Genomic DNA, 72,089 nt, shown 5'->3' with positions numbered 1-72,089 from the left:
AACATAGGTATTGTCTCCGACACATTACTGCAAACTACCATGGAAGATACAAGAAGAATGATGAGCGTCAATTACTTGTGCGCATGGGTAAGTGAAACTGATGTAGTTTGTTTTCTTTCGATCCTTTTGATCTGGTTAGTAAGTTATATATATTTTTATCAGGTTACAAACTTCTCCCTCGAATGCTTGAATCAATGCTTCAAGATTTACGGGCGAAGAACGAGGAAGGATATGATTACATTAGCCTCATCGATAAAGAAATGTCGACGAACGCATATGATGGTGGATATCGATATGGACAAATGACGACCAACTTGGCAGAGGCAATCAATTCAACCTTAAAGGGTGCACGTCACTTACCTGTAGCGGCTTTGGTAAAGACTATATATTTTCATTTGGGGGCATTTTTTGCGAAGCTCGGGGGATAAACTCAAACCTGGATGCAAGGCGGTCATGTCTATCACCCTAGATTAGTTGCAGATCTATAGAAAAAAATTGCTGCATCAAATGGGATGTCTGTAACAAGCTTCTCTAGAAGGCATGAAATGTTTCGTGTCACAAAGTTACCGCAACCTCTTCAAGGGATTGAAGTTGTGTCGTTAAGAGTAAATCTAAGGGATAGACGTGCGACTGCGGGTTTTTTCAAAATCTGAAATATCCATGCTCTCATGTGATAGCAGCTTGCTCGCATACACGTCAAGACTATAACCATTTTGTGGATCACATATACCTACTATCTGAAGTTTTTAAGGTATACGAATTTGAGTTCCCCCCATAGGTAATGACAAAGACCCTGATGGGGTTCAAGATTGACTTCCGATCGTACCAAATCCGAGTTTATTGAGGGAGCGTGGTCGTCCAAAATCCAATTGAATTCATTGCGATATGGAAATTCGAGAAAGATCTAGACAAGACAGAAGATGTGAGCATTATAGAAACATAGGACACACTAGAAAAACATGTCCACTTCTGTTGTCATCAAGTAACAATTGATGAAGAAATGATGTAGTTGTTTATTAATTAATAATTATTGTACTTTAATTTGCATTTACTTCAAGTTAATTTTATTCGATAACCGCTGATGAAGATTAAAAAAATGATACAATTATACGAGATTAGACGTTGGCGTTATATTAATGAATAACTGATATCAACGATACAATAAGTATTAAATGGTAAATGATAACCAAATTACAATAACTAATATTAAATCGAGGAGGATTTTCTTATCACTGGTTGTGACTCATCGCTGTCTTCACCATCATCGTCGTCGTCATCCTCGTCCTCGTCGTCCTGAGCAGCTAATTTTGTTGATGAGGAGCTGATGACGATAAGCACCTCCATAGAATAAGGACCCTGGAGGTGTATGACTGACTATCCCACCGGCCTGCGAAAAGTGAAAAAATCATAAACCCAGACATCGCTGAGTGTGAACTATACAGGAGGTGTCTGTGCTGCGATCATGGTGATGATGTTGAACCTGCCAAATATCTAGCATATGAACCTAAGTCAGATCTACAAACATAGACCCATAATAGCCTCCAGGAGGGATCATAAACTCTGTGAAGGCGGCGACGACGGGGTCATAAAACCAGGTGAAGGCGGCGGTGGTATCTGGTAATGGAAAGGCAGTGATAACATCATATATGGCTTCGGTATGTAAGTCGCTGTAGACGTGGCTGTTGTGAAGGTCCTGTTGGTGCAGCTGAGGATGAACTGGAAGTACCTGCTCTCCGTCCACGAGTCAGGGGACGATGGTGTGTGTCGGTGAACGTCTCTGTCGACGTCGAGGAAAGGTCCGCCCTCGTATATCCTCGGGAAGTAGAAATGGTTTCCCGTTCTGTTGAACCACTCATAATAATCATCACCAACCATCAAGTCATCAACATAAATGGGCTCTCTACGGGGAAGGCGTCGATGTCAATCCTCCCACAACACAACCCACTCATGATGCCTTACCAGCCAATATGTATCAGTCTTGCCGTGTCTATTTGTGCTATGGAACTCGTCCATATTGCGAGGTGCTTTCGGAATGGTTGAAAACAACCAAATTGCCGGAGCACACGATCAATTGAGTGCCACTCGACGGTCGCATAACAGATCAAAGGGACTATCGCCATCCAACATATGATGGGCCCCTTAACTCAGGTGGGATCACCGTTCACATCATCATTAGAATATGATACCCATTTAAACTAAAACAATATATAATTTTATCAAAATAATAATCTAATTATATAACTATAATCTAAAATTGATTTTTAAACATTAAAATTCATACATGTGTGTCAGCCTTCTGATCGATTAGCACCCTAATTTTTTTTCTAAATCATTAGGTAGCTCCTGATGATTTTTCCTGTCAGTAAACCACCTATTCAAGGAAAAAAATTATTATACACTGTATAAAATGATTAATATACGAAATCAGTTTTATAATTACCTCAAGAGTAGCGGAAATACGAATGGATTCTTCACAACGGGACATAAAAAGGGCAATTGATACCATGCCCAAGACTGCAGAAGCGGAGACATCCGCAAATAGAATTATGCCTGTAGTCAGCGGCTCGATACATCTCCATGTACACGAAAGCGAAAACTGTCGAGCCCCAACTGAGTAATCCGGCCAGGCAAAAGTCGACAAGATGTCGCAACCACATACAGTGAACTTGGTTACGCGATTTGTCCGGCATCAACAACTCTCATATCAGATGCAGTATGCATGCTCGTGCATATATTTTAACTTCATCATCTGACGCGTCCTCGCTCAACTCCCGAAAATTGGCATCTAACTAATTTAACGGTATCTGACCACCGTTAAAACTTTCTGGACACGTCCTAGATATCCCGACATAAAGCATTCCAGGATCCCTGTACGATCCCCGATATCATATCTCCATCCACCGAAAGCCCCAAGTGTATAGAAACATCTCAAGTGCAATCGTGCACTCTCTGCACGGAAGATGGAATGTGTGGGTCTCCAGCCTCCACCGCTCTACTAAGGCAGAAATAAGATATGGTTCTATCTTACAGTGATCCTGATATCTATCTATGTAACCGAATCCAACCTCTACTAAATACGGTAAGACACGGCTAGATATCACTAACTTAAGGTTCCTAATAAAAGGATCTAATACACGATCCTTCTCCTAAAATTAAATAATTACAAAAATTAATTCTTCATCTAATAACCATGCATTAAATAAATCAACAAATTATTACTAATAATTTTAATTAAATTAAACGTTAAAATGTTACCGTATCAGCAAAGTGTCGAGATATATGATTTCTATCTAAGCGAAGTAGACCGTCTTCCATTTTATATATGCAAAAAATTAATTAAGTAAAATATTAAATAAATTAAATACTTAAATAAATTAAATACAAAATATTAAAAATATATTAAAATATACCTTAGACATATATTATAAGACTATTTGAGAGAAGTTGAGAGAAATTGAGAGAATTTGGTGTTATGAAAGTGATTGAGGATGGGGGTATTTATAGGGAGGGATTGGGGTGTGAAACGTCGGGGTAAGTGGGTAATTATACCTAAGGTGCGCCACAGGGGGGCGCCTTACTGACGCGTGGTAGATTCACAGGTAACGTTATACCCTACATGCCTAAGGCGCGCCCCAGGGCCGCGCTATACACACGTGTATCTTATGTCAACATAAGGCTGCTTTACCCACGTGGTGCCAAATCAGCGTTAAGTGCGCTGCAGGGGGCGCCTTTCTGTAAAAGGTGTTAGATCGGGAAATATAGTCTGAACGGTGCGTTCGGGGAAAAAAGCGATGGATGGTGATATATCGGGAAAAATCGTCGATTACATCAAGGGTTACAATCGTCAAAACTACACCTAAAAATAAGTTATTTTTTCTGATTTTTATGTTGATTCTCTATTTGTATGCCACTCTGATTTGATGTCGAAATCACCTCTCCGTCTGTTTTTGTCACTGTTGGGGCGCTCGAGTGACTTGGAAAATGACCTTTGCTCACATATTGGGACTGTCGGGGGCGCTTGGGGATGTCACGATCCTCGCCTGGATAGTTTTGGAATCTATGCGTATGAGTTGTCTGTTGGATCTCTCGGTGACCTGCAAGTCGTTGGATTGGGTTAAATTCAATTATCGTCGCTTGGCTACGCATATTCTTGTATGTGGTTACAAAACCCTCTTTTGTTTTTGTAATCTGGATCATTGGATTGGTTCAGATCCGATGTGGTTGCACGATTTGACTTGGCTAAGGTTATGAATGAACCCTATTTTGCTTATAGTATGGACTATTGGATTGGTTCATATCCGATGCGGTTGCACGATCTGACTTGGCTAAGGTTATGAATGAACCCTATTTGCTTGTAGTCTGGACCGTTGGATTGGTTCAGATCTTGCGGCAAGTGTCATAACCATTTTTAATATATATTTAAATTTAAAACTATTATGAATTTGTTAAAAAAAATGGATTTTGGTTTAATTTGAAATTTAGAGTCGATATCGACCTTTGGGTTAGGTAGGTTGAATATCTAAATACGTCTTTTAAAGAAAAATATTTTTAAGAAAAAATTGGCCTGTTTATTATCAGAAATTTATTTTAAGGGTTCGGGAGTCGATTGTGCGTAGGGAATGATTAACATCTCCATAGCTCCCAAAATTGGTACCTCTCGATTATGTGTTGTCTAAGTAGTGAAATTTTACATAGTCGAGTCAAAAATTTAAATTACGATCATTTTATTTCTATGATTCATTTTTAAGAATAAGTGAATCTATTTTAGAATTATTTGACATGATGAAAATAATTTAATTAACTCTATTTTATTTGAAAAGGATGTTTCCTTACTACTTGAATTAACGAAAATTGAAATTCAATCATGCTAGACGTAGTTTTGTTAACCCACGACACAAGACAACATTGCCTTTGATAATTTTTGAAAACGAGAAGACAAAAGCATGATTTTTGAATGCACCGGAAATAAATGACATATACATGATAAATGAATATCAATTAGAGCATAAAAAATAATAAAACTAAATAGAGATAATAAATAAAATAACTAAATAAAGGTAACTAAAGAGATGCATGAAATAAATAAAAATGAATATTATATCTATTTAAAATATATCTAATTGACTTACTAAGCAACAAATAATAATATTCGAATAACCCTCAGAAGCACACTCTAAAGATAGGGTATACAACTCGCAGTTTGAATCTCAATTCATTTTAGAAAACAAAATGTTCTAGTAGAGTCGTCAAGTTGTTGCAACCCACCCTTTAGGGGAAAGGCCGACTAGTTGCAACGACGGGGTTTTTGAAAATCAGTGGATGCATAGTTAAAAGAGGATATTCATTTATTAAAGATAATAATATTCACCTCCTAGCATGAATGCGGAAAATCAATTATTGTCCCCATAAATGAACATTGCCTCGAAAATCGAGAAATTATGATACAGTTTTGAAAAGAATGTTGATCTACTTCAGGAATTACCAATGGTTACCCTTAAACATGATTACGGGAGATATACTATTGACTCCCAAATAAGTGACATTGTCTTACATTAAAATTGGATGCAATCAATCAACCGATTAAAACCTAATTATACTGGGTGAGTTTATTAAAGCTCTCTTAACCTAAAGTGTCAAATCATGGAAATTAAAGAACCTAGAAGACTAAACCTAAAAATGAAGTCTTTAATATTAACCTTAATTGATTTTAACTAATTATTGAATTGAATAATAAATTTGAACAATCGGCCATCTAAATACGAAAGCCAAATCAAACTATTCCCTAAATTAAGGGACTAAGATGAAATTAAACCTAAAGTAGAGGTTATATTTATAACATTATCAATTATGTTAAAAGTATATCTAATTTAAAGATCTAAAGGACTAAATTTTGAATAATCTAAGGTTATGGCTTTAATTTATAACTTAAATTTTTATGTCAAATAGTTATTTAATTAAAAGTTGAAAGGCTAGATGGTAAAAACTAAAGTTAAGAAAACCTATCTATTAACCCTAATTATCTAAAATATAGAAAGTTTAATTTAAAAGTTAAGGAACTAACTAAAGTTTAAGGACCTAAACTAAGCTAATTAAAAACTAACCAATTATTGGATCGAATAATCGATTTGAGCAAGCAGACATTTTATGCGAAAGCCCAAATCAAAATATCCCTTAATTTAAGGACTAGATGATGAACCTAAATGTAAAGCTCTCATTATAAAAAAAATACTAAGAGATTAATCTAATTAGTAACAAAAAAAATTAAGAGACTAAACTTAGAGTATTAATATAAAATATAAGTAAAATTAACATACAACAAATTTATTCATGCAAAAATTAAAACTAAAAAACTAATAGAATACAATTAAGGAATTAATTTAATCCTAAATTAAAATTAATGTTAATCAATAAAATAAATATTCTAAGTACTAAAATGAGTCAATTAAACTTCGAACTAGGGATGAAATTAGAACTAAGTAAAAATTAAACATGAAACTTGAAATTCAAATAGTGATCTAAATGTAAAAAACGCTAAACCTAGGGGGATTAAAGTGAAATTTTCCAATATATTAACCCTAAAATATACTAGTACTATAAAATGTAAAATTAAAAAAATTAGGACAACATGTTAAATCAAATGCAAAACGAACATTACAGGTGACTAAAACGTAAATACAAGACAACTGTACAAGGGTATGAACGAGAATAAGCCAAAAATAACTAACACTAAACATAAAACGGAAAAATAGCACGATCGAGACAAACAGGGGACCAACTTGTAAAAATGCCCCTAATAATCAGTGGCATGAGCAAAAATATACCAAAAACATTTTATAAAAACTTATTTTTTACCAAATCTGGTAAATCCACTAACCCTAGTGTTTTCTCTGTGCTCTTCTCTCAAACTCAACCTTCTTTCTTTCTTTCGTTCAATCTATCTAACCCTACAAACCCAGAAATCGAATACCGCCTATGGTGGCCCGTTAACCTCAATCGGTCACCATACACCTCCTAAGACCATCGAAACCCTCAAGTCTCATAATTTAAACCTAAATCGGAGCCTAAAGTCCCACAAAGTAACCTAAAACTTACCTAAGACACTCCTCAACCATTCCTCTATTCTATAACTCCCAAAATGGAGACCCCAAATCCCTTATACCCGACTCAAAAAACCAAACTTGAAAGGGTATTACCCTTCTCACTCCTCTATTATGGACAAAAGTGACTCTACGGTGGATCTCCAATACTCAGGTAACCTCACTCTCTCTATTTAGTTTAAAAAACATGCAAGAGTTTTAAAAGCGAAAAAAAAAAATCAAAAAGTGATTACTCATAAAACTACCTTATAAACTCTAGTTCGTATTTTTGAATTTCTTGGTTGCCAAAAGACTTTTTTTTACATTGTTTTGGTGGGTTTATATACCCGATCACATCAGGGCATACAATCATCAAAATCTCACCTAAAAATCAATCATTTTTTCCTGATTTTTATGTTGATTCTCTCTTTTTGTGCATGTGACTCTGATTTGTTGTTGAAATCACCTCTATGCCCACCTCTGCCACTGTTGAGGCGCTCTAGTGACTCAAAAAATAACCCCTGCTCACATTTTGGGGTTGTCGGGGGTTTGTAGGGATGTCACGGTCCTTGACTGGATGGTTCTGGAATCCGCGCGTATATCATACGTACATATGAGTTGTCTGTTGGACCTCTCAGTGACCTATAAGCCGTTGGATTGGGTCTGATCCAACGAACTTCCCTTGGTTGTGCATATTCTTATATGTGGTTACAAAACCCTCCTCTGATTCTATAATCTGGATCGTTGGATTGGTTCAGATCCAACAGTCAAGATGCAACTACTCGATATGACTTGGCTTAGGTTATGAATAAACCCTATTTTGCTCCCATTCTAGACCATTGGATTGGTTCAAATCCAACGGGTCTGGTGAGGCGGCGATGATATGATTTCCTTAGGGTTTCACAAACCCTAGGTGTGTGCAATTTGATCCATCCATTTCTTTCTTGATCCTATGGTTGAGAGTGCGCATCGTTGAAACTAAGGATGAAACCCTATCTCCCATTTGGACTCTTCACACGGATTTGTACTTGGGCTTCTGCCTTGGATCATACTGCGAGATCGTTTGTTTGTGGACCCAACTTTAATCTTGCCAGGACTTGGACCTCAATTTTGGACTAAAATGAATCCTAAAATTAAAATAAGTAAACCAAATTAAAAATCAATAAAATAAATAAAAATAAAATAAAAATAAATTATAAATTATGTGTTAAGATCGAAAAGGCTCAAATCAAACAACTGAAAAATGTGCAAAGGGGGTGAATTGATAAAAATTTGTTTAGGGAGTAAGGAGAGTAAAAGATAAGACAATAGACACAAGGATTTATAGTGGTTCGACTTCTCAACTAAGTCTACCTTAGCTCCTCACTAAGGCTTTTCTAACAAATTCACTAATTTGTTCTTTATTTTTCAAAGATCAAGAGTAACCTTTACAACTCTCTATCTTTTCAATTGGCTAAGATAGAACCAATCCCCTTTTACAAAAGGTAAAAAGAAGTAAACAATAAAACCTCTCAAAGGTAGGGTGTTTATAAATTTTAAGCTTACTAAAACACAATATTTACAAGAGAATAGAAAAATAAGAATGAAAAATTATTCTCTTGTGTTTGATTGCTTAGATAGGTGTTCTAACACTTCTTCAAGTGTCTTGAACTTGTATTTATATGTTGGAATGTTGTTGTGGCCGTTTCTAGCCGTTAGAAGTGTTTTGGAGCCGTTGGGGATCAATTTTTGGGCAAAATAAAACTGCGAAGTACAGAGGGTATCGGTACTCCTAAATGGAGTATCGGTACTACCTTTGTTATTTTAATTAACTAGCCGTTGGGGCCTGATGGTATCGATACTATTCCTATGGTATGATACTACTATACAAAGTAGTATCGGTACCCCTTTGGGTATCGGTATCATTTTTACATTCTGGAATTTGAGCATTATTGGTATTATTGATACTACCTAGTGAGTATCGATACTTCCCTTATATTTGGTATCAGTACCATAACAATTTGGTATTGTTCATGAGGTATTGATACTGTAAGAACAATATCAAAACTTCTTGTCCAGAAAAAGATTTTGTGCTCAATTCCAAGTTAAATGAACTTTGAATTATTTTTGAAAACTTTGAATAAATTCAATTCAAGTCCAAAAATATTTTGCCTTAATTGTTATATCAAAATATAGTTCAACACTATGTTTTCCCAAAATTAATTTTCAAAACTATTGTATAGACTATTTTTCTAAATGTTTTCCAAACTATATAATATATAATGTTTTTCAAATTGTTTTTAAAACTACATACTATTTTCAAAATGTTTTTCCAAAACTATATAATATATTATTTTTCAAATTATTTCTCAAAACTATATACTATTTTCAAAATGTTTTTTTTTTCAAAACTATATAATATATTATTTTCAAAATTATATACTAATTTCAAAACTTATATATATAGTATTTTAAAATTGTATAATATTTTCTAAATTATATACTATATATTGTTATGATGTGATAAAATAACAATAAAATAAAATAAAAGAAGCAATATTTATCTGAACGAAAATGTGTATTTACAACCCGAAATTAGGGCTTAAATTTTTCTTAACTTTAATTTCAAGGATTAAGTTGAATTTCAGTTAAATTCGAAGACCAAAATGAATTTTTACTAAAAATTGGGTCCAAATCAAGAAGCAACCAAAGTTTAAATTTTGGGGGCCTTTTTTCTTTTTGGGTGAGTTTAAAAGCTTCCAAAATATGAATTTTCCATTTTTTGAAACTCAAAAACTCTTTCTCTCTCTTTAACCTACCTTTTTTGGAAACTTTTGGCCAAAATCTTTCAATGTCGTTTCACCGCTGATCGTTGTTCTAATTTTGTCACCGCCCTCACCATTGGATTCCCTGTGTCATCTTGAGTTCACCTCGTTGTCAAAGTCATTGGCGTGTGGAGGGGGTGACATAAAAAAGTTTCTGACGAAGCGTAATTGGCTCTCCACCTTTCACCGTTGTGAACCAAGGTAGGTAAGTGCCTTAAAACACTTTAAAATGAATTTAGAAATTTTTTGGTAATTTTTCGTCGTTGTAAGCTGCTGCACGTGCCCCAACGCGCTGCTACTGCGTGTGGCGATCGTCCATCACCTGGTGGACCGCCTGAAAGTGAGTCAACCTAACCCGTTGAACTGACTCGTATCGAACCCACTAACCCGATCCGATCCAACTCGTTTGAACCAAAACCATATCAACCCATTTCTGAACCGAACCAGCTATACCGAACTTGTCCAGTCGAATCGAGCTGCACCGAGCAACTTCGAATTGAGTCGTTGACCATTGTTGACTTTGATCGTTGATTTCTTTCGAAAGCCTCTCTTTTGACATTTTTCGATGTTATTTCGCCAAATTCTAACCCGAAAACCCCAAATCAAGCATGTTAATTCGAAAATGCTTAATATTTTTAGCTTTTCTACTTATTTATTTGGGATTTGATTTAGAATTAATCTAAAATTATATTTTCATGAAGATACTCGTGATTCCCCTTATCGAGGGCCTACTAGATCCAGTGCATCCCGTCCGATTGATCAGTACGATTTACGTTCTTCGAGAGCTACCCATAGGTTTTTATAAATGGTTTAATTAGGGTTTATTATTTATTTTACTATGATGTTGATTAAATTATTTTGATTCGTAAGATCTAGCACTGCCGTTGACCGCGATAGGCAGACCCGAGAGTAGGCTACCGTTCTAGACTTCTCACATCGAATCACGTGTGTTCTTATTGGTTTTACAGTGTTGTTTTAAAATATTTGTCTGAACCGTTTTAAATTTCTGATTTTATTAAACATTCTGACTGCAGGACATCTATTTTACCGCATGCTTTAACCTCTAATATCTGACTTATCGTATATTTCTAGCATGATCTCTGGTTTTCGTATTTCTATATCCGATTCTGAATTTTTTTTATGTTTTAAAGAATTAAACTACTATTTTCACCAAAGTACATGCATGTTTACAATAATTGGGTGGTATGATTGGAGGAAATATTGTAGGCTTAGTCTATGACTTGTAAGATTTTACTGCATGCTCCTCTACTTTGTGCACACGGTAAGTCCTTACCGCAGGCCCTTATGCTATCAGTATAAGATCCTTACCGAGTGTACAGGTAGGTGTATGGCTCATGGGAACCTACACTTTCTGTTGTTCGGATAGGGGTAGTGGACATGTTTTCAAAACCTATTTTATACTTAACTTTCACCGAAATATTTTATCTGTATGTTTTTATACACACAAGGAACACACTGAGCTTTTTAGCTTATTCCTTAATTTTTAACTTTTCAGATACTAGACAGTGGGTTAGTAGACTTGGTATCAGGAGGATCGATCATTCTCCAATTTTTGTACTACTATACATTTTCTTACGCCTATCTCTATTATATTTTGGTGACACGTGTTTTACTACTGCTTATGTATCTATATTACCAACATTTTGTTATGAACATGTTTTCATACAGACCTTGGATGATATGTATATTTTCACCCGTATGTATTTCTGTATTTCACCGTTATTCATATTTTATTCACCGAAATGAATTTCAAGTGCATTTTGAATCTGAAAATGATTTCTGTATACGACATGTGACCGTCTAGATTCAGTCAAAACTTCCAGGCCAAATCTAGGGGTTATAGAAACAGAGCGTGGAATCACTTTTAGAGGGTAAAAAATATGTGGGTTGGAAATTTTGGGTTTCATTGCTAACAGATACGACGATCGACAATTGTAGATGCGACGGTTGGTGAACATGTTCTTTAAGTTTTAACGACATAATACTAAAATGTAACAAAACTAAACAATTCAGTGATAACCAATTCAACCCGAATTGACCTGATCTAAACATTAACCCAAATCGAAAATCAACCGTTCCGATATTGATCTGACCCGAAATCTAAACAATTTGGTGTTAACCTAACCCAAAAGTCAACTAATCTGATATTGACCCGACCCGATATTGACCAGACTCATAAAATCAATCGATCCAATATTAATCTGAACCGAAAAACAACTGATCTGATAATCACCAACTCGAAAATTGACCTGACTTGATATTCGACCTAACCCGATTTACCATACAATCGAACTATCTGAACCAAATTCGATCCGACCCGAAAAAATTAAACCAGATATAATCTTGACCCGAAATAACCCGACTCGAAATGATCCGACCCAAATCCGATCCGAATGACCCGTTTGCCACCTCTAATAATGTATTTGTTCATAATTCTTGACGGTAGATACCCTACTGATACAATTATTCGAATATAATTTTTTTAAAAAATAATATTTTTATTACTAAAATTAGTTGATAAATTTACGACAAGACTGTTTTTTATTTTTTTTTTTGGAGAAAAGTGATGAGAATTGTGGGCCGAGAATATCTTTCACATTGGATTAAATCAGCCGACCTGCTGTAATTGGGAGAGTGTCAGTCCTCCCAGCTGCATCTCAAATTTGGCTAGTTACTTAGGTGGTGTTTGTTTTTGTAGAGGTAAAATGTCTACAGTTTGCGGACCATATCTGCAGTCATCTACAACATAAGAGGTGAATCAAAGTCTGCAGTCTGCAAGAAGAATACTGTTTGTTTTTTAATGTCTGCAAACTGCTAAAATAAACTGAAATATAAATAAACTGATTTTTTAAACTATACTAAAAAAACCATTTTTGCTATTAATTTTTTAAAAATTATAAAATGTCATTAAATTTAATGAATTATTACAAAACAATCACTATAATGTTGTAATAAATTACAAAAGTTCGATAATATAATAATTATTTTATAGTATTTAGATAAACTTATTAATAATTTTATAATCTTTTAATAAATTTAATAAATATTTTATAATTTTTTAAACTTTATTCATGAAAATGATCATTTGTATATAATGAAATCAATTTGATTTTAATTCAATCTGTTTGTTTCGGTTTAAGTAATTGTTAAAAAATTATATTTTAATTCTCAATTATTATTGATTCACAAATATATCAATACTCAACTTTATAATATCATTTAAATTATCTTAATTTATTTGAGTGGTACAATCCGATTCTAGTAACATAAAAAATATATATATATACTCCATATAATATACATCAATTAGTATTTTTCTATTTAGAAGAAATATATTATTTTTTTATTTTTTTATTCTATATAAAGGGACTTTCGTACTTTACCAGAATTAAATGATAAGAATCAGATTTTTCAATAGTGTGAATATTTTTTTTATTAAAACATTTATTTTATCTTTTAATGCTAATAATTGTATGTCCCCGTGATTTTCTAAGTTTTTATATATAAAAAAATTTACTAAGTTTAATTGTATAATATTTTTTACTAAGTTTAATATATTTTTTCAAATAAAGTATATTAGATATCGTTGAGTTATATACAAATAATCATTTTCGTCAATAAAGTTTAAAAAATTATAAAATACTTATTAAATTTATTAAAAGATTATAAAATTATTAATAAATTTATCTAAATACTATAAAATAATTATTATATTATCGAACTTTTATAATTTATTACAACATTATAGTGACTATTTTGTAATAATTCATTAAATTTAATGACATTTTATAATTTTTAAAAAATTAATAGCAAAAATAGTTCTTTGAAGAGGTTAGAAAAGCTTTGAAGACATAAATCCACGTCTGCGCCAAGAAGAGGATATGCAGACGTTAGAAGAATTTATGTCTTCTAAAAAACAAACGGTCTACGAAGCCCAATGTCTGCGCGTGGTCTGCACGACGCAGACATAAGAGCTTTGAAGACCTTAAACAGTGAAAACAAACACCACCTTAGTCTTCAGACGGTCGTTTTCGCTATTGAATTGACCAAATTTTCAATTAACCGAATTAATTAAATTCTTTTGACTGTTAATTAAATTAAACGTTTTTACGAAAAGTATTGATCGAATTAAATAAAGTTCAGTTAATTCAATCGGTGACTGAACTAATCAAAATATTTTATAATTATTTTAGTCAGATTAATCTAAGTTTAATAGATGTGTTTTCTATTTGAGTTAAAATTTAATTAACTTTCGATAATTTAATACATTTAATATGATTAAAAAATAGTTAGGTCTTAATTATTAATGAATTTAAGCTTAAAATATGCATTTAATATTAATATATTAAATATTTTTTTTATCAATTCAGCTAATTAACCGGTTTCGAATTGTACTAATCATTAATCAGATATTAAAAAACTAATTATATTAATAAAAAATGATGTGTAACTTAATTATTTAACGAAAAATCATTTGAATTATCCATCGTATATCATTCAATGATGATATGTAAAAAATGTTAGATAATTTTATTAAAAATTATTTAATTTATTAACATAAAACACATAATTTATTAATAAATTTTTTTGAATGATCAAATTAAATTAAATTAAATATTGTAATCTACATGAAATTAAATTAAATCCAATGGTCGAAACTGTAATTACGAAGAAAAAAGCATTAAGCACATGGACAAAGGGGCGGCAATTATGGGAAGTGTTTCCTCTCAAATAAAAGAAGATACATTTAACATCTCTCAATAAAAAATGCAATTTGGTCATAAATATCAAACTATGCATCATTTATACTTTGATATTTTGGTATCAAATACAAAGAAGAAAACGAACTTCTTTCAAAGAGACATTAAAAAGATGGGTTCAATGCACCATACCCAAAAAAAATTAATTTAATTGATCTTTGATTGCAGTCGGCGTGGATGGATCGAAGAGACGAGTAGAGACAATCATTTTCGTATAAATTTCATATATTTAATATTCTTTTGTATTTTTTCTAAGAATCTGATTTTACCCTTAAAATTTTATAAATCACTCTCTGATGTAAAATTTTGAGTTCGTCCCGTTGGTGCGCACAATCAAATGGACTTATGTGTGTTCATTTCTCCTCCATATGAAATGTTACATATACTAATTGATGATATAAATAACATAGTTTGTCTTTGTATTTTTTAATGCATTTTTTTCTAACAATTTTTTTTACATATTGGGTGATCAAATGTAGGTGTCCACCCACACAATTACTTTGCCTTTTAGTTGAGTGTTTCTTTTTTCTTTGAGTTAATGGACAAGGCATGACCCCTCCATGTGGGTTTATAATGCATGGGTAAATCATATGCAATTTGTTCAATGCATGCATGTCCTTTTCTTATGTGTGTTTTTGTTCATTTTTAAATCTATAACACATGGTGCATGTCAATGCCATGCCCCTGTAAAAAGAAGCATAGTCTAATTAGATGAAGGGGAGATAAAACAAGACTTTAAACTTTATACTTGAAATAATCTTATTTATTTAGTATAGTTAAACAATCTTCTATTTTTAAAGAGAATTTAAGTTTTCTTTAATAATTCGTTTAATGATTTTAGCAGTAAAAAAAAATATTATTTTTTAAAAGATTTAGATTCAAATAGCTAGGCTTGTAAGGTGTGTATATGTTGTCAATAAGCTAAGATCCGCTTATACAATATAACTTTTGTTTAGTTTTACACGAATTTAGGATCGTTAGACAAGTGAAAATAGATTACTGAGATTAACTTTTTATTTTTTCGATTAACATCTTCTCATTTTATATTGTTAATCTAAATCATTTATTTTCACTCAACCAACGATTCAAAAACTGTATAAAAACTAAAAAGATACATTATATAAGTGGGTTATATATTTGCACCGAAAACCAAGTTGCTAAAGAAAAAGTTGGACAAATTGAATGCATCACCATGTGGTCTCTCACTTTTCAACTTTGATAGCTATGCCGATAGCTTTTTTACACTGTAACCACATGCATGCCTCCTCATTCAATTCTGATTTATTTTTTATTTTATTTTATCAGAAAATATTTCAACAAAACTACACTCAAAACGGTATTTTGTCAAATACGGTAATGGATTTTGGGTGGTAGTGGGTTAGTTTCAAGATTTTGGTGTTGGCAGCAAATGATTCGGACAAATGCAAGATTTTATACGGGGAACGTAAATTTATAAGATTATTGTAAGAATTTAAGAGTTTAAAATTATAAGATTTAAAGATTTATAAAATTAGATCATCAATAGAAAATATAACAAAAATACTTAAATTATAAGAAAATTCAGATGACCCAAGTCGTAAAGTGCACCCCAAACCCTTATTAGGATAAATTCACATTGATTTGAACCCCCTACAAATGCGAACGAGGTAAAGCTTGAATTGTCCATCTAGCTCAGTTGGTAGAGCGCACGGCTCTTAACCTTGTGATCGTGGGATCGAGTCCCACTGAGGGCAATTCATAATGGATGTCTTCCACTGAAGCTGCACTCAACCTAGCGTTGAGGGCAGCCTACTATCATACCTCCCCCTTACTTCATTATATATGAGAATAGGGTCAGCTAATTTAGTTCATGTATATATATATATCTCACACTTATTATCCCACCGCTGAGATATAAGTTTTCTATTTTTCTCAATATAATTCACAAGTAGCTTACTTTAAGCATTCTCAATCATTTTAAATATATGATATATTAGTGTAAAGATCTCATAAAGTAGAATATAAAATCATAATTTTTTATTCGAATCTTCACCATTACCCATTAAGAATACCCAGTAAGAATATGTCTCAATGTTTCCAAAAATCTATTTTTCCATGTTTTCAAAAATGTCTCCAGTTATTCCCTTCCCTCGTTAAATACATACTCTATTCATGTAAAAGAAACTTATAGAGCGCGCATCAACCGACCTAGATTGTTAAGGGATCGTTGTTATCTCATGAGGTCTAGAGTTCAAGCATAGTATATGTAGATATATGAATATTTATTGTCAAATGATTGAGAGTCTTTAAACATATATTACCTTATATTTACCACAGATTTAAAAAAAAAATCTTATAAAGCACAAATCAAGCGACTTCAATAGCTAAAAGGATGGTTGAAATCTCTAGAGGTCTCGAGTTTGAGCACAATGTCTGCATGGGTGTTTGAGTGTTCATTATCAAATGATTTGAGAGTCTTTCGAATAAATTCTACTTTATAGTCATCTCATACTAATAAAAAAGAGTTAATTGCATCATATGTTCCCAAACTATAATCTTCTTTTTAAATTGGTCCTTAAACTATTGAATATTCCAATTTCATCCTTAAACTATGACTCTCATTTTAAATTAGTCCTTAAACTTTTGAACATTTCAGTTTCATCCCTAAACTATGACCTTATTTCTAAATTAGTCCCCAAACATTATAATATTACACTTTCATTCCCAAGTTCATCCAAATATATAATTAGTTTCAACCATAATTTAACATAAATTTTGTTTTTTAAACATATAATAATATAACTTAGTCGATTTTATTAACAAGTGATGTGATTAGTATATACATATAGTTTGAGATGAAATTGGAATGTTCAAAAAGTTTGGGGACCAATTTAGAATGAATGTCATAGTTTGGGGATGAAATTGTTATGTTCAAAAGTTTAAGGACTAATTTAGACTAATAGTCATAGTTTAGGGGAGAAATTAGAAAATTTAAAAGTTTAGGGACCGATTTAAAATAAGAGTTGTACTTTGAGGACATATGGTTCAATTAACTCTAAAAACATAAAGAAATTTATGGAGGCTGCTGTTAACCGTTGTGAAATTAACCACCTTTTTGGCCACATGCTTAGCACTAGTCATGCCATCCTATAAATGGAGCCCCTACCATCTTTTTTTCTAATTTTCAATCATACATCTCATTTCATAGAATTTAAGCAAACCCCACTAAGTAATTAAATAATTAATCAACTTTATTCTTGTCGTATTATGTCAATCCCTTTTTTAATTATCTTGATTTAATTTCGTTTATGTATTAAGTCTTAATGTCAAACAATTGGGTCTTTTAGATCTTTTCAATTGATATGATACTAATTTGGTGATCAATTTTTTGGTAATCAATGATTCATATGGATATAGGTAACAAATGTTAGAAATTTAACACGAATCAAGTGGTCTCCGTAGTAAAGAAATTATTATTATTCCTTGAGGATGGGTTTGGAACACCATAGATATCAGGGGTGTGAGCGTTCGATGTCCAAAGGTTGAGAGTTTATCTTTAAACAGATATTGCTTTGTACTTACCCAGATTAATAAAAATAAAAAATAATAATTTATTATAAACTTAAATTCATTTATATAAATAAGAGAAAATAACCTCAGTGACCAAAAATGTCTTATAATATACGATTTTAACCAACTTTTTTTGGATTTGCCAAAATGACCAACTAAATCGCAATGCGATCGATAATTCGTAACGCGATCTCCGGTATCGCAAATCAGTTTTCAGATTCGCAACGCGAACTTCGACTATTGCATTGCGATTTACATATTCACATTGCGATAGTCCAAGTTCGCGTTGCGATTTATTCCAAGTTCGTTGCAATAGTCGAAGTTCGCGTTGCGATTTATTCCAAATTCGTTGCGATAGTCCAAGTTCGCGTTGCGATTTATTCCAAGTTCGTTGCGATAGTCGAAGTTCGCGTTGCGATTTATTCCAAATTCGTTGCGATAGTCCAAGTTCGCGTTGTGATTTATTCCAAGTTCGTTGCGATAGTCCAAAATCGCAACGACGGTATTGCATTTGTTTTTTAAGAATTTTCTCTAAAAAGATAGTATTCGCGCGGACGTGTCGAAGACGGTATGACCACGACCCGACTCGACCCGACCCGAGACGAGATGAGACGGACAGCGGCGGCGGCGGCGCGCGAGAGTCCTCCTTGTTCTCTATCACTCAACAAGGAAGTGGGAAAGCCAAGCCTTAAATACCATTCCTAATAGTGTTTCCAATACTATGTGGGATTGAGCATTACCAACACTTGTTCTCAATACTATGTGGGATTGAGCCTTAAATAGTGATATTATTTTTGAATGTTTTGCTTAAAATTGCAATAATCGCGATTGATTGTAGATTGACTTTTAATTATGACATATTTAATCGTATAATACTAATGCAATTGGTTGCTGATTCAGTTGTTTTAAGGTGCATGATTGTTAATTGTTTCCTAAATAATCACATTGTATTGGAAACAAGTGTTGGTAATGCTCAATCCCACATAGTATTGGAAACACTATTGGGAATGGTATTTAAGGCTTGGCTTTCCCACTTCCTTGTTGTGCGATAGTCCAAGTTCGCATTGCGATAGTCGAAGTTCGCATTACGATAGTCCAAGTTCGCATTGCGATAGTTGACTATCGCATTGCGATAGTCCAAGTTCGCATTGCGATAGTCGAAGTTTGCGTTGCGAATCTGGAAACTGATTTGCGATACCGGAGATCGCGTTGCGAATTATCGATCGCATTGCGATTTAGTTGGTCATTTTGGCAAATCCAAAAAGAGTTGGTTAAAATCGTATATTATAAGGCATTTTTTTGTCAATGAGGTTATTTTCTCAATGGGTAGCTTTTAAGATGGTATATAAAAGTTAATGTTGTGGTAGAAAAACTACAATACATTATATATCCTATTAAATTGTTGGTTTTATTTTTAAAATTATTTTTTTCACATGAATTAAAGTCATTTGACTTGTAACACCAATTAACATTATAAATAGTATAAATTATTGGATATATAATAGATTTAATATCACTGTGATAAATAAATTAGTGATATCAAATGAATCAAAAGTATTATAAGTGATATATTTATTTTAAATTTTTTTAAAATGTTGAACTTTAAATATTTAATACCACCAAATGTTTGGATCAACTTATGATAGGAGAGCATTGTTATTCAATACTTATATTTGTATATTAATGGTAAATTAGTTGATCTAATATATGTTAACAATTGTTAGGTGTATATATTGCTCTCAATGTATTAAATACATTGAACTCGTAATTTAAATATATTTATTTCGAGAAGAATAATATCGATTGATTTTTACATCAATATCTAAATATATAAATATTGAAGAGCAGTGTTAACTTCGAAAGGTGTTTATTTCACGATAATACTAATTGTGATAAATTTTCTTCTGAAAAAATGATTCTTCCACCGTACAACTATAATTTGATTTATTTTTATATGATTTATTATTTTAGTCAATATTTATATAGTTTTGGTTCGTTTTAGTATCTAAACTTTCAAAAAAAAATTCAAAATCATACCTAACATTTTTTTTTCATTTTAATATCTCACAATTAAAAAATTTATGCGTTTAATACCTAAAGTATCAGTTCTGGTCTATTCTAGAAGCTAAAATTTCAATTTTTTATAAAATTAACTTTAAGTTTTTAAAGGGTACTAAAATGAAATAAAAATTAAACTTTAAACATAATTTTGAAACAATTAAAAGTTAAATACTAAAACGGACTAAAATTAATAATTTAACGCGTAATTTAGCCTTTATTTTATAACAACCTATTTTTCTAACAAATATATATTTGTATGCACAAAGTTGTTATTTTTAGCTTTATTAAAGGAAGATAATGATGGAGTTTAAATTAGGGTAGGGATTGGAACATGTGTGGGTTAAGAAATTCAAAGCAAAAGGAGAGACTTTGAGAGTGGGAGAGGCAACGTAAAGTTAGCTTAAAACTGGACATCCAATCAGATGCACGTTGTGTCCGGTGGGTGGATGTTGACACTTGTTTCTTCTTTCCATACTTTAACAGCCACTCATGGTTAAATTTCGATAAAATTTCACGTTCAATCAACTTAATATACGACTAATAAAAGACGTTATCGGTTTTATTATTATATTTTTAATAAAATTGGTAAACAATTATCGGAAACATTATTATTTATACCGGTTTTATTATTATTGGGTGCTTTATCGATTTTGTTAACATATCCGGTAAAACGTTACCGATTTTGTTATTTTTTCTACCGATTTTGTTATTATTGAAAACTTTACTGGAAATATTAAAAAATATTAATGTTTTAATAAAAATAATAATATTTTAGATAAATTTTTACCAATTTTATTAAATAAATAATAATAAAATTGATAGCACATTTGTTTAGCCTTATATTAAGGATGTGCACATGAGAACTTCAGTTAAATTCCTCTTGTAAAATGAATGAAATCTCTGTATCATATTTTCATTGTTTTGCATGGACACTTAACTCTCTCACACACACATATATATATATATTCATTGTTTTGAATGGACACTTATCACACACACCACACACACACACACACATATATATATATATATCACACATATTTAAAAACGTTGAAAATAGAAAGTTGAAATTAATGTTTCAATCAAATAGTAACATATGTCGTGACACTGGATGTTAGTAACACATGACATCATTCGATTCGAAGTTTAAATTAATTTTAATTTATTAAAATTAAGATCAAATTGATAAAATATATAAATAATAATGATCAAATATATAACTACACTAAGTCTTTCTACTGCCACATCAATTAAATATTAACGACAAATTACTTGATTTATAACAATTAAATGATCTAATTGAAAAAATTAAAAAGAATGTTCATCAAAGTAAAAAAAATAATAATAATTAAATTATCATAGATATAACTTATCTTAAAAATAATATAATTTTTCTTCCATCATAAATACTAAACTGTAACCCACTCATAACCTGTACACATTGTATCTACCATAAATCAATAAACTTAAAACTTTAACCTTAAATCATTAATCAAAATATAAAATATCAACCGAAGTTGATTCAAGTGATAAATAATTTGATTTAATTTAAGTAAGATCTCGAGTTCAAATCTTTGTGTATGCAAAAAAATCTTGTTGATAGACTCAACCACCAAAGTCAAATGAACATAGCGAGTTGATCTATATTAATAAAAACAAATCTTAGAACCAAAAGGGCAACCAATATAAATAAATAAATAAATAAAATCAAATATCATAATTAATTAGATTCGTATTTTACATGTTTTGATCTATTTGTGTTGTGTACACAAATCAAGTGACCTTCGTGATAAAAAAATTGTTGTTATTCCTTCAAGACTCGGGTTCGAGTACTATAAATATCAAGAGTATGAACCTTCAATTTAAAAGGGTGAGAGTTTATATTTAAACATATATTATAATGTAATTACAACAAATTATTAAAAAAATCTATGTGTTATATAGAATAAATGAGCATGTTATTAAACTCATTTTATGATAGGATACCATGTCTTTACTCTTCCGGTACAATCGAATGTTATTTTGAGAATTAATTAGAAATAAATATTATTTTAATAATTTTTATATTCGGGTAAAAATGCTTAAAAATAATGTATTAAGAGAAGAGGCTATTCGGGGGGGAGAGAGGGGATGATAATAATATAAAATGAAGAAGAATTAATATTAAAAAAAGAGAGAGAAAAAATGATGACACTTGGCATTTGAAAATTAAGTGAATAAAAAAAGCATCAGTGGCCAGTCGGCGGAGGAGCCGAGCTAGAGCTAGTAGCACCGGAGCCAGATAACAGATCGGCGAGGGCGCTCATGGCTCGAACCTGCATCTCAAGAGCCGCTATGTAGTCAGTCGCTTCTTCAAGAATTACCGGTAACGTCTCCTTCCGGCAACCGGGAACCAGTCTGCCAAGAACCTTTACTTTCCTTTGAACGGTCGGCACACTCTTCGCTTTCAATTTCAAAACACTAACTCTCGGTTTCTTCGACCGGCTAGTCCTGGTTACAGCAGCCACGGCAGCGGCGGTAGATCCTCTGTGCGCCGATCTCTTATGCTTCCGAAATTTCAGCTTAAGCCGGCTCGTCAAAATGGCGCGGCTCCACCTCGTTCTCCCTTTAGCAGCAACTGCCAAGGCTCTATCAGCGGCTTCACGGACGGCTCGACCGCCGCGCGGAGCCGAAGGAGAATAAGGAGTAGTAGTACCATTGAGATTGATTTGGCTCAAAGCTTGGAGAAGCTTAGAGGAATAGATTTGCTGCTGCGCCTCTGATTTCCAGGCGGCGTGGCTCGACTTTTGGTGTTGACTCGCTTTCATCATCGAGTTGTTCTTTTTCCTTTTGATACGATCAGAATTTGTTGTGTTCGTCACCGGATTCGTCATCAACGATGCCATGTCTCACCGGACCAAACGCCCTTATTCACCGTACGATACGGCCAATTATAATCGAAACTGAGGAAAAAAGGAATTTATAATTTTAGAAGAAGAAAAAGAGATTCTAATCGAAATTCTGTGAAGAAAAGAGGGAATTTGTTACCAGTGATGAACACAAGTGGACTTGGGAGCAAAAGGAGAACGGAACGGAACGGTGTTTGATTTTTTTTTTGAAAAGTGTTTGCTTATTTAGAGATGGAGAGGTGGGGGTTTGGTTATAAGGCAAAAAACAGGAATGGGATGAGAGCAAGCGTTGAGTTTACTTGTGAGGGCTTTGGCTTTATTATTTATTGCTTTTGGGGGTTTGGTTTTTGTTGGTGCGACCTTTGGTAGCGTCTGAGGGTCGGTCCGGTTGAGCACATAGGGGTTCATCTTGACTTAGAAGTATGACACTAGATGGGACAAAAAGTTGTGAGTTATTTAAGATTGATTCTGTTAAAATTTGATAAATATTCGAGCTCAAAATAAATTTTTAAAAAATCGAAACGAACTACTTGATATTCGACTCTAAAAGTTCATGAATGATTCGAAAATATAATATATTGTTTTTAAAAATGGTAAATCGTTAATATTATTAACATTTATGTGTTGTTTTTTAAAAAAATATTGTATAATGTTTGCATGTATATAAAGTTCGAGTTCGAATTTGAGGCTTCAATCGAGTTATTTTTAAGATTTTTTTTTTCGTTTTGAACTTTTACCTGTTTCAATTCATGATTTATAGTTCAAGTCGAGCTTCAAAATTTTAAGCTTACGAAATTTCAAATCGAATCTAGATCCATTTTAGAATTTTTTGAGTCCAGTTGAGCTCCACAATAACTCAAGTTTGACTCGATTCATTTACGACCCTAATTAAAAGGACAAAGTGGATATTAATTCAATGGAATAAAGTATAATTAATAGCAGAAATTAAGAGGTGCAAATAAAACTAATGGGTTGTTTGTTTACTTCAGAATGATTAAGCGTTGAATGATTCGGAGGCTCTGAATGATTTGGCTCTGAATGCGACATGCTGTTTGATAACTGGCTCTGAATGATTCAGAATGTACTTCTATGCTGAATCATTCAACACTGTTTTGTTGAATCAGTCAACACTGAATCATTCAGAGGTGTGAAACAAAAGCGCTGAATGCTGAACGGTTCAACATTCAGCGCTGAATGATTCCATTAAGAGTCAAACAAACAACCCCTAAATTAAAACTAAGATATCTATCTATAGATCAATAATAAAAAATAGTCCAGTAAATGAAACAAATGAACATAAACGAGGATATGTTCATATTCGTTCGTTTAACTTTAACCGAACGAACATGACCGAACGAACATGAACAACTGAACGAACGTAATTTCTTGTTCATGTTTGTTTATTAAGAAATTTAGCTTGTTTGTGTTCTTTCGTTTAAATGATAAACAAACACAAATAAACATAAAATTAATTGGGCTTATATTTGAAAAGAGTTTTTTCTTTTCATATAATTTTAAGATTTATTTTTTTTAATTGAGCTTAAAATTAATTGGGTTTAAAATTATTAATGGATTTAAAAAATAAACAAATGTACATAAGCGAACATAAATGAACATAAATGAACGGACATAAACGAGCTGATTATCAAACGTTCACAAATGAACAAACCTTTTGTTCGTGCTCATTCGTTTAATTAAACGAACATAAATTTTTTTATTAGGCCTGTAAACAAACTGAACGTTCAACGAACCGTTCGACGAGAAGTTCATTTATGTTTGTTTATTTATTAAACGAACTTAGGCCTGTGAACAAACTGAACGTACACATTCTAGACATTTTTTATGCTCGAATCGGGGAAAAGATTTAAGAAATTGTATGCTAGTATTATGGTTAATTAACTCTTTACTCCAAAATTTAAACAAATTATTTGGCTTTGATTCTATAAATTTTGGATAAAGTCAATTTAGATTGAATTAGTTTTAAAATATTTAGATTGATTAAGATTTGAGTTTTTTAAGGTGTGTATGGTAAGTTTAAATGATTGGTTAAACTTTAATAAATTTCTTAAAATGTCAAAAAATGTTGATTTAATTTTAAATTATTAATATAAAATTCTTTATATTTAATAAACTAAGTTTTTAGAATTTTAGTTACAAATATTGTATAAATAAATATATGTAGTAAAGGTAAAAATCCTTTTCTTCTGTCGCATAAAATATATACTACACTTAATATTTAATAAAACTATTTCCCAACACTTAACATCGGGGTGGTGGCGCAGTTGGCTAGCGCGTAGGTCTCATAGCTAATGAGTGATCCTGAGGTCGAGAGTTCGAGCCTCTCTCACCCCATTGCCTTTTTTCCCCCCAAATGTTAATCAACACTTTTTTAACTTTATAAGGCTAATTAATCAACTCAAAACCACTTCAGTTATTTGGGGACGTTAATTTAACCCAAAATTGATGGATTATGAGCCAATTTGTATACAAGTACTAGATATAATGTATTTAAATTTAATTATAAAAAAATAACATAAAAGTACACAATTTGTTTGGGGGGAGTAGTGATGAAAAAAGCAGTACATTTGTTCCAACCTAAACCTAGTGTTGTTGAAGATGATAGGCTCCATGAATTCATGTCCATGAGCAGAGTACACTGGGTGAGAATGAATTTTACAAATCCTAACCGGTTTGCTAAGAAAGAAGATGGGATGGGGACTGCTTTTGGTAACAATTTGGTGTGGAACCTTCGGAAGTACTCTAACACCCCTCAATCCGTCCTCACATGTGATGACAGAACAGGTTCGGAGTACCACAAGTCCGACGGTGGTTAAATGGCAGGTACCAGAACTGGGTAGCACAAATTGAATGTTGACGGGGCCGTGAGATCAGTTTGATGCAATGGCTGGCGGGGTTATTAGGAACCATAATGGTTGCGTTTGAGTCGACAATATTATCATTGTTAGTAGCAATAAAGGATGTGCATGATATTTGCGCCCTTCTTAATCACCGTTTAATCAACTATAAATAGGTCCATTTCTCCTGACAAAATTTGAAACTGAAAACCTCCCGCCAAAAAGAGAGAGATCAAAGTAGATCCAGATTTGAAACAAAAATGAAAGAAAAAGAAAATCGAACTCCCGACGAGAACACTCACGATCCTCGGATCTCTCCGATCGCCGATCAAATGATTCTCCGGCGAATAAAACTCCAATGAAGGTCTGTGATTCTGATAATCGATAATTCCTCAATTTCCTCTGCATTTGAGAGCTCATTTATTTATTTGTTCCCGTAGCAGTTTGCTAGAAAGAGTTTGAACGAAGCGTTCATTTCACCTACCGAAGATGTTTTACCTGATATTTGTGAAGAATCCATTGATTTCTCTTCGATCTCTGCTTTTTCAGATGCTAATTTCAACATTGAAATCGCTGAGGTACTAGTCTTTACGTTGCTTTCTATACGTGTGTTTGAGTAAGAATTACTGGAGGCATATTAACTGCGAACGTTTCAATTAATTATTAATCTGAATGCGCAAATAAGCTTAATCTCTATTATTGCTTTCAAATCATGTAAAGCAATCTATCTTGTTTTTCTGTGAAAAACACTTCTCAAGGATGAATCGTTGTTAGTTTTTATTTAATTTCAAAATCATTGAAAAAATTTATGATTATATTTTGATAAATGTGGTTAGATGAATGATAAATACATAATACGTGCTTCGTTTGTTAAATTCTTTGGTTTCAGAACCTTGTTACCTTATCGAATCCATTACTTTCAACTTCGTCAGAAACGTTCGCGTTTCCTGAAACTGATCATTGTTCAAAGATAAGCACTGCAAGCAGAGATGGACAAATAGACTTCTCAAAGACTGGTTTAGCGGAAGCAAAAATTCTAGTGAATCTTCTAAAACAAGCTCGATTCCAAGCATTGAATTCTGTTGACAAGGAGAACAAATCCAAGAAGGTTCTAGATGCATTGATCGAGTTCACTAATAAAGAGTTCTACACTCTGCCCCAAGAGATAGATAAGTTACCTGAACTCCATATATATTTATACATGTATAAAAGGTAAGAAGGATACCTAGCCTGCATTGGAACTTATCTTAAAACTAGAGATGAAGTGAAAATTGAGAGCCCACAACTCCTCTACTAATGCTTTGGTTAGATAAGATTTTATATTAAAGTATGAATTTATAATAGTTTAAATAAATAAATTTATTATTTAAAAAAATAGTTGTTCTACCAACAACCAGTTGATCTAGTGGGATGAGGCACTGGTCCCTTAAGCATGGTCAAGAGTTCGAATCTTGATGTTTGTGAATGGAGCAAATTGGGTTGGGAGGGTTGCCCTCGCCTCTGCAGTACCTGATCTGGATTAGTCGGTCAATAGATCAGATACCAGTGATTAATTCGAAAAAATAAAATAAAATAGTTGTTCTTGCTAACCTCAATCTAACTTTATTAATAATCACATTACTCACACTCTTCAATTCTTTTCATTTGGAAAATTAATCTGAAGACTATTAGTATTGAAAAAAAAATAACATGCCTAGGTTTAAATTTTCTCTTCAATGTACATTTGATAGACAGTGATGAAACTAAAATCAAATATTAATGATTAAATTATTTTACATTAGAAAAGTAAAGCACTAATATGTACTTAAATTTTAAAATTGGAAAAAGATAAAAAATTTAATTGACTAATTTAAATTGAAAAATCTAAAATATCATTATACCTACAAAAATTGGAGGCACTCCTAAATCTCTTAGTGGCTCCATCTATACTAGTAAATTTTTGATAAAATAATTAATCCGTAGCTATGTTGCTCTGGCTAGTTCATTTTTCTTAAAATGTACATACTTGATATTTGTATTTGTATTTGTATTCGTATCCGTATATGTATTTGTATTCGTATCCGTGTCCATATCTGTATCCGTATCTGAGACTTTCCTTCATGAATACAGATATGATTATCCAACATGGAAGTCATCCCCAAATCCAAGTAGCATACGTATCATCTTCCTTTAGGATCCTCAAACGTCGAGTAAACGGGGCTTAACATGTTCGATTCGACTTCATTGTTAGCTATCTGTTCATCAATGGAGATCGTTGCAGCATGTATATCATAAGCATCATTGGCCTTCTCTTGTGCCACTTCAACTCTTCCAGGGTTTTCCTGCAATTGAAGGGAGAACTCGAGATTCCAAAGCCTCGTCGATCGAAGGTCGATCAACCCCGTTATCTGATAAGCACTTTCCCGCTGCGTCCGAGAATATCTTGAAGCACTCCGGGTTAATCTTTCCCTCGAGATGTGGATCGATTATTTGATGGAGTGTTCCTCTCGTCTGGCAATGCAGAGCGTAATCGGCCAGACTGACTTGTTCCCTCGGCAAGTCCGAATCCAATACCGGCCTTGCACACAACACCTCGAAAAGGACTTCCCCAAATGAGTATACATCGGATTTTTCGGTTAATTGTTGCCTACGGAAGTATTCGGGGTCCAAGTAACTGAAGCTACCTTTCACCATTGTACTAACATGCGTTTGGTTAAGATTCGAACTGGTTTTCGATAGTCCGAAATCGGAAACTTTCGCTACCCAATTCTCATCCACTAAAATGTTTGTGGTCTTAACATCTCTGTGTATGATTGGGTACCTTGCGCCAGTGTGAAGATAGTGAAGTCCACTTGCAGCTCCAATGCATATTTCCAATCTTTGCTTCCACGTCAAGGGAGGTTTATCAGTATGATACAAATGTTCCCTTAAGGTCCCATTAGCCATATAATCATAGACCAAGATCATCTCCTCGGCTTCTTCGCAAAATCCGATCAACGAGACCAAATGCCGGTGTCTAAGCTTCGAGAGCATCTCGATTTCGTTCTGGAATTCGTGAAGTCATTGTTCCGAAGAAGGATTGGCTCTTTTGATAGCAACTTTAGTCCCTCCATCTATAGTACCCTGATAAACCTTGCCGAATCCCCCGACACCAATGACATTCGATTCATGGAAGTTCTTGGTTCCATTTTTGATATCCAATAAGGAAAAATGCCTACAGAGACCTGCGGCGATATTCGAAAGGCGGCCGCTGCTTTTTCGGCCTGATTTGTCTTGACGGGAACTGCCATAAATTGGCAACAGATTGATGTTTTTTCTAGCACCGACATGCTGGCTCTTTTTCTTAACAAAAACAACAATGACAACCACTAAAGCACAACTAGTAATCCCTCCAGCCACCCCACCAAGCATTTGCTCAACTTTAGACCCTGATGCTGATGAATGTCCACCATCTTGTACTTCTGCATCATTAAGCATTTCCGATGGCACCGGATTCGGACCAGCCAAATTCTCGTTCGTGTCGTTAACTTTGAAAACCTCCAATCCGTTAAGAATCGCATCATAACGCTTGGTTCTCCTCGCTCGGACCGGATGCAACGTCACCCGAATCTCGTCCACTCCGGTTTGATTCAAAACATAGAGTGCATAATCTTTATAAACCGGTCTCCCCTTAGATCCTGACCATGCAAGTACATCAGCCCTTAGCTCTGCCTTTTGATTGTTAATAAAGATATCAAACACTCTTTCCCTGATACTATTCAGTTGATACTCACAAAAATGTAGCCTAACACCATATGTGAAATCTGCATCAACCTGGAGAATCCATGTAAGGTTATGTTTCTCGTTAATTATCGAATAAGGCCCCATCGTCCATGCTGTGCTATACACATTCAACGGTGCAATGTCTTTCGGTACTTCCTTCGTATATTCAATCTTAACATCTTTCTTGGCATGGGAGATGGCACCGATCCTACCACCGAAAAAATACGGCAAATCGTTGTACCACGTCCGAGTAAGGCCTGAGTCATTGCGTGGTGCGATGAACCGTCCGTCTATGTTGAGCCTAAGCATCGTTTGCAGGGTTGACCCATGGAGATCAAGAGTTTCTTCACTATATCCAGCAATAGCAACAGGCTTTTGGAATATATCAGGCATAGGGATCACTTCAATTCCATTGATGAATGCATACTGTCGTAACCGGTTTTCGTCCGGGCACGAAATATTAATTTTGGCGGGGAAATTGATGTGAATAATTAATTTTGAAAATAATTTGAGAGTCGCCATCGACCTTTTGGATCAGGTAGGTCGAATACCTAAAAATTATTATTTTTTTTTTAAAAGAGTTTTAATAAAAACATCAAATAAAAAAAATGAACTGATCTGCGTTTTATAACCAAAAATTCGTTCTTTTTAATAATAAAAAGGGATTCGTGGTCGGTTACGTTTAGGGAAGGATTAGCACCCCACAACGCCCAAAAATTGGTACTTTTTAATTATAAACTGTCTCTATTATTAAAATTTAAAAATTCAAAAATATATTTAATTTATAATCCTATTATTTTCAAAATTATATTTATTTAAAAATATCCGAAAAGAACTTCTAGGTGCCTTAAGACAGCTCTTTTCTTTGATATTGATAAATATTAATTTAAATAATATTGTTTACTTTTTAATTTTAAAATATCAGAATAGGACATCCAGTTGTATTAAGACTGTCCTTTTCTTCGATATTAAAAATAAATATTTAAAAAATTATTATTTATTATATGTATGTTTATGAATATATAAAATATTTAACAATATAAAATAAAAATATCACTAAAACAATATATTTTGAGCAGTAAAATGAAAACATATAAAATAAATAAAAAAATAAAACTAAATCTAATTCCTAATTAATTGAAATTATAGGGATTAAATATTTTATTTTTTAATTTAATAATTTAATGACCAAAATGAAATTATCTAAAATTCAAATTTTATAATAAAATTAATTAAAATATGAACTAGGGATAAAATTTATTTATTAAAATTAAGGGATTAAATCTGTCATTTATCCTAAATATATTATTTTAATAAAATGGACTAAAATGAATAAAATTAAAATTCAAAGACTGAATTAAAATTATGATAAATTCAGTTTAGTGACCAAAATGTAAAATTTACAAATACGAGGGACTGCGGACGGGGTTTAACTATTTCAAAATTACGCGTATAGTCCTTCCCGAAACGACGTCGTTCGGGAAGGACTATAAATGGTCCAAACCGGCTGGCCCGAAGGGCCAGCCATTTCATTTCTCATTTCCTCTCTCTCTCTAAACCGAGAGAGTTTAAAAACTCTCTCGCCTCTCTCTAGCTTCCCTCACCGGAGGGAAGCCGGTCACCGGTCGGCCACCGTGTGCCGCCGTGATTATCACCGCCGGCCACCGCATCCGGTGGCCGGAAAATTGTATTTTGACACCATTAAATAGATCGGGACGTTTTAAGGACGTTTCCGGTGTTCTTTTTCCTTAAGAAGCTCCCAATCGGAGCAGATCTACAAATATACCTTCGGTTTTTGTTGGTTCTGACGAGATCCGGTGGTCGAGGCTTCCTCGGTACGTCTCTTCTTCCTTTTCTTTTTTTTTTTTTTTTTTTTTCTGGTTTTCTTGCTGCTGAGATCATTGGTAATAGTTTGTATTTTCTCTGTTTTTTTCTATATCTCTCTTTTCTTTTTTTTTTCTGTTTCTCTGTCTCGTTCTCTGGGTTCTGTCTCTCTCTTTTTTCTTCGCAGATGGGTGGTGGCTTTTATAGCCACCACCGGTGTTCGTCTCAGACCGGTCCGAAGAGGGGGCCTCGGTGAGTCACCGGACTACCAGTGGTGACTCACCCCGTAGCCTTGCATGGACGACTGGCGTTGATCTTCTGGAGTCTTCATTCGGGACGTGGCAGCGGCGGAGGCGGTGAGGGCTTCTGGAAGCAGCAGCGGCGGCGCTGGGACGTGTCCCTAGGGTATAGATACCCTAGGGTTTCCTCTGGAAAATGGTGGACCGTTGGATCAAACCAGATCCAACGGCTGGAATTGAAGATGGCGGCTGAGGATGATACAAACCCTAAATTGGGTTTAGGGTTTACTATAGTATTTTGGGTCTGAGCCACTGTTTGTAATTGGGCTTCCATTCGGGCTTGTAATATTTATTTATATATGTATTTAATATATTTAATAATAATAATAATAATAATAATAATAATAATAACAATAATAATAATAATAGTAATAATAATAATAATAATAATAATAACAATAATAATAATAATAATAGTAATAATAATAATAATAATAATATTAATAATAATAATATGGATAAAAAATTAGTATCTTCAGCTGCCCCTCTTTGCTCATTCTTGTGTTAACAAGAATAGGGCAAAGATGAAAAGATAATAAAATTTTTTATCCATTTGACTTTACTTTGATCATAATGGAGATATTGAATAAATTCTTCTCTCTCTCCAAATAAGTTCTTCTTATTATGAACTTTCTGCTGGGGATGATGATGACCTCCTTTCTGTGATAGAGTCATTCAAAAGGTTGAATAAGCTCTTGATTATGAACTTTTTCTTCCTTCTTCAGATGAGTTCTTCTCATTATGAACTTTCTCTGGAAAAGCTGATCCATCAAATGATGGATTCAGGTAAAAGGTTGAACAAATTCTTCTCATTATGAACTTCTTCTTCCTTCTTCAAATGAGTTCTTATTATGAACTTTCTCTGGAAAAGCTGATCCATCAAATGATGGATTCAGGTAAAAGGTTGAACAAATTCTTCTCATTATGAACTTCTTCTTCCTTCTTCAAATGAGTTCTTCTCATTATGAACTTTCTCTGGAAAAGCTGATCCATCAAATGATGGATTCAGGTAAAAGGTTGAACAAATTCTTCTCATTATGAACTTCTTCTTCCTTCTTCAAATGAGTTCTTCTCATTATGAACATTCTCTGGCAGAAATAATCCATCAAGTGATGAATTCAGGTAAAAGGTTGAACAAATTCTTCTCATTATGAACTTCTTCTTCCTTCTTCAGATGAGTTCTTCTCATTATGAACTTTCTCTGGCAGAAATAATCCATCAAGTGATGAATTCAGGTAAAAGGTTGAACAAATTCTTCTCATTATGAACTTCTTCTTCCTTCTTCAGATGAGTTCTTCTCATTATGAACTTTCTCTGGAAAAAATGATCCACCAAGTGATGAATTCAGGTAAAAGGTTGAACAAATTCTTCTCATTATGAACTTCTTCTTCCTTCTTCAGATGAGTTCTTCTCATTATGAACTTTCTCTGGAAAAAATGATCCATCAGATGATGGTTTTGAATCTTTGCTAAAATCTTTGAAATTTCTGTTAAAATTTCAACAAGAATAAAAATGAATGAAAATGCATCTATTTTTGCAAACACCTAAAATATGATGCATGAATGTTGAGTTATTTGATTTCAGATTGGTGAATTGAGTATTTCTTCAATTGTAAAAACCCAATAGATTTTTCTTCTTCAAATGAAAGAATCTATCATCTTTGACAAATGTAGATGTAGATATAATGTCACAAAACCTCTTGAGAATAAAACTCAATAGTATAGGCTCTTGAAAAGCTTGCATTCAGGCAACATGTTGATTCTGATAACAATTCATCTGATTATGAAGTGACCTTTCAAGATGATTTCACAGATATCGATAGTTCTTCTAATACCGAGAAAATCTTGACTTCTGATTCTGATGAAGAGATAAACTGTTATACTTGACAAAAATGTGATTCTCTGAAGCTGAAATTCCAAATAGCTTTCTTTCGGTAAAATATGGGAAGCCATTATGTGATGATCCCAGTTACAAGCAAAGGCGAAACTTGTACTATGATCTTTGGGAAAGGAATAAGCAAAAGAAGCTTGAAAAGAAACTTCTTAATGAAGAAGATCATGCAGTTCATCTTTTAATTCCAATGATTGGTTCTGTAGTTCCTACCAAACCAGATCAGATAACTCAAAGAACACTTCCAGAAGATGCTATTAGCAAATTCATCTTCCAAATTTAATGATTGGTTCTGTCCAACCAGATCAGATAACTCAAAGAACACTTCCAGAAGATGCTATTAGCAAATTCATCTTCCAAATTCAATGATTGATTCTGTCCAACCAGATCAGATAACTCAAAGAACACTTCCAGAAGATGCTATGAACACATTCATCTTCCAAATTCAATGATTGATTCTGTCCAACCAGATCAGATAACTCAAAGAACACTTCCAGAAGATGCTATGAACACATTCATCTTCCAAATTCAATGATTGGTTCTGTCCAACCAGATCAGATAACTCAAAGAACACTTCCAGAAGATGCTATGAACACATTCATCTTCCAAATTCAATGATAGGTTCTGTCCAACCAGATCAGATAACTCGAAGAACACTTCCAGAAGATGCTATGAACACATTCATCTTCCAAATTCAATGATTGATTCTGTCCAACCAGATCAGATAACTCAAAGAACACTTCCAGAAGATGCTATGAACACATTCATCTTCCAAATTCAATGATTGATTCTGTCCAACCAGATCAGATAACTCAAAGAACACTTCCAGAAGATGCTATGAACACATTCATCTTCCAAATTCAATGATTGGTTCTGTCCAACCAGATCAGATAACTCAAAGAACACTTCCAGAAGATGCTATGAACACATTCATCTTCCAAATTCAATGATTGGTTCTGTCCAACCAGATCAGATAACTCAAAGAACACTTCCAGAAGATGCTATTAACAAATTCATCTTCCAAATTCAATGATAGGTTCTGTCCAACCAGATCAGATAACTCAAAGAACACTTCCAGAAGATGCTATGAACACATTCATCTTCCAAATTCAATGATTGGTTCTGTCCAACCAGATCTGATAACTCAAAGAACACTTCCAGAAGATGCTATGAACACATTCATCTTCCAAATTCAATGATTGATTCTGTCCAACCAGATCAGATAACTCAAAGAACACTTCCAGAAGATGCTATGAACACATTCATCTTCCAAATTCAATGATTGGTTCTGTCCAACCAGATCAGATAACTGAAAGAACACTTCCAGAAGATGCTATGAACACATTCATCTTCCAAATTCAATGATTGGTTCTGTCCAACCAGATCAGATAACGCAAAGAACACTTCCAGAAGATGCTATTAACAAATTCATCTTCCAAATTCAATGATAGGTTCTGTCCAACCAGATCAGATAACTCAAAGAACACTTCCAGAAGATGCTATGAACACATTCATCTTCCAAATTCAATGATTGGTTCTGTCCAACCAGATCTGATAACTCAAAGAACACTTCCAGAAGATGATATTGAGCACATATAAAAGGTTGAATTGTTTATAAACATGTACAGGAAGTGCCAAATTGATAGAAAGGATCTGTAAGGCTTTTGAAGTTTATGACAATGAGACATCCTCGAGTGTCCAAAAGTATGTTCTTGATGAGTGCTGACAATGGAATCTAGTATGGGTTGGAAGGAATAAAGTTGCTCCACTTGAACCTGATGAGGTGGAAATGCTTCTAGATTTCCTTAAAGACCATGCACAAGGATCTTCTATTGTCTTGGTATATCTTCGAAACAGATGTGCAAGAACTGAATGGTGATCGGTTGAAGTAATTGATGAGTAGATTTGGCGGATTTGACCTTGTTGTCGGTAGCACCACTTGTAACAATCTTGATGTTCATGGCTTTAAGCTAGTGATGATTTGCTTACTTTTTTTTTTAATATATTAACATAAAGTGATATTCAGAAATCTTTAAATTATTTCAAAATTATGTTAATTCAATAGAAAAGAATAAATTGAATTTCCAAAAATAAATTGAATCTTAAATAAATTGAACTTGAAATAGATATAATTGTATTCAAAGTTATGGCAAACATAAGAATGATAAAAATTCAAATGTCTCAACAAATTATAAGCATAAGTATTTCTAAATTAATCAAGTTGACACAATTTAGAGTAATGATGTAAGCTTTTGTCTGGAAGATCTCAAACGTTGTCAAAATGCTTGTAGATGTGAAGTTTCTCCCAAACTGTCAAAATCTTAAGAGAGTTCAATTGCCAGATGCCTAATATCAACCTGCATTTGAGTCGCCTTTTCAGGTTTTCAACTCAAATCCTTCCTTTGGTTACAAGATGCCCTTTGCGGGTTTTCACCTTGACCCCCCTTTTTTCTTTTTTTCTTTTTTTTTTTTTTTTTTCAAGCATAATATTTCTTGACAGAATCTGAGTTTATTGGATTTCTCAGAATTTTTCCATCCATTTCTGCCAAGATCAACGCTCCTCCGGAAAAGGTCTTTTTTACAACATATGACCCTTCCCAATTAGGCATCCATTTCCCACGGAAATCTTTATGTATAGGCAAGATCTTTTTTAGTACTAGATCACCCTCTTGGAATTCGAACACCGGAAACGTCCTTAAAACGTCCCGATCTATTTAATGGTGTCAAAATACAATTTTCCGGCCACCGGATGCGGTGGCCGGCGGTGATAATCACGGCGGCACACGGTGGCCGACCGGTGACCGGCTTCCCTCCGGTGAGGGAAGCTAGAGAGAGGCGAGAGAGTTTTTAAACTCTCTCGGTTTAGAGAGAGAGAAGGAAATGAGAAATGAAATGGCTGGCCCTTCGGGCCAGCCGGTTTGGACCATTTATAGTCCTTCCCGAACGACGTCGTTTCGGGAAGGACTATACGCGTAATTTTGAAATAGTTAAACCCCGTCCGCAGTCCCTCGTATTTGTAAATTTTACATTTTGGTCACTAAACTGAATTTATCATAATTTTAATTCAGTCTTTGAATTTTAATTTTATTCATTTTAGTCCATTTTATTAAAATAATATATTTAGGATAAATGACAGATTTAATCCCTTAATTTTAATAAATAAATTTTATCCCTAGTTCATATTTTTAATTAATTTTATTATAAAATTTGAATTTTAGATAATTTCATTTTGGTCATTAAATTATTAAATTAAAAAATAAAATATTTAATCCCTATAATTTCAATTAATTAGGAATTAGATTTAGTTTTATTTTTTTATTTATTTTATATGTTTTCATTTTACTGCTCAAAATATATTGTTTTAGTGATATTTTTATTTTATATTGTTAAATATTTTATATATTCATAAACATACATATAATAAATAATAATTTTTTTAAATATTTATTTTTAATATCGAAGAAAAGGACAGTCTTAATACAACTGGATGTCCTATTCTGATATTTTAAAATTAAAAAGTAAACAATATTATTTAAATTAATATTTATCAATATCAAAGAAAAGAGCTGTCTTAAGGCACCTAGAAGTTCTTTTCGGATATTTTTAAATAAATATAATTTTGAAAATAATAGGATTATAAATTAAATATATTTTTGAATTTTTAAATTTTAATAATAGAGACAGTTTATAATTAAAAAGTACCAATTTTTGGGCGTTGTAGGGGTGCTAATCCTTCCCTAAACGTAACCGACCACGAATCCCTTTTTATTATTAAAAAGAACGAATTTTTGGTTATAAAACGCAGATCAGTTCATTTTTTTTATTTGATGTTTTTATTAAAACTCTTTTAAAAAAAATAATAATAATAATTTTTAGGTATTCGACCTACCTGATCCAAAAGGTCGATGGCGACTCTCAAATTATTTTCAAAATTAATTATTCACATCAATTTCCCCGCCAAAACTCAAAGACATTGATCATTGTGTTAATTTGTCCACGAAATATTAATTTTGGCGGGGAAATTGATGTGAATAATTAATTTTGAAAATAATTTGAGAGTCGCCATCGACCTTTTGGATCAGGTAGGTCGAATACCTAAAAATTATTATTATTATTTTTTTTAAAAGAGTTTTAATAAAAACATCAAATAAAAAAAAATGAACTGATCTGCGTTTTATAACCAAAAATTCGTTCTTTTTAATAATAAAAAGGGATTCGTGGTCGGTTACGTTTAGGGAAGGATTAGCACCCCTACAATGCCCAAAAATTGGTACTTTTTAATTATAAACTGTCTCTATTATTAAAATTTAAAAATTCAAAAATATATTTAATTTATAATCCTATTATTTTCAAAATTATATTTATTTAAAAATATTCGAAAAGAACTTCTAGGTGCCTTAAGACAGCTCTTTTCTTTGATATTGATAAATATTAATTTAAATAATATTGTTTACTTTTTAATTTTAAAATATCAGAATAGGACATCCAGTTGTATTAAGACTGTCCTTTTCTTCGATATTAAAAATAAATATTTAAAAAATTATAATTTATTATATGTATGTTTATGAATATATAAAATATTTAACAATATAAAATAAAAATATCACTAAAACAATATATTTTGAGCAGTAAAATGAAAACATATAAAATAAATAAAAAAATAAAACTAAATCTAATTCCTAATTAATTGAAATTATAGGGATTAAATATTTTATTTTTTAATTTAATAATTTAATGACCAAAATGAAATTATCTAAAATTCAAATTTTATAATAAAATTAATTAAAAATATGAACTAGGGATAAAATTTATTTATTAAAATTAAGGGATTAAATCTGTCATTTATCCTAAATATATTATTTTAATAAAATGGACTAAAATGAATAAAATTAAAATTCAAAGACTGAATTAAAATTATGATAAATTCAGTTTAGTGACCAAAATGTAAAATTTACAAATACGAGGGACTGCGGACGGGGTTTAACTATTTCAAAATTACGCGTATAGTCCTTCCCGAAACGACGTCGTTCGGGAAGGACTATAAATGGTCCAAACCGGCTGGCCCGAAGGGCCAGCCATTTCATTTCTCATTTCCTTCTCTCTCTCTAAACCGAGAGAGTTTAAAAACTCTCTCGCCTCTCTCTAGCTTCCCTCACCGGAGGGAAGCCGGTCACCGGTCGGCCACCGTGTGCCGCCGTGATTATCACCGCCGGCCACCGCATCCGGTGGCCGGAAAATTGTATTTTGACACCATTAAATAGATCGGGACGTTTTAAGGACGTTTCCGGTGTTCTTTTTCCTTAAGAAGCTCCCAATCGGAGCAGATCTACAAATATACCTTCGGTTTTTGTTGGTTCTGAAGAGATCCGGTGGTCGAGGCTTCCTCGGTACGTCTCTTCTTCCTTTTTCTCTTTTTTTTTTTCTGGTTTTCTTGCTGCTGAGATCATTGGTAATAGTTTGTATTTTCTCTGTTTTTTTCTATATCTCTCTTTTCTTTTTTTTTTTCTGTTTCTCTGTCTCGTTCTCTGGGTTCTGTCTCTCTCTTTTTTCTTCGCAGATGGGTGGTGGCTTTTATAGCCACCACCGGTGTTCGTCTCAGACCGGTCCGAAGAGGGGGCCTCGGTGAGTCACCGGACTACCAGTGGTGACTCACCCCGTAGCCTTGCATGGACGGCTGGCGTTGATCTTCTGGAGTCTTCATTCGGGACGTGGCAGCGGCGGAGGCGGTGAGGGCTTCTGGAAGCAGCAGCGGCGGCGCTGGGACGTGTCCCTAGGGTATAGATACCCTAGGGTTTCCTCTGGCAAATGGTGGACCGTTGGATCAAACCAGATCCAACGGCTGGAATTGAAGATGGCGGCTGAGGATGATACAAACCCTAAATTGGGTTTAGGGTTTACTATAGTATTTTGGGTCTGAGCCACTGTTTGTAATTGGGCTTCCATTCGGGCTTGTAATATTTATTTTATATGTATTTAATATATTTAATAATAATAATAATAATAATAATAATAACAATAATAATAATAGTAATAATAATAATAATAATAATAATAACAATAATAATAATAATAGTAATAATAATAATAATAATATATAATAATAATAATATGGATAAAAAATTAGTATCTTCAGCTGCCCCTCTTTGCTCATTCTTGTGTTAACAAGAATAGGGCAAAGATGAAAAGATAATAAAATTTTTTATCCATTTGACTTTACTTTGATCATAATGGAGATATTGAATAAATTCTTCTCTCTCTCCAAATAAGTTCTTCTTATTATGAACTTTCTGCTGGGGATGATGATGACCTCCTTTCTGTGATAGAGTCATTCAAAAGGTTGAATAAGCTCTTGATTATGAACTTTTTCTTCCTTCTTCAGATGAGTTCTTCTCATTATGAACTTTCTCTGGAAAAGCTGATCCATCAAATGATGGATTCAGGTAAAAGGTTGAACAAATTCTTCTCATTATGAACTTCTTCTTCCTTCTTCAAATGAGTTCTTATTATGAACTTTCTCTGGAAAAGCTGATCCATCAAATGATGGATTCAGGTAAAAGGTTGAACAAATTCTTCTCATTATGAACTTCTTCTTCCTTCTTCAAATGAGTTCTTCTCATTATGAACTTTCTCTGGAAAAGCTGATCCATCAAATGATGGATTCAGGTAAAAGGTTGAACAAATTCTTCTCATTATGAACTTCTTCTTCCTTCTTCAAATGAGTTCTTCTCATTATGAACATTCTCTGGCAGAAATAATCCATCAAGTGATGAATTCAGGTAAAAGGTTGAACAAATTCTTCTCATTATGAACTTCTTCTTCCTTCTTCAGATGAGTTCTTCTCATTATGAACTTTCTCTGGCAGAAATAATCCATCAAGTGATGAATTCAGGTAAAAGGTTGAACAAATTCTTCTCATTATGAACTTCTTCTTCCTTCTTCAGATGAGTTCTTCTCATTATGAACTTTCTCTGGAAAAAATGATCCACCAAGTGATGAATTCAGGTAAAAGGTTGAACAAATTCTTCTCATTATGAACTTCTTCTTCCTTCTTCAGATGAGTTCTTCTCATTATGAACTTTCTCTGGAAAAAATGATCCATCAGATGATGGTTTTGAATCTTTGCTAAAATCTTTGAAATTTCTGTTAAAATTTCAACAAGAATAAAAATGAATGAAAATGCATCTATTTTTGCAAACACCTAAAATATGATGCATGAATGTTGAGTTATTTGATTTCAGATTGGTGAATTGAGTATTTCTTCAATTGTAAAAACCCAATAGATTTTTCTTCTTCAAATGAAAGAATCTATCATCTTTGACAAATGTAGATGTAGATATAATGTCACAAAACCTCTTGAGAATAAAACTCAATAGTATAGGCTCTTGAAAAGCTTGCATTCAGGCAACATGTTGATTCTGATAACAATTCATCTGATTATGAAGTGACCTTTCAAGATGATTTCACAGATATCGATAGTTCTTCTAATACCGAGAAAATCTTGACTTCTGATTCTGATGAAGAGATAAACTGTCTCGCTTCTCTCTCTCTAAACCGAGAGAGTTTAAAAACTCTCTCGCCTCTCTCTAGCTTCCCTCACCGGAGGGAAGCCGGTCACCGGTCGGCCACCGTGTGCCGCCGTGATTATCACCGCCGGCCACCGCATCCGGTGGCCGGAAAATTGTATTTTGACACCATTAAATAGATCGGGACGTTTTAAGGACGTTTCCGGTGTTCTTTTTCCTTAAGAAGCTCCCAATCGGAGCAGATCTACAAATATACCTTCGGTTTTTGTTGGTTCTGACGAGATCCGGTGGTCGAGGCTTCCTCGGTAGGTCTCTTCTTCCTTTTTCTCTTTTTTTTTTCTGGTTTTCTTGCTGCTGAGATCGTTGGTAATAGTTTGTATTTTCTCTGTTTTTTTCTATATCTCTCTTTTCTTTTCTTTTTTCTGTTTCTCTGTCTCGTTCTCTGGGTTCTGTCTCTCTCTTTTTTCTTCGCAGATGGGTGGTGGCTTTTATAGCCACCACCGGTGTTCGTCTCAGACCGGTCCGAAGAGGGGGCCTCGGTGAGTCACCGGACTACCAGTGGTGACTCACCCCGTAGCCTTGCATGGACGGCTGGCGTTGATCTTCTGGAGTCTTCATTCGGGACGTGGCAGCGGCGGAGGCGGTGAGGGCTTCTGGAAGCAGCAGCGGCGGCGCTGGGACGTGTCCCTAGGGTATAGATACCCTAGGGTTTCCTCTGGCAAATGGTGGACCGTTGGATCAAACCAGATCCAACGGCTGGAATTGAAGATGGCGGCTGAGGATGATACAAACCCTAAATTGGGTTTAGGGTTTACTATAGTATTTTGGGTCTGGGCCACTGTTTGTAATTGGGCTTCCATTCGGGCTTGTAATATTTATTTATATATGTATTTAATATATTTAATAATAATAATAATAATAATAATAATAATAACAATAATAATAATAATAATAGTAATAATAATAATAATAATAACAATAATAATAATAATAATAGTAATAATAATAATAATAATATTAATAATAATAATATGAATAAAAAATTAGTATCTTCACATACGATTCCTTGCAGGGTGTGATCGTAAGGTTGAGATTTCCCGATGGTATCGGCATCAAAGAGAATTCCCTTAATATATAAGTCTGCGTGTACGCTTTTGCCGTGACAGCGGCGCTAAAGTTGTTGAGCAGCGTGATACCGTTGGCGGCGACGGAGAAATAGGCGCTGAAAGGGTCGAAGTTTCTGTACGTGGCGGGGTAAAAATGGAGCCGAAGCCATAGGCGGGACTTCGGAAAGACCGGGAACTTGTACGTCGTCGATGACGATCGAAAAACTCTAGCGTTCATGTATGAAATCGCTGATGGCAATAAAGGGTCCTCGAATTCGGCCTCGACTGCCTCTGTATTGTCTCTGCAATCGGACGAAGCTATAAACTCTCGGTCGGAAATTCAATATCGGCCGTCGGAATCCAAGCCATCGCCGCCGCCGCAAGAAAGGATGTAAGAGACGGGTGCAGATTCTTGACTATTTTCTCCAAGAACCTGAAATGCGTTCATAGTGAAAGTGCAACAATAAAAAGCGAGAAACAAGGATTTGGAGATGGATTTCATGTTCAAGAGAACGGGAAGAAAAAAATTGTGAAAGATGGCCAAAACACCGGGGACTTGCAAATTCCTCAACAATCCAGGAAAATAATGAAATCCATAGATTTTGTTTGGGATCTTGGAAATGAGGAATGTGAACAAGGATGCATGAGGGACGTTCAAAGAGCGATTGGTCTGTTTGTGTGGATGGTGATTATCGGAGAGTTTAACGTTCAATAGAAAAACAGCAAATTTTGGACTTGGCTGCATATTTTCATATATGGGAGCCTTTAGACCAATGTTTTTAAAACCGGATCAGACATTAAACTGGTGAAGGTACTGGATCACTGGTTCACTGGTTCAACCGCAGTTGAACCGGATTTTATATAAAATAATTTTTTTTTTAATTTTACATAATATTCAAAGCAATATTAATATATATGTAACATTTTTTTAAGTTTACAATATTAAAAGGTATAAAAATATCACAAGTCATAACATATATAAATTAAAAATCATAAAATCAAATGAAACAAAATGATTCAAATCAACTACAACATAATATTTAAGGTAAAACAAATTAAATAATAAATATAATTATATAACTATAATAAAAAAATAAAATTGGGGCTTAAAAAATCATAAATGTCATTTGGTTTAATTGTTTTAAAAAAACAATCCCACATGGCTAAGAAACATAGAAGAGCATCCCAAAAGTTTAAAGAGTAAAAATATGAGAACAAAACAATCCCACATGGCTAAGAAACATAGAAGAGCATCACAACTTACTTCTATAAATAATAGAGGTAATTTGACATTCAAAATCATGGAGCCTTTTAGTGAGCACAAAGCGAACTATTCTTTCGCTTCAATTGAGCTCAAATTTTAGGCTTCAATCGAACTTCTAAATTTTTTTTGAGTTCGAGCCTTTTTGATTTCAAGTTTTAATATTATATTTCAAGTTCGAGTTGAACTTGATAATTTTTAGCTCATGAGTTTTTGAGTCGAGTTGAGCTTACTTTTAAAGTTTTCGAGTTCGAGTCGAGCTCAACAATACTTGAATTTGACTCGGCTCATTGAACAAACGATGTCGTTCGGTTTAATTTTTTTTAAAGAAAAAAAGTGAATCGGCGGTTCAAACCGGTTTTATCGGTTTTCAGCCGGTTCATCTCGGTTTTATCGGTTTTCAGCCAGTTTTTCCGGTTTTTTACCGGTTCTGTGCTCATCCGGTTTTGGGGGTTAACTGGACCGGACAGGCCACCGGTTCACGGTTCAACCGGTCGAACCGGCCGGTCTGATCCGGTTTTAATAACATTGCTTTAAACTTAATTTTTTTTAAGGATATAATATCCAAATAATCCGACTATTAAAAGTTTCCTAATATGCAAACATTGAGTCTCTTGACTATTAAAAATTACACAATAATCATCCGACTATTCATATATTTCAAATTCATCATTTTTCGTTAAAATTTTAACGGTTGTTTAAGCTGGGTGTTAAACTGCTGACTAGAATATGATAAAATATGATTCTGGAATCTCAAATATTGACTATACAAATCAAACGATTACGAGATTAGATTTTATCACATCTTAACAATTATGTTAACATCTAACTTAGTCAACTGTTACTTTTTAACAAAAAATGAAGTGTTTAGAATATATGAATAGTAAGGTGCTCATTTTATAATTTTTAATAGTTTAGAGATTCAACAAAGTAAAACGTTATAATTAAATATTATTTTTTAATTTTTAATAGTTGAAAGACTTAATAAAACAACACCTTATAGTATGGAGATATGTACTTTACCCTAATAAAATTGACATAATAAAATTTTAACCCTTAATATTTATAATAATTCTAAAAAAGACCATCAACATTTCAAAATTATAATAATTCTTGGTGCTTACCTAAGGCTCTATATCACTTTATGAAGTTTACACACTAACGATTTTCCATGTTTATCATACTTCAAATTGAGGCGATTGAGTTTTTTTTTTTCTCGGCAAATTTAATTTTATTAATAATTCATCAACCTAAGTTAAGAATCTCGTTAAAAATCTCTCTAACCTAGATGGAGGAAAAGAGTACTCAAAACTAGATATAAGGTATAAGATGATTGGGTTATGTAAACTACTTCGATTAAATCTTCATTGAGAAATGCATTATTCACATCAATTTGTTACACTCTATTGATGACTAACGATATGAGAACATTAATCGTTGGTAATTTGACTATCGAGCTCTTTGTCTCATTCAAATCTTATTTGGGCGCATGTGGAAAGCCTTTAGCTACCAACGTACCCTTTTTACATTCTAATTAGGGTAAACTACATCAGATACCATCGAACTTTAGACATTATGTTGTTCATATAACTGAACTTTTAATTTTGTCAATTATAGCACTGAATTTTGATTTTCATTTCAATTATATTACTGGACCGTTAAATCGTTAACAATCGGATCAAAACAACGTCGTTTTGGTGAGGTGTGTGTCGACAACTGTCAGCCACGTCGGCAGCCATCAACCATACATCATCTTGTCGTTAACGATCTAATAATTCAGTGGTATAATTGAAACAAAAATCAAAGTTCAAAGTTATAATTTGATAAAATTAAAAGTTCGATGATATAAAAGATACAACACCTAAAGTTCGGTGGTATTTGATATAGTTTACCCTTATAATTATATGATGCTTCCTTTCAATTATTTCATTTTGGTCTGAAGCGCGAGGATAATATATTCGATGGTGACTTCTTTGACTAGCAAAGAAAGAAAACCAGCTTCTAAACTTTGATCATCAATCTGTTTGCATTGTCTTACCAGTGACAAATACATGATTTTATGTTAGGGATAAACATGAATTTATAAAATCTTACAGAGTAAACTTAAAATTATAAAATTTTAAGAAAGCGAAAACATAATTTTAATAGAAAATACATAAAAATTTAAAAATATATGGTACTTTTAAATTTTTAGAGAGGACAATCGTCCCTATCCGTCCCGCCTAGTTCCATCCGTACCCTCGACTAAAATGTCAAATTGATTCTTGATAGGTTTCAAAAATAGTTGAAATGCAAGAATTGCTTTCGATTTAGATTTGAGAAGATATAACCAACAATTTTGACTATAGATGTTATAGATGTCTACAAAGTGAATATAATAGAAACGAATGGATGTAAACGAATATAAACGAACGAATGTAAACAAACATAATAAATGAAAATAAATGAACATAAACGAACCTGCACAAACATAACGAATGAACATAATCAAACACGATAAATGAACGTAAACGAACGTAAACAACAACATAAAATTCATTATTCATTAATATAACCTACAACTTCAATTAAAATTATTTGGGTTTTAAATGGGTATGGTTTATATTTTCTTTAATTGATTTGAGTTTAATTTTTTTGGGTTTTAAAATATTAATGATTAGATCTTAATATTTTTTAAATGGGTATGGAGATTGACTGAATATAAACAAATGGACATAAACGAACATACACGGACATAAATGAACTAACATAAACGAACGGATTACCGAATGTACTACTACTATTTTGATAGTAGAGAGTTATTTAAATCTCTGGTAGCACTTGTATTGCAACAATGATTTGGCACCTCTCTTTTTGGCAGGGCACTTAGTAGTTTAGTACCGTCACAAACCGCACCCTACCACCTCAATCGTGTACGAACCTTTTAGTCCAAACCCTCTAGTTTAGTATCTCGACCTGATATTATCAAACGAGGAAAGATGGTTGCAGTTATGGAGATAGTAATTTATTTGTGTTTGTTATGTGCTAGATCAGTATATGTGTAATTTGGTGTGTGCCCTATCCAATCTAGTACTAATTTCTGAAATATTACGTGTAGGTGATCTGTCAAATTTATTTTGGGGCTTCTTGTGTATAATATGAAGTTATTGAATTTAAAAATAATTATTATTGCAGTTATTGTTAAAAAGGTTTGTTCAAAAATTGATTAGGTGTGTGTTGTAAATTATAGAATATGATCCTGTGGGTTTGATTAGTGTTTTAAATAGTTGTTATTTCATTGTTGATTACTCCTTGATTTGTCGGGTTTTGATGTTGATTTGGGTATTTACGGTGGTTAAGTGTTGCACTTTTAACCTGCAGGCGACAAGTTCAATATTCTTGAAAGCCATGTATTATATTAATTTATTAAAGAATAACATGTGAAATCAATAACCAGTTAGTCTAGTGGGATGAAGTACTGGTGGTTACACAAAAGATAAATATGTAGAGACGTCACATTATCTATCGTTAACAAATAACTAACATATGACAATGATTGTAATGCAAGTTCCTAAAGAAGATGAATACAACTAAAAATTAGAATATATAAACCATAATTTATTTAATAATAAATATTTTAATTAATTAATTTAATTATATAATTGTGACAAAATATTTTTCACTAATAAGGATAATATTAGTGCCTAAATTTTTGTCACTGTTATTATTTTTTGTGTCAAAAATTAGTCACAAAAACATAAGTAATTGTGACAAAATTCAATAAATCGTCATTAATATAATAGTGATGGAGTTATTGGTGACAACTCAAAAAATTTTGTCATTATGATATTTAGTGACTAAATTTGATACTCTTAGTGACCATTCTTAGTTTCACTGAAAATGCAATTTCTTGTAGTGGCTCTCTCCCTCCCTTTATTTTTTTAGAGTTCATGTCGTTTTTTATAGATCAAATTAAAAACTTTCTTTGATTTTATTTAGTTGGTAACGACATCAGTTTTGATACTGGTTGTCGACCACCTTTTTTCTCTTAATTTCTTTTTTTAGTTTATAAGAATAATTTTATTTTGTGACACATTTTTCTGTCTTTGTGACACATTTTTCGTCTTCTTTCTTGGTCGTTTGACCATTTCTTTTATTTTATGTTTTCTCAAGATTAGATTTGACGACACCATGACAGATCAAAATGACATTTATTTCTAATTTTGTTGTTCTTCCCTGCCATTGACCTCAAATTGAATTTGGATATAGGATTTTATGTTTGTAGACAGTTTCTCAAGATCTCTACTCTGATTTGTGGTTCTCGATGACCTTTCAATAGCTTAACCCCTTTTGTGGTTCATTTACCGATTCAATCAAATTTATTCATATCTATTTTTTGTTTGAGTTTTTTGGTTGAGTTTTAACTTTATCCATGTATGGTATTTATATGATAAAAAATGGCTGACACACGTCGTTTCTATGTCAAATAATTATTCCTAACCTCAGTAAAAAGAAAATAGAAAATAGTAACAGGGAGAGTAAGGGTCGATCTGCAGGGACTATGGAAGTTGCCAACCATTTGGTTCTTGATTTCTGATCTGGACAAAGATTGCAAAAATCAATAGAGAAGGGGGAGATTTGTTGATAGTTTATAAAGAATGTAAATTTAATCTAAAGGTAATAAAGAAAATAATTTTAAAGAAAGTAAGATGACAATTCCATTAAATAAAATCAGCCTTAGGCTTTAGCTTTGCCTCAATTTTGTTAATCATTGAATAGGATCTTAGCTTCGAATTAATGTCGGTTACGGTCTACAGGGCCCAACCCCTGTAACTTGTTTTTCTCAAGTGAATCGATCATCCAAAATCAATCTTTGGATCGTAGTCCTTATATGGACTAACCACACCAATTGTTTGTTAAGGCCAACTCCATTTTAGTTTTGGAAAAACCCAATTCGGATTATAGCGTCTCGATGAGAATTGAACCCGGTTTCAGTTTCCTTTAGTGGGTCGCTGCTAAGTGTGTTCACAAGAAGTCGAATGTGCTACAAGCGATAATTCCTATCAACTATTAATCGAAATCGTAATCAATCCAACGTGCACTTTTTGAAAAGAAAACGTTTTTATTATAAAAGGATGGTCGATTGTCAATCCTTGATTCTAGAAAACTGAAAATGTAATCCCGAAGATTATGAGATACTTTACAATTCTCACGATTGGAATTGAGTCATCACTTCAGCCTTTAGCTTATGAGAACTTAGCTAAGCATGGTAGAAACCATACTTAGCATTTAAAAGTAAAGAAAGATTTTAAAGAAAAAATTAAGAAAAACGAAAGTAAAAAAAAGAAAAGAATTTTTATAAAAATAAAAGAAGAAACAAAAGACTTCGAGATATGAGAGATGATGATTTTGAGCTTACCCTGATGAAGTATTTATACTCTCCTAAAATCCTAAAAATGTAGCATAAATGAAAAATAGATAATTCTTGGATTTTTTTTGAATTAAATCTTCAAAACAAAGATAAATCCTAATTTAAAAAATCAAATCCACGGCTGAGTCTCCCGTTTTCACGAAAATGCTAACTAGACCTTATAGAAGATGATGATTAGATGTTACGTCAGTCGTAATCATGTCCCCAAGTCATGCCCACTAAGCCGACCTTGATTCCAGAAAATAAAAAAAATGCAAAATCATGTCATTTAAGTATCGTTTCTGGAATCCGACATCTTACACAGAAAACAAGTTTAAACACCCAAATCAGCAACAAAAACCAAAAAATCAAGGAGAAATTAACAATAAAATAATGACTATTTAAAGCACTAATCAAATCCCCCTCACTTATTCAATGTTTTTCCTCAAGTTTTTTTTTCAATTTAACATGTCAGAAATCTCAAGTTGCTATCTCCAATTTCACAAAATCTCTAATTTCCCAAAATCTCCAAGACTTCTAAGTAAATTAAAATCAAAGAAAATGTTGAAATCTAAGGAAAATCAAGCAAAAAGCATAACAAAAAGAAAATTTAAGCAAAGCATGACATTCCAATTATCCGTTAATTTCAAAGAAGCAAGACTTAGTACCTCACAGTGCTTCACTCATTCTGCTCAAAGTGTTTTGGGGTGACAAAATCACTCAAGCCTAACTAATCAAAACATTACCATAAGCTTGTAACTAAATCTAATATCCGCTACTAAGTAGTTTTCAGGCATGGAATCCATCTCAGATATCATGACTTCAAGACATTTATTAGAGTATTGGCTCGAAACTGCCTCTTGATAAGTTCTAGGCTCATATTGATCCATAAGAAGAACGTCTCTCTTGAACTATGTTTTGATATAACAATTTATGGCAAAATGTTTTTGGACTTGAATTGAATTTATTCAAAGTTTTCAAAAATAATTCAAAGTCCATTTAATTTGGAATTGAGCACAAAAATGTTTTATGAATAGTATCGATACTGTATGAACAATAATGATGCTAAAAAATTCTAGAATGCTACAGGGGTATCGATACTGCTACAGTAATTTCAAGCCCAACGGTTATAAAATTCAAATATTACAAAGAGATATCGATACCCATTGAAGGGGTACCGATACTACTTGTTATGGGCAGTTTTATTTTGCAGAAAATGAATCCCCAACGGCTCCAAAACATCCCCAACGGCTATATACGACTTCAAACTCATTTCAAGCTATAAATACAAGCTGAGGACACTTGAAGAAGTAAGAGAAAACCTATCCAAGCATTCAAACATAAGAGAAGAAGTTTTTCATTCTTATTTTCATTCTCTCTTGTAAATATTATTCTTGTGAGCTTAATTCTTATAAAAACTTACCTTAGAGAGGTTTTCTTGTTTACATTTCCTTTCATTGTAAAGGGGAAAGGTTATAGCTGATCTCGTGAAAAGCTAGGGGAAGGTTCTAGTTTAGCTTGTGAAAAACTAGTGAGTTGTAAATGTTATCTCTTTGTCCTTGAAAAAGAAAGAACAAATTAGTGAATTTGTTGGAAAATCCTTGGTGAGGAGCTAAGGTAGTGGATGTAGACTTGGCTGAGAAGTCGAACCACTATAAATCACTGAGAAATTTTCTATCTTTCAATCTCCTTACTCCATAAACACAAAAATCGTTCCGACCCCTATTTGCAAACCGTTTCCATTGTCGATTCGAGCTTTCGTAAATCCCAACAATTAATATCAGAGCCTAACTCGTTAGAAGGTTTAACCACCTTGAGACGATCCTAGAAGTAGCTCTACCAATTTCCAAAGCAACCAACAAGAAATGACTTTTTCCTTCGGTGCCTATTACATTGAAGATTTACCTATTGTGGATTCACAACCGGTCAACAAAGCCACCCTTCTTCAATGGAGTAAATTATGCCCATTGGAAGAATAAGAAGATTTTCTTTATTCGAGCCTACAATCTAGGAGCTTGGAACTCAATCATGAATGGTTACTCCACTCCACTCGGTGAGATATATGATTGGGATGATTGGAGTAATGAAGAAAAGAAAAAGTTCTATCACAATGCAACGACTATGTACATTCTCTTTTGTGCTTTAGGCCCAAATGAATATGGAAGAATTTCATCTTGTTCAAGTGCTAAAGAGATTTGGGATAAGCTTCAAGTCACTCATGAAGGAACCAACGAAGTGAGGGAATCAAAGAAAAGTCTTCTCAACCATAGCTACGAGAACTTCAAGATGAAACCCGATGAAAACATCAAAGCTATGACGGATAGATTTTTCGCGATTGTCAACGATCTCAAGGGATTTGGAGAAGTAATCCATAATGAGAAGCTTGTGAGGAAGATGATCTACTCTCTTCCAAAGTCTTGGCAATCGAAGAAGACGACCATTATCGAAGCTAGAGACTTAAAGTCTCTCACTCTTGACTAGCTAATTGGTTTCCTTCTCTCTCATGAGATGATGTTGAAGGAAGAGGAAGAAGGCGAAGAGAAGAAAAACAAGAAAAAAGAGGTAGGCATTGTCTTCAAATCCACCAATGAAAGCTATTAAGATTCAAGTGATGAGGTGGATTAAGATGATGATGAATATGAAGATGAGATGGTCAAGCTCTTAAAAGAGTTAAAGAGATTCATGACTTTCAAGGAAGTAAATCATGAATCAACCAAGAAGAAGAGTCCCCCGGTGTGCCTTAATTGTCAAAGAATGGGGCATGTCAAGTATGATTGTCCCCTTCTAAAAATGAAGGGATCATCCAAGAAGAAGGCATATATGGCAGCTTGGAGTGATGAAGATGACTCCAATGATGATGAAGTAGTCAACCTATGCCCAATGGCCACTCATGAAGAATTCGAGGTATATTCTAACTCAAATGAATTTAATTCATTTACTTTTGATGAGTTACAAGATGTTTCTGGTATATATGAAAGAAACATTTATGCTTTTATGTTCCCTAAGACTTTTATTATGTTAGATGTATAATTTTTAGTATAACGGGATATTTTAGTATGGATATCACGTAAATTGTTTTGATACTCATGAATTATAATTATTTTTAGTAAAATGATATGTATAAGACATTATCTATAAAGGTAATTGTGTGTGGAAGAGTAAGTAATTCATTTCTATCTAAATGGTTAAATTTTTATCTATGATGGTATAAGTGATGCTTCTAACAAACAAAAATCTTATTATGTTGATATGAAGGATTGTGATATCAAGTTCAGTATTGAGATTAGATGTAAAAGGCAACTTAAGTTGTAGATTCCTTGAACTATATTGGATACTTAAGATGATAAGATCAGTGGTTTACCAACTTAAGTTAACATTGAAACCTGAGTACTTTTTGGATATCTTTTATTTATCTACGTTGAGATGATACCATTCTAACCCCATTCATGTTATTCTGATTAACGATATTCAGTTGAGACTTGATTTGTCATACGAGGAGGAACTTGTCAGATTCTAGATCTTGATGAGAGAGTTATACGAAACAAGTGTATTATGATGGTCAAGGTTCAATGGGTAAATTGAAGTCCTACGAAAATTACTTGGGAGACAAAGGAATCAATGATGACTTAATTTTCGTATCTGTTCGATTTAAGTAAATTTTGAGGACAAAAAATTTAAGGGGGAGAGTTATCACACCCAAGTTAGGAACTAGATTATTCTTAATTCAGTTTTGGGGTCTAAATCAACATTTCATTATCTTGAATCAAATTCGTAATATAAGGAAATCTCAAGTATCAAAAGGATAATTTTACCTTTCTTTGTTAAAGTTGAGTTATAAACCCCACCCACCTACCCTAAAAAAGACATGCTCACCTTCCTAAGGTAGAAATCCCATATCTATCTCACTTTTTACATTTTCTCTCTCATTTTATATAAAAAAAAAAAACTCCAACGTTTGTTTCGTCACCAACCAGACCTCTGTTTCTCTCATTGTCGGCGCGCACCATTGTGTTCCAAGAGTTGTAAGGAGTTATCCGAAGTTCGTTCTTTCATTGTCGAAAGTGGCATGGAGAAAGATGAGAAGAAAGAAGTTTCAGTCACAAATCTTTCGTCGTTCTCTGTCGTGAAACAACACCGTTAAAAGACTCACCAGCCCTTAAATATAATTTCTAGAAATTTTGGTAATATTCCGGTTATCTTCTGTCTGGGAGCTTCTGGAGATTGGATTGAACCCGTCTAAACAGATTCAAACCACTTGAACCAAACCCAAACTTTCTTAATCGAGCCATCTGAACCGAGTCGAATCAAATTGAGTCGAGTCGTCATTGACTTAATTAGTGAAACTTAAAGAGTTTACCAAGAATTTAGTAAAGTAGTAAGCAACTAAAAGGCATAAAATCTTATAATCCGATTTGACACTCATGCCAAGTAACTAATTCATAACATATTCAAATCTTATAAAATCTTATAATTGATTGAAAGAGGCCAAAGTATTAGAGCTCTAATGGTTTTGCTCTCACTTTTCTTTTCAACAGGCTCTGCCTACAATCGAGAATACACACAAGAGCAAAAATTAAAAGGCTCACCAAATTCAAAGAAAAATAAACATGCATGGCAGACAATATCAGAAATAAAATAATCTCACTTATCTTCTGCCTGCATTTTGGATGAATAGGTGTTGGGACCCCACACATATTGAAGATTTTAACAGAACGTGTAGGAGGTGGTTCTAATAATTAACGTCGCGTTTGAAATGCGTGATACCGTATATCAATGAAGTTTGGACGTTGATGGACCTTTACACCTCTATAAATTGCATTGGAAAACTTAACAGTACATGTAGGAGGTGGTTCTAAACTTTATTTTGTTTCAAAATTATATCTAACGTTTAATTTAGGTTTCATTTTGATATACTATCGTTAAAAATCTAACAGTGATGTTGATGTATCACCATAAAATAATGTTACGTCAATATTGAAAAAAAATAAAAATGTCACATCAATAATTATGTTAAAATTTTAATGGTGGGGTATTAAATTGAAACCTAAATTAAATGTTATGTATGATTTTGAAACAAAATAAAAGTTAGGTATCAAAACAAAACAAAACAAAACAGTAGTTTAGGTACCAAATTTCTAGTTTAATTTCATGAATTTTCATCATTGAAAATGAAAACTTAGGTACAATTCTAGATAATATTATTATCAATATATTATATTTATTTAATTTTTTATGTGAATATAAAAATTTTAAAGATTTATAAAATTTTCTTTTATTAGTATATGCTACTTTGATATATAATTTATATTAATAAAAATATTAAAATATTTTAATTAATATATACAATCTTTTTTAAATGCCCCCCCCCCCAAATTAACGTTGAGTTCCGTCATTGCTAACCACCCTAAATAGAGTCGTTTCAACTTCAGAAATAAAAATAAATGCAACAACTGCCCACTGAATTTTGGATTAATTGGAGTTGGGACCCCACACACATATTGAAGAACATGTAGGAGGTGGTTCTAACAATTAACGTCGTGTTTGAAATGCGTGATACCGTATCTCTCTGAATTATGGACGTTGATGGAGCTTACGCCTTCTATAAATTGGCATGGAAAACTAAACCCACAGCACATCTCAACACACAATCTGCTAACCATGAGAACCACAACTGCTTCGGTATTCCTTCTTTTCGTCTTCTCAATCACACAATCATCCTTTCTGTTTGGTGTGGCCAACGCTGCCGACGATGCTGTGCTGGATATTCAGGTGAAGAGATCATCACGGGAGTTCCATACTATGTAGTGTCGGGGATATGGGGCGCTGGTGGTGGAGGGCTTGCCATAGGCAGGGAAATCGATAGAAAATGCCCGGAAATCGTCGTTCAGAGACGATTCGACAGGGACCGTGGTAACCCCGTGATATTTTCTAATGCGGACGACAAAGACGATGTTGTCCGCGTATCCTCCGACGTAAAAATAGAGTTCGTTGGACCTAGAGACAGACTCTGCCTAACATCAACGGTGTGGAAGGTTCAAGATGTCGAAGAATCAACGGGAAAAAGGTGGGTGGAACTTGGTGGGGCTGAAGGAGGCCCTAGTTGCGACACAAAGGAGAGTTGGTTTAAAATAGTGAAGGCCGCCGGACCTATGTATAACTTTAAGTACTGCCCTTCGGTATGTGATTCATCCACAACTACTTGCAATGAAATTAACAGAGCTCAAGATATCGATGGACAAACACGTTTGGCTCTAACCGATGGCTCAGGATCTGCATGGCCATGGATATTTATCAAAGCAGACGAAGCAAATAAGAGGATTCGACAAGTTGTTCATGCTTAATTGAAAACCATCGTTATGCACCAACTAATTACTACTTTAGTATTAGTTTTAAGTAAATAAAGCTTAGGAGAGAGCTTATCGTTAAAGTTGCCTTGTTAGAGGCAGCAGCATGCTTATGCTTACAGGGTTTGCCTCTCAGGGCCCTACTTTGTACTCTTTTCAGCTTAATGAAGAAAACTATGTACTAATTTACTTCTTGTTGCCAATGATTAATTTACTTGGATAATTAAAAATATATATAATATTTTAAAATATAAATAAGTTAAAGTAAAAAAAAATGTATCAATATTATAACACCAGATTTGGTTCCTATTATTAGCTTATATATTTAATATATATAATGACAGTAATGATTAAAGGGAATATTGTCCCATTATTAACTAATTTACTTCTTTTCAGCATTGTTTGCAGCGTTGGCCAGGCCAAACAGGGCGAAAAGAAGAAATACAGAAGCACTTGTGGTTTTCATGATTAGCAGCTTGTGTTTGAGATGTGTTGTTGGTTTAGTTTTCCATGCCAATTCATAGAAGGTGTAAGCTCCATGAACGTCCATAATTCATTGAGGTAAGCCACAACACATTTCAAATATGAGGTAAATTATTAGGACCACCTCGTACATGTTGAATTATCGCATTACCTTATGAGGTAAATTATTAGGACCACCTCCTACATGTTGAAATATCGCATTACCCCCACCCCAATAGCATTTTTGTTGTCTAGTCATTCACTGTTCTCGTCTTCTTATTATCTATTTAAGCACGTGCATGAACGAGTCATTCCAAATAATTGATTCCACAAGGTCCCATTTGGTAGTAGATATCTCTATAAAGATTTTCCCAGTACGGTATTCACGTATTTGCATAATTTTGAAGAAAATATTTTGAACTACTTTGTATGAATTTTTACATCTTCAAGCATTCTTGTTTCCTTAGTCTTATAAACTTAACTAAAATCATTAAAGTCGCAGCTTTTAAAAAATGTTTTAAAATTGAACTTTTAAAAGTGTTGTATAAAAGTGTATTTTAAAATTAAACTGTTTGAGATTATTTTTAAAAAGTGAGTTTGAAAAGATAAAATACTCATTATGAGTATTATGTTATAAATTAAAAATATAACATTTAAATTATATTTACCCTTATTAATACTATGGTATATAAAACATATCAACTTTAACTATAATAAAAATATAAAAAATATTTTAAGGTTACTCATTAATAATATTTTTATACATGAAATATTTTATTAAGAAAAAAATATATTATTAATACTTTTTAATATGTGTACATAAAATTATTATGACAAAAAAGAATATTACAAAAAAATTAGTAATTAAAATAAATTATTAACTAATAAATTATTTTTTAAGGATGTTAGTAAATTATTAAAATAAAATGTAAATATATAATTGAATGGAGCAAGCATTACTAAGGGTAAGATTATAATTTGTTTCTAAATGCAAAGTTGAAACTGAAAATGCTAAAAACCCTAACTTTTGCGGTTGGTTTGAAACTACCGTTTCTACCGTAATTTGTTTTTTCATTTTTTACCTATTTGAGATTGATTTTATGATTAAAACATACTTTTTTTTACCTAAAAGTGTTTTTAAAAGTCACGCCAAACATAGCCTAAGAAATAATCCCTTGTCATTAACTTTTTTTTAATGAAAACGTTAGCAAAAATTAACGGGAGGTAACGATGAGACTTTTATTAAAAATAAATTAAAAGTTTGATAACTATATTACAAGTTTTAAAAGTTAAGTGACTAAGCGTATTGGATAACAAAAATGATATAGGGATTACATGAGAAATTATTTTAAGAATCTTTTTCACCAATTCATCAATGGTCCTAACTAATTAAATGAGTACACAACGCATTTGTTTTCCACGTCATATTTTCTTATAAATTAAAATTTTGAAAATCATCTTCTTCTTTATCACATTATCTCCTTCCCCAATCTTAAAGCATTAAATCTCCGCGTTGCTTTACTCTTCTTTAATTATAATGATAATCTAAATTAAAAATCATCGTCTTCTTTATCCCATCATTTTCTTCTCCGACCTTAAACATTAAATCTCTATGTTTTGTTATGCTATTTCTTTGATTCACCATAATAATCAATATTTAAAATCAATATAAAAATTTTAAACTTCTTTAGAATCTATTATTTCTTATTTCTTTATATTTTTATATTTTTTATTTTTTAACCCACTAAATCTCATTAAAAAAGATATGATAAAAATATAAAGAATAAACTAACATAAATTCAAAAGAGAGCTCACAAAGAAAGAAGTTTAATGCCGAGATCTTCCACGGAAGCTGCTCTTCACCTGGCGTTGGGGGCAGCCTACTACCCTACCTCCCCCTTACCCTATTATATATGAGAATAGGGTTTTGTTGTTGTTGTTGTTGCATATGCTGGCGAACCAGACGGTTATATGAGGAAAAATGATGGGATAAATAGGTGGATGGTGATTTTAATCTAGATTATAATGATGAATTAAAGAAAGAGTAGAGCAAAACATAACGAGTCGATGCTTTAAGATTGAAGGAGAGTATGGGATAAAAAAATATGATGTGCATTCGTTTAATTGGTTAGAGATCATTGATGAGGTGATGAAAATGGTCTCAATAATAAATTAGGATGAAAATTGTCCTTGACCATAGAAATTACAAAGTAATAATTAAAAAAGTTAACAAATTGATTTAATTTTCTAATGAAACTTATGTTACAGTCAATATAAATTGGTCTCAATAATAAAATAAAAAGTTGTATTTGCTAGAGGTCGTGAGTTCGAATGAATGGGTTTATAAGATATGTGTTATCCATTGATTAAGAAAATTATAAATGAATATTACCTTATAATCATACCAAACTATTAAAAAATAATTTAATAATCTATGAACCCTTAATTTTACAATTATTTTAATTTGATTTCATTTCTAAGATTTAATCCGTATATTTTAATATTATATCAATTTGATAATAAATCTCAAACTTACTATCTAAAAATGATAAATGTGAAGAAAATTTTATTACACATTACCCCACCCAACAACGTTTTGTTGTCTTGTTGCTTATTGTTCTCTTGTTATCTGTTTAAGAACATGCATTGATGAGACACTCAAAATAATTTCACTGGGTCCCATTGGTAGTAGTTATCTTTATCAAGATTTTCCTCATATGTGTTTGCATAATTTTTAAAAAATTAAAGCGGGAATGATGTTTCAAATCGACTACAAAAATTAAAATTTAGAGTTTTTTATTTTTAATTTCACGTTTAGAAATAAATTATAATTTTACTCTTATTAATATATGGATTTTTACATTTTATTTTGATAATTTAATATTATTATCCTTAAAAAATAATTTATTACTTAATAATTTATTTTAATTATTTAAAAGTAAGTAAATTCATGATTCATATATTGAATATTAATAAAATATTATATATATGTATATATTAAAAAGTATTGATAATATTTTTTCTTAATAAAATATTTAATTTATAAAAATATTATTTATGAGTTATCCTAAAAATATTTTTTAGTTTAAGTGATATATTTTAAGATTATTCTGCCACGTTCGACGAGCACCATTAATTTAATTTATAAAACTTTAAAATTATAAAGTACTCAATGTATAATTATAAATTAGTTAAAAATCTACATGCAAATTATTTAAAATAAAATATTAATTATATTTTTTTATGATCTTATTTTTTTATAATAATTAGATCAAATATTAACTCCAAAATTAAAAAATTCTAAATTCTTTGTTGTTGTTTTGAAGTCATCGTCGCTACCGCTGCAACCACCGTCACCATTGTTGTTATTGTCATCGCTACTGTTGATACTACCACCATCGACACTGCTACTACCACTGCCGCTATCATTGTTGCTACCATCGTCGTTGTCAATGTTGTTACCGCCATCATTACTGCTTTCTTTATAATATTTTCTTGTTTTCTTTTGTTACTAATAGATTTTTAGTTTGACAAGACTTTAGGAATTAGCTTGTGACAACTAATTCTGGTTCTGATGAAACTTAAAAAGAATCGACCAATCCCTGAGGAGACGATAACTCACTTACCCTATATTACTTGATTTGATTGTGTATAATTGCACATAATTGTTTGCCTTAGCATAAACATTTACAAGCGATCAACCACAACATTCAATCTACGACTTTTAACATTTTAACCGCAAACTAATTTTCATTCCGCTTACCAAATCATTCGTTGACCCTCTAGCAATGATCTCTTCCATCCGTATAATCACATAAATGCCACAATCACATATATTAAAAAATTTGAATACCATACATGTCAAATATGAAACCCTCATAAATTACACGTTCAATTTATGCTAACATCTCATACTCATTCAATTGCTCATTCATCTTATGCTCCACAATTTTGAAATCTTTCAATGGGACCTTCAGATGCCTATATGCATTTACAAAAATGTCTTCCTTATTCCACTTATCTAATATGGTAATCTACATTAAAAAATATCAAGTTATGATCCAAACAAATTATGGATTATAAATTACTGTTTCCTTTCATACATACCAATTTCCTAGCATCTTTCACTCTCTTTTTGGCACTTGGAGTTGAAAATAGACTATCGTATACCGTTGCAACACAAGAAACCATATCCAACACCAACAGATACCCATGGGTCCCATTGTCGTTTATTGTGATAAAGATTGCAATAAATGTCACACCCAATTTGACAAAATTCAACATTATCATCTCCCAAAACACCATTTGCAATTCGTATGGTATCTTATCGTGTCACAGTCGGTTAATTTCGAATAATCTTTCAATATCGTCTCCCAAAAGACCGTAACATTGTCAACACTTGCAATGTTATCCAATACCATTTTCTGCATTTACGCGACAATCATTATTAATTGATCATCTATAACAATATTTTTCAATGTTTATTAATTTAACTCACCGCTAAGTTGTATGGAATGTAGCCAATCTTTCCATTTATCGGTATCTTATTCGATTCGTAAACCAACATCAGCCAACCAAATCAATAATCTAACAAAATTAATTACACAATTACAACATATTCACTAGGTTTTAACATTTTTTACTTTCTACTTACCACACCGCTAACCCATTCCATAGGCTTCAACGTTGTAACGTCGGATACTGTGGTGTATTGATTTCCCATTTCGATTATAATACCGTTGTATGAGGAATTTAGATTAATATTTTGTCATGAAATATTTAAATATCACTCAGAAAGCAATATATTTCACTGACCTCGATTATAACCCACTATTCCATATATATTCACACATTCCACTTTCGTATTCACCAATTTCTCTTGGTATTTTCATTTTTTCAACTTATCTTCTTCTTCTTCTTCTTGGATACAAGACATTCTGAATCCAGCTCAACATCCATTACAATCTCCGATGTCCGCATAACATTAACGCCACTTCATCCATCTTCTTTATCTTTTTAAAATTCATTGTATTTTTCCTCTACATAACTCTTTATATCTTTTATTTCAGCCTTCATTTTTTCTCTTTCATCCAATTTTTTCTCAACCACTCCCATCACCCCTCAAATTCACCCATCAACTCCCTACCTCTTTCACCAATCCATCAATTTTTTCACCCACTTCCCCCTTAAGGCTCTCAATTGCCTCTTCGATTTTGAATTGTCTTTGCAAACAATCATAAATGACTTTTTTTACCTCCGCCAACTCAGACATCAAAATGTCTAATTTACTTGAACTGGCATGACCATTATCCCCTACTACATTCTCTTCTTCCTTCTCCTCTTATTCCTCTTCCTCTTTGCCAATAACCTTCAAAATTAAATTACAATATTAATACATTTGATTATATTCTTAATATTATATAATTACTTTTATTACCCTTTCTTTCTTGCACGGTCTTTCCATCTTCAACTTCGCCATCACTTTAACTACTTCTTCCTTCCCCATGCACGGATGCGTGCCACTCCGGTTCTTTGGAATGTCGACACACTATTATAGTCAGACCAAAAATCGAACAATACAACCTGCATTTATAATTAAATTTATCATTTTATATAATAACTATACTATCATTTTATATAAAAACCCAACACGTCCTTCAACTCATTTGCATCTAAGATTGTTATGCACCCTTTGAGGTATCTCTATCTTCGACCCTTCTGAAAGCTGATCATTGATTCAATCAATCTGGAATGGACATATTCAGCCAACTTCAATTTACCTTGCAAGCCTTCATCGCAAATCAACTTTATATTGTCCTTGCTCGGGGATGTATCACCCCTGTAAACTATGCTTTTAATTTCCTCTTCAAGCCCAACAATATGTCACATTGTGCTTTAAATCATATTTCATCGCAAGTGCTTTCCAGTTCTTCGTCTTAATGACTTCTTCAACACTATTACCTTTATCTTCTAGCCCCAAGATTACTACAACACATGAGACCCCCAGAGGAAACCAATAATCACCATATTTAACTCTACATTGTTCTAAATCGAATTGCTCCAACAAGGATTGACATAATTCCCTCTGAATTGGTTGATCCCTTACTTCGTTCAAAGATCTAAACTCCATTTCTTTCAGCACATGAACTTTATTCTTCTCCTTCAGGTGTTCAATTATGAAGTTCAGTCTTTTGATGCTACACCTTGTCGACATTTCCTACATTTTTAAAAAATATATAACGTTATTGTTCTTATATATCTTTTATCACAGTATTTACAAGTTTAATTAATACATTCTTTTCATATGATTTCTTCCATTCTTTGTATTGTTGTCTATCCTTTTTTGACCGTGTCACGTACGATTCCTTCTCAGCATCACTCATCGACTTCCATTTCTCAAACACCTCATGTTTCACCTAAAATTAAACATACATGTTTCTTAATCAATACATTAACGCTAAATAATACTCAATGACAATTTCATTTTACATACTGAACCGATGTTTGTGATTACCAACTTCCTTCATCATTTGGCATTCAATCATATTGTCAACATTTAAAATTTGTTATCAATTTAAAGTTCTTACATACTTTAATCCAATTATCATTTCAACAATAATAACAAAAATACATTGATAATTACTAGAAGTACATATATCCACCCAGTGGTTGCTTACGATTTGCTTCATTGTTGATACTCTCGGACTCCATTTCAATGTCATCTTCGCGAATAACAATTGCAAGATCTGTTGACTTCATTTTTCCTTCATATATCAGTTTACACAAATCAAATCAAATAATGGTTACATACAGTTTATTCAATATACAAGTATCGATAACTAATCTTATAGTAACACGGTTTCCTTCAAAAGAATCGGAATACTCTCTACTACAAGTATCGATAAATATATACAAGTATCGATATTTATTTTCTACCAATAATATTACTTTTTAACTCTAATCGATCCCAAATCCTTCTTTGCTTCGAAATCCCCAAGCCCATAAACCCTAATCCCTATTTTTGATTACTGTAATACTAAAAAAACTAGGGTTTCCTTCAAACAAATGAGAATACTCTCTACTACAAATATCGGTACATTTATATAACCTACAATATCATTTTCTACCTATAATATTTTATAAAAGTATCCATATTTATTTTCTAACTAGAATATCACTTTCTACCTGTAATCGGTCCCAAATGCTTTTTTACTTTGAAAACCTCAAACCTATAAACCCCTATTTCCGATTACTTTAATAATAAAAAACTAGGGTTTCGACAACGTACTTTTCGATTTGAATGTAGCAACAAACAAACAAATTCGCTTTAAAACGCCTTCATTCTATTTCGCAGCAACTAATACGCTTCGATTTAGAAAACTACGATCGTGTTCTATATATTTTCACAGGAAATGTAGTTATGCCTTTGATATTTTAACCGGATATGTTATTTATATTTAATTGATACAATTACCCAAGTCTCGATACTTTTGTGTCAAGTGTCGATACGTTTTCATTTTTTTCTTTTAAAAGTATCGATAATATGATACATTTACTTATTAAAGTATCGATACCTTCAACATATCCGGTAGCGCTTTACCGGTTTTGTCATATTGAAACCGGTTTTGTCATATTTTAGCTTGTTATATTGTCATGTATCGATACATGTTTATAAAGTATCGATACTTTATAAGCACTATTATTGCAATTCTTTTAAATTCCTAAAGTATCGATAATACGATACATATACTTATAAAAGTTTCGATACCTTCAACATATTCGGTAGCTCTTTACCGGTTTTGTCATATTGAAACCAGTTTTGTCATATTTTTACCTGTTATATTGTTATGTATCGATACATGTTTATAAAATATCGATATTTTATAGGCGATATTATTGCAATTCTTTTAAATTCCTAAAGTATCGATAATATGATACATATACTTATAAAAGTATCGATAACTTCAACATATCTGGTAACTCTTTACCGGTTTTGTCATATTGAAACCGATTTTGTCATATTTTTACTTGCTATATTGTCATGTATCGATACATGTTTATAAAGTATCAATACTTTATAGGCGCTATTATTGAGATTCTTTTAAATTCATAAAGTATCGATAATTTGGTGCATATACTTAGAAAAGTATCGATACAAATTTCAATAATTCAGGTATTTCTACTGGTTTTGTCAAATTGAAACCGATTTTGTCAAACTTCAACCTTTTATATTGTTATGTATCGATATTTCTTTGCAATGTATCGATACCTACCGATAAGGTAAGTTTGTCGGTTGCCAAATTTTTTAATATTTCTTCATAATTTCCACCTACAACATTATTATCACTCAACATTTCCGGTAGCGCTAAACTGACTTTGTTAAGTATCTTATTATGTTTCCGGTAACGTTGTATATTAGCCGTTTATTAGTCCGCATTTCCTAAGACTTCTCCCTTAAACCAGACCCAACCACCAGAGGCAGAACTTGCAAGAGACTAGAGGGGGCCATGCCCCCCAAAAATATTATGGTAAATTCAATTTTTGGTATCTAAATTATTATTTTTATTTCATTTTGGTACCTAAACTTTATTTTGTTTCAAATTTATATCTAACGTTTAATTTAAGTTTCATTTTGATATGTTGTCATTAAAAACTTAACAGTAACGTTGATGAGTCACGTCAACATTGAAAAAATTTAAAAATATCACATCAACAGTTATGTTAACTTTTTAATGGTAAGAGTACTAAATTGAAACGTAAATTAAATGTTAAGTATGATTTTAAAATAAAATAAAATTTTGCTATCAAAACAAAAGAAATATAATAGTTTAGGTACCAAACGTCTAGCTTAAATCGAATATTGTAACACCAGATTTGGTTCCTATTATTAACGTATATATTTAATATATATAATGACCCATAAAGGAGTCTTAATGATTAAGGGGAGTGTTGTTCTCTCTAGATTCCTGAATTTGAGTAATTGCATTTGCAAGGTGTATGTTGTCAATAATTAAAAAAAATAAACACATATTAACTTATAATCATCTCATTCTATTCAAAAAATATTTAATATACATAAGTTTTAGTTTAGTCAGCAGTCCACTATGATTCTTTTCACAATTTTTAAATCGAATCGAATTGAGTCGTCGATCGACCGTTGACTTTTTCCAAGAATCCAGACCTTGATGTTTTTCGATGTTATGAGTATGTTTCACCAAATTCAAACCCGATAAATTATTTTTAAGCATTGACCTTCTAAGTCGATCTGATTATCATGTTTAAGTTTCGTTTCTGTTGTAATTCGTTTTGCCATGTAAATTGTTCATCTGTGAGTCGAAGAATTTCGTCAAACACCAACAAGATACCTGATACTTTATTAACAAAGGAAGTTGTTGAAAATCAAGGGATTTTCCTTTGAAGATGATCTCGTCTAAGTTGGTTATCCCAATTCCAATTCCAATTCCATCGGATAATTTCCCAATTGAACAATCTTCGTCTAAGTTGGATATCCCAATTCCAAGTCAGACCATTTTTATCCAAAATTTGAGACAACTCCATCCTTATTCAGTGTTAGAGGTCTGTGGAGGTCTTAAATTTCTCCATTAGCGAACCATTAACTGGAACGGAAATCTAAGCATTGTAGATGCACTAATAGATCCATTTTCACCATCAATTGTCAAAACTCATTTCCTTGAGAATGTATATCGGAAAATCCCTATCTACTGTATCATAAGTCTTTTGGAAGTCAATTTTAAATGACACCCCACTAGAGCCTTATTTTACCAAGAAATCGATGGTTACATTAGCGATCAAAGCAGTCTAAAATTTGTCACCCTAGGATAAATGCAAATTGAGATTTAACCATCAAGTAATCAATGTATCTACACAATCTATTGACCAATACTTTAGCCAAAATCTTATATACCCCTCCAACTAGGCTGTTGTTTTTCTTCTTTTATTCACGAATAGAAAACAAAATAGCCTCTCCAAAGCCTGGCGTGTCAAAGCTGTAATGGAAGCATTTAAAAGGTCAAGGACCCAGTTCTGTCTATCTTCATAGAGAACAATCGCATGGTGATTTGAGATAGATTTATCTGACAGTCTCTCTGAGAGTGACGGGAACGTTTGATAGAGCTCAGCCGATACAAGAAATCTATCGAGTCTTACAGCGGTGGGAGGGTTCTTATTATTACTCCAAGTAGATACGCCACCGTGCATAGGGAAATCAATGAGCTATGCATATCAAAAGTTTAAAGCTCCGGTGATCGTAGGATTGCAAATATACAGAGAACAGGAAAAGAAAAGAACTAAACGAATAACAAAGAAATGCAAAACTGAGTTTTTCATTAAACAGCCATCAAGCCCAAGAAACTCAATACATGGGTTTATATACCGCCCAACTTAACAAAGCCAACTCATAACCAAACGGTTATGCTAACAAAGCCCCATCGTGCCACGCAAGTATCGGATAATACGTTTGACAGCCCTCCAATGTTCTTCGCAAGGACTATTCCATGAATTTTTTGGTAAAATTCCCAAGCTGTTTTGCCACTTATTTTGAGATGAATCCTAACGGCAGCTCATTTATATGAACCCATAAATTCACTGTTTGTAGTGGGATTGTTCTTGGATCATCTCATTGTTGTAGTCTGTGGAAAACGAGTATATGTGAATTGAAGTACCATGGACCATCTTTTTCTATCTTGTCTATGTCTATTTCATGGTAGAGTCGAAATAAGTATCTTCCTTCTCCTAATTTTGTTATTGAGATTCCTCCTATTGGGTGTCATACGCTCGCCATCATCGTTCTCATCGCTTGGAAGTTTATTTGACTCTAAGTCAAGAGAAAACCAACTAAGCAATGTTCAAACGAAATTCTTGTCTTGTTGTCTTGTTGGATTATCGTCAGGGCTTCGTCTTCCTCTTCTAGATTCAAGTTGTTTAGATCTCTTTTCAGATCTCCCATCTTTGTCTTACAGCGTTGTCTTCCTCGAGATTCAATATTAGTTGTAAACTGTTGATTGCTCAGATTTTTCTGTTGCAAAATGTAAAACCTTAAAACCAGTCAATCGGCGGAGAGAAAAAAAGGCATAAACCCTAAAAAAAGTTAATATTTCTTAAGTTAAATGTAAAATTAAATATGTAAAACAATATATATACCATGACATTATAAATATAAAGATATAATGTGCATATAATATATAAACGTGAGAAAGAAAAAGTATAAGGAAAATTGATTATAAAGGTTATATATATATATATATATTAAAATAATATTAAAAGTATAAAAATATATATATAAAATCTAAAAAAATTGATAAAAATATAAAAGGAAAAAAGTCATCGATTTTCTTTGATAAATCTCAAGGAATGCTAGATTTAAAAATATATATTTGAAAACATTTTTCCTTGTTCCTCGGTTTCATCTCATCCGATAAAATTTTGAAAAAAAAATAAGGCCAAAATTAACTAAAACAATAAGAACAAAAAAAATAAATAAAGAGAATTTACCTTTAGGCAAAAATTCTCTTTTATTGATTGTATCTTGAAGATTACAATGTTTTGGTGATTCTTTTTTCCTCTCAAAAAACAGTAGTCTTTTTTTGTTCTAAAGAGATGGAGAAGACATCTATTTATAGTTGAGCCTCCAAGCATCCAATTAGGGTTGTAAATGAGACGAGACAGATCGCGAGCTACAAGAGATCGACTCGATCAAGGCTCGATAAATACTCGGATCGAATGGACTCGACTTGGGCTCGAGCTCGTGCACGACTCGAATTCTTAACGAGCCGAAATGAGCTACTTGATATTTGACTCGAAAAGCTTGTGAGTAGCTCGAAAACATAATATATTAAGATTTTTTTAAATAAATTATTAATAATATTAACATTTATATATTATTTTTTAAAATACAGTAAGATTTTCATATATTTAAGGTTCAGGTTCGAGTTTGAGGCTTTAATTGAGTTAAGTTTAAGAATTTTTTTTCATTTCGAGCTGCTCACGAGCTTCAATTTAGGATTTCGAGTTCGAGTCGAGCTTGAAAATTTTAAGCTCGCGAGTTTTCGAGTTGAGTCGAGCTCAGCAATACTCGAGCTCGACTCGGCTCGTTTACACCCCTACATCCAATGGTCTAGATTATTTATATCGATGGCTAAGATGTGCTTAAATAATACATGATCTTCTTATCTAAGGAAATAACATATAATATTATCTAATCACATCAATTAGCATATTCTTTTTCATTGATATGAGATTACATTGAATATGGCAAGATTACTTCGATATGTTCTCTGATATGATACACTTTCCTTTGCACAATGGTCAGTTTGAATGGGCTCTCTTATATTAAGATAAGTTTATATCCTGGACAAAAATTGGGTATTACAACTGACCCTCTTTGCTTATTGGCATATAACGAGAATAGAACAAAGAGAAAAATAACCAAATTTTATCCAATTGAGGTAGTTCTGGATTTACATGAACTTGGAAAGTTGATACGTTTCATCTTGATATATTCGATTAACTTTGATGCATCCTTAGGGAGACATGATATTGCTTCTTCTTGTTGAGGAGTTTTGGTAAGCTTTAAATGATTTATTACTTCGTTTGCGCATCTTCAAGGATGATTAGACTTTTTTGGAGTTTAATTCGAAGGCTTGTCTACATCTTTCACATCTTCAATTATATGAGTTTGGAGTTTAATTCGAAGGCGTGTCTATGAATATTAAAGTTAATTTGGATAATTGGTTCCTCTATCCAAGGAAGTGAAGTTGAAGTTGAGTTTGATGTAAAGATACATTTGTAAGTAAAATTTTGAATAAGTTGAATTTAAGTAGTAATTTCTTATCAATAAACTGAAAATATTCAAAACAAATAATACTCAAATATATATATCCGACAAAGCTAAGTTATTGTTTTTCGTGGTTTGCAATGATGACTAAAATAGGATAATAAATTAAGCGTGGATGTTGAGCAGTATTTTGTATTATAGATAGGAATAGACATATAATTATTGATAGGTGAATTTATAAAATTTTAAAATAAATTTTTATAATTTTTAATACATGTTTTAATATATTATTAATAGAAAATATATAAAATATATTAAAATAATATTAAATTTTCAAAAATTATCCCCTATAAATTCTTTCGGTCCAATTCCTTCTTATTTATCACAAGTTTATTTTTTTTATTTTATTCCTATATTAAGTAGATCATATTATAATTTTTTCCAAATTAAATAAAATCTGATTCACAATTTTTTTTATTGTCCTCCCGGTTCCAAGGCCTTGCCTTGACTAATCTGGACCGACCCGAGTTGCACATCTGATTTTGGTGTGTGAGTCTCCCGACAGAATTGATGAGTGGTTTATATTGATGAGTGATTTATATTGCTATTATTTTGTCGTTAATTACTCTTTGTTGATTAAATGATATTGTTGATTAAAAGATTTTAATTTCCAGAAACAACATTAAAAAGAAGCGAAGTTTTGCATTTTTTTCTTTTCTGGAGTCAAGAGTGGATTAGTAGGCATGACTTGGGACATTAAGATGTCGGATGTACCAGTTTCTAGAAGGTCCAGTCAGTAGCAACTTTTACAAGGTGATCCAATCAACATTCTAGCTAGAAGGATGGGTAGATGACCCAACTTTAATTTTAATTTAAATTTAAAAATATCACTTGTTTTAAGGATTTTATTTGAATATTTTTAGAATTTTATCCTTATCTATTTTCATTTCATTTTTAGGGTTTTAGAAAGCTATAAATTCCCTCTCAATGTAAAGCTTGAAACATGTTTTGAATTAACTTTGTTCTTTCCTTTGTTATTTTTATAAAGTTTTCCTTTTCCTTTCATTTTACTTTTCAAGTTTTTATTTTATTTTCTTTAAAAATATTAAACATGATTTCTATCATACTTAGCTAATTTTCCTATAAGCCAAAGGCTTAAGAGATAACTCAATTCCGATCTTAAGAATTGAAAGCACCTAATATTTTCGAATATAATTACTAAATTTCTACAAACTTGGATTGACAATCGGTCTTTCCTTTAAAATCAAAATCACTTTTATTTCAAAAAATCGATGTTGCTCTGATTTAAAGTTTGGAGAAAGAACCGACTAGTAGCAAGTTCAACTTCTTCTAAACACACTTAGTAGTGGTCCGCTAAGGGAAATTGAGATCGGATTCGATTCTCATTGAGACAACATAATCCGAGTCGGGCTTTTCCAAAACTTAAATTGTATTGTGCTGGCGACATAGTCGTGTTTAGTCCAAATAAAGACTGAATTTCAATGATTGTTTTCGGATTATCGGTTTACCGGAGAAAAAAACAAATTATAAGGGTTGGGCCTTGTAGACTGTAACCGGCATTTATCCGAAGTAAAAATCATCTTCAATGAATAATTGGAATTGAGGCAAAGTAAGGCTTGAAATTATTTTACTTAAATTGAATTTCTTCTACATTTTATTTTTGGCAATTTTCTAGAATTACTTTTTCACAGTTGTTGTATTTTTACATTTATTTTTATTTTATTCTTTCAAATAAAATCTCCCATTTTATTTATCCTTTTCACCCAAAATTATAATAAAAAAAACCTTTCTGCATCAGAATCTCTAAAGTCCTTGCGGATCAATTATTTTTCTCTATATTTCTAGCTTATCTATTTGAGAAAAAGACTATTTATTTAACAAATTACGACGCTTGTCAGTAACCCTTGAAATATTAGTCTAACTCATCACACACAACAAACAATCCTCGTTCATAAATAATTCATAAATAACTTGGTGTCTTCAGTGTCTTCACCATTTTTAAATATTAATTAAAGACGTAAGTTTTATAACATCTCTCATCATAATTTTCTTATGCATTATGAAGCTCTTCTTTAAATTTTTGAACTTTTTTTTTCTTTTTCATCTAACTCTCAATTATTTTATGAACCGCACACATGTGATCGAACAAGATGCTAAATATAACCAAACAAGTTACGCTATTAGTGAGTCTAATACTAGAATCAATGGAAGCAAGAAGTAATTAACTAGATTGTTTTATTCAATTAGCTGAAAAGAGTACAAAGCAGGGCCCTGAGAGGCAAACCCTGTAAGCATGAGCATGCTGCTGCCTCTAACAAGGCAACTTTAATGATAAGCTCCCTCAGATTTAAGCAGTGGCCTAACCTTTATTCACTTAAAAGCTAGTACTAAAGTAGTAATTAGTTCATGCTTAACGATGGCTTTCAATTAAGCACGAACAACTTGTTGAATCCTCGTACGTGGTTCGATTGCTTTGATAAACACCCATGGCCATGCAAACCCTTGGCCATCGGATAGAGCCAAACGCATTTGTTGGCCATCTGGAGCTCTCTCAATTTCGTTGCAATAAGTTACGGATGAGCCACATACCGAAGGGCAGTACTTGAATCTATACACACCAGGAATGCCGGTCTTCTCTATTTTAAACCAACTCTCCTTTGTGTCGCAACCAGGGTTTCCTTCTTCCCCACCAAGTTCCAGCCACCTTTTTCCGGTTGATTCGTCGAGATCTTGAACCTTCCACACGGTTGATGTTAGGCAGAGTCTGTCTCTTGGTCCAGTGAACTTCAAGTTTACGTCGGAGGACACGGACAACGTCATCGTTAGGGTCCACATTAGAAAATATCACGGGATTACCATAGTCCATATCGGATTTTCTCTGAACGACGATTTCCGGGCATGGTCTACCCTTCTCCCTGCCTATGGCAAGCCCTCCGCCACCACCGCCCCATATCCCTGACACTACATAGTATGGGACGCCTGTGACGACCTCTTCACCGTTAGCATCCAGCACAGCATTGTTTGCAGCGTTGGCCAGGCCAAACAGGACGAAAAGAAGAAAACAGAAGCACTTGTGGTTTTCATGATTAGCAGATTGTGTTTGAGATGTGTTGTTGGTTTAGTTTTCCATGCCAATTTATAGAAGGTGTAAACTCCATGAACGTCCATAATTCATTGAGGTAAGGCACAACACATTTGAAATATGAGGTAAATTATTAGGACCACCTCGTACATGTCTTGTTGAAATATCGCATTACCCCACCCCAATAGCATTTTTGTTGTCTAGTCATTGACTGTTCTCGTCTTCTTATTATCTATTTAAGCACGTGCATGAACGAGTCATTCCAAATAATTGATTCCACGAGGTCCCATTTGGAAGTAGATTTTTCATTGGAGATTTTCCGCGAGGTTCAGTCCGTGTT

The 72,089-nt window shown here is 32.7% G+C and overlaps 1 protein-coding gene, 1 non-coding gene and 3 pseudogenes across 3 annotated transcripts; 2 read left to right on the top strand and 3 right to left on the bottom strand.

Annotated features, from left to right (window-relative positions):
* Positions 1-22,404: 22,404 nt before the first annotated feature.
* On the bottom strand, positions 22,405-41,327 carry LOC120127249 (transcription factor bHLH148-like). 2 transcript variants are annotated; one of them, XM_039145205.1, is made up of 3 exons: positions 41,322-41,327; positions 33,908-33,916; positions 22,405-23,191 (listed from the first exon to the last, which is right to left on the bottom strand). In XM_039145205.1, the coding sequence occupies exon 3, from the start codon at positions 23,154-23,156 to the stop codon at positions 22,500-22,502; it is 657 nt and encodes a 218-aa protein (XP_039001136.1). In that variant the 5' UTR covers positions 23,157-23,191; positions 33,908-33,916; positions 41,322-41,327; the 3' UTR covers positions 22,405-22,499. The 2 variants fall into 2 exon arrangements, with proteins under 2 accessions (XP_039001136.1, XP_039001135.1); XM_039145204.1 differs by lacking the exons at positions 33,908-33,916; positions 41,322-41,327 and adding an exon at positions 23,299-23,432 and having other exon boundaries at positions 22,405-23,213.
* Positions 25,427-25,511, top strand: TRNAM-CAU. Its single transcript is given in 2 exon segments — positions 25,427-25,464; positions 25,476-25,511. It is a non-coding gene; the product is annotated as a tRNA-Met (tRNA).
* Positions 28,174-43,142, bottom strand: LOC120127342 (annotated as a pseudogene).
* An 11,526-nt stretch (positions 43,143-54,668) lies between these two features.
* LOC120127259 lies at positions 54,669-55,580 on the top strand (annotated as a pseudogene).
* Positions 55,581-70,883: 15,303 nt separating this feature from the next.
* LOC120127341 lies at positions 70,884-71,764 on the bottom strand (annotated as a pseudogene).
* Positions 71,765-72,089: the final 325 nt, after the last annotated feature.

This window comes from Hibiscus syriacus, unplaced genomic scaffold, assembly GCF_006381635.1.
Source record: "Hibiscus syriacus cultivar Baekdansim isolate YM2019G1 unplaced genomic scaffold, ASM638163v2 tig00110467_pilon, whole genome shotgun sequence".
Lineage (NCBI taxonomy): Eukaryota > Viridiplantae > Streptophyta > Magnoliopsida > Malvales > Malvaceae > Hibiscus > Hibiscus syriacus.
This window is presented reverse-complemented; position numbering and strand designations above follow the sequence as displayed.

What these genes read in the sequence shown, in the direction of transcription:
- LOC120127249 (XM_039145205.1), bottom strand. Translation starts at nt 23,156, where the DNA reads ATGGCATCGTTGATGACGAATCCGGTGACGAACACAACAAATTCTGAT.